The following is a 72089-nucleotide window of genomic DNA, read 5'->3' on the forward strand; positions in this document are numbered from 1 at the left end:
TCGCCTAGTTGGCCGCGCACGGTCACATCCTGTCGATTCTTCAGCATCATAACAGCAAGCCGCTGCTGGTCATGCCTTAGTACGGGGGGGGTTTGCAACCCACCCCGTGCATCAATGCTAGTACAATCGCGTTTCGCAGTCCCAGACAGTTCTAACCTGAAATTCACTCCACATCACTTCCATTTCTTGTCTCTTCGTGGTGATCTGGTGTTTCGCCCTCTTGTTCGCACGACTCCCTTTGTGAGGACCGTCTCCGCCGTCTTGTTCTTTGTCTGTGGCTCCCCTTCGCCAGTCTCCATCCCTCCAGCCATTCCCATGCCTCACTGGGCGATGCAAAGAACCAGGTTTTTCCTTCTGCCTCCACTCTTAGCTTGGCGGGGTAGAGCATTGCGTATTTAAGTTCTCTGTTGCGGAGCTCACGCTTGACCTCCGTGAAAGTGCGTCGTTGGGCAGAGACGGCTGCCCTGTAGTCCGGGTACAGGGTCACCACGCTATTGTCTATTCGAAGAGGTGGGCCAGTCCTGGCCGCTTGCAGGATTGCATCCCTGTCTCTAAAATTAAATATTCTCGCCAGGATAGGCCAAGGGGGGGCTCCCGGCTTGGGACGTCCGACCGGGACCCTATGCGCCCTTTCCACCGAGAAGAACTTGGAGAGTCCACGAGGACAGTGTTGCGTCTGTATCAGCTCCTCCACAAACAGGTCTAAAGCTGGACCCCTGACAGTTTCCGGAACACCAACTAGGCACACGTTGGTGCGCCGAGAGCGCCCTTCCTGATCATCAAGTTTTTCCGTTAGCTGTTTTTGTGTGAGCTCCATTTGGCGCACTTGCTTCTGCAGAGTTGCTGTATCTGTGACAGGGCCTTCGTTGTAGTTTCGATTTCCGTAACTCTTGAGCCCATCTTGGAAAAATCCGCCCTAAGTAGAGTTACCTCACCTCTAGATGGAGCCTTTAGAAGTCTGCATTTGTAGCAGGGTAGTCATTACGTCCTTAAGAGTAACCTCCTGCCGTTGTTCTTGCTGCTGTCTTTTTGCAGCATTGTCTGCCATGTTAGGTCCTCCTTGTTGGTCCTTTGTAACAGTGTACTTTTCGGTGCGCGTTTCTTTGGTACCAGGAGCTTATTTACTGTGTACCACCTTCAACTTCGTCCAGAGCCCTCTATCCTTCACATATGGCCTGGGGGCTTCTGTTTGCCACCCTGTCTTGCCTCTGGGACTGTGCCTCTTTCCACACCCTGGGTCACCATCCACCTTCTCCAGCAACTATGGAGCGTCAGGGTCTCTCTGCCAGGAGTCAGCACCATTCACATCGGCGCCCCTCGCTCCCTTGCTTCCCCTTTGGATTTCTTAAGGCCCGAGGGGGGTCTCAGGCTATCCCGGCTCACGTACCATTCTTCCGTATAACCGGCCCGCTTCGTCAGGGCTCAGACAGGGATCCACAGCAGCCCCAGCCTCTTTGGAGCCGCGCTGACCGCCCCCCCGTGGGGCACACCTTAATCCTCTCCAGTGACCCGCCGCAGCGAGCCGCCTCTCCGGCCCGGCGTCTCCCTCAATCTTGGGCCGTCTGCTTTGCCGCTGCGTACGGCCTCGGCACCTGCTGTGGCTCGCGGCACCTCCACTGGGGCCAGGCTGTGACTCCGCCTCCCGGGCTGGATCGACTCCTGCGGGACGCGCCAACTTTCTGTTTGTGGCTATCGGTACCGGGGGCATTGCGGTGGCAGTAAGAATGCACCTCGTTGCCTAGAGGTCAGGGTTCATTCCAGGATTGTCAGGGGTTGTGTCGGTGGGCTCTGGAGCTCCTTTAGGCTGCGGCCATTTCCCACCGCCGCTAGCCACGCCCCCCCCTGTTGGGTTAAAAAAATGTTTGGGTTATTAATTTGGATTTTACTCCCAATTGTCCACTTTGGCAAAATTTTGAACTTGGTTCTGTCTCATTCGAACTTAGGCCCCCATCAGGATGGTGGGCGGATCGCTCCTGCCAGGCCGGCGGTAACCACCGCTGGCCTGGCGGGGGCCATCCGCCCGCCGTCCTAGCCGGAATGACCCCCCCGCCATATCAGTATGGCTGGGGGGTCAGCGGCAGACGGAAAGACCGTCCGCCGCGGTCGCCTGTTCTGGGTTGTCTAATCATTGGTTCCTTTGCTATAGGACGAAGAGCTAATGTGACACTGATGCTAGCTGGTTAGGGTTTCTAGGCACTAAGGTGCATTTTTTGGTACACCACAATTCACTGAGGTCCTGGGTCTCTGTGCACAGTTCTGTGCAGGAATAGTATCCCTGCGACACTTACTTAGATTTGTTTCTATGTAGTCATCATATTAGGCCTTCTTTTCATCCCTCTTTCAAGGATGTTATTGCATCAGCAGAGGTTTTGAAAACTGGTGCCTATTCATGTCAGACGATAGTTGTGTATGTTATATTCTGACATGCCAACCACTAAGATACTTTTTAATCTGGCTCTTAGTTACTGTAATGCTATTTATTCACCAGACATGATGTTATGGGGTATCTCACAGTTTTAATATGAAACATAAAAAAAAGTAAATTAATAAACTTCTTTCTCTGAGAATCTTTCCATCTTTAAATAGATTATTAAATCTAAGCCTAAAAGAGTTCAAAATCTTGATCCTTTTCCCATGGTTTGATCATCATTCCTGTATTAAACAAAATCATAATTAAACAATGGGGTTATGAACTTTGCAGATTTTCATTCAATGAGCAAACAGCTGATGCCCAGTGGAGCCGCCTGGTTCGGTTGTTGAGGAGACCGGCCCGGGTTCTCCCGTGGCCGTCTCCTACCCAGCTGGACATCGGAGTGTGATGTATTCCTATAGATTCTGTATCGATCCCCCTATTCCTGACCCTATTCTGGTTAGCAAACTAACAAGTTAACTAGCAGCCATCTCATGAGGCAGAAAACCCCCATGATGCAGGAACCGTTATCTGATAAAGCCACACTACGGCACAGGAACGTGTTATCTGATTAGGTCATAACGCTTGCCATCTAATTAGACAAGCGATATTCCTCCAGCCCCTGATAAGGCATACGGAGTTCTCAAAACAAATCAAACCTATGACACCTTGGGAAAAACCCTGCGGCCATTGTTTTGATTTCACCGAGAACTTCAGCAAAAGAATGTGCTAACGACCTGGTCATATGACATCCTTATTGACGTATCTATGTCCATCCTTACGTCAATCTCGGCACCTTAAAGGTATAAATATTACCGATATTGCCCTATGCAAACACACGCGGTGGTGACGAGAACGGAGCAGCCAGACTTGCCGAAGCCCAGAGCAGAGCAGACCCCGCTGGCGCAGCCCCGCCTTCCTGACGCGCTGAGAACGTGCAGCTGCCTATTTCTCCTGCCGAGAAATCCAGCTCCGGCGCTTCCGGGTAGCCCTCGCAGGCAGCCTGGAATATCGAGACCAGAGACGAGAGATATCATCCCTCATCCATCCTAGATTCCAGGTACAGAACTGAATAACCCCTCACAGAGAATTCTTTAGTCAGTCACTTGGCAAAACAAACTTAACGTAAACTGTAACTTTCTATTCCCGCCCACGTATTAGGCTTAGGTCAGGTACACGGGGTAGGCGTAGCTAGAAACACCAGTTGAGTACGATTAACCAAATGTATATGTGTATGTAATATATTTTATCATTTTAAACCTTCATATGGCTTAGAAACCATATCAATGTGTTTACAGTATTATTTTATACTTCTGCTTTTAATGTATGCACTTTACTTAACCATAAGTATTGCAATAATATCGATCCATTTCTCTTGTATGAGAAAAGAGACTGATCAATAAATAACATCTTTTATTGAACACGCCCGTCTCTTCCTTTTCTCTACAAACTGATGAGACTAAGAATGCACGTACTGACTGAGTAAAATAAATTGCCTTTTGTTCACACGACTCTCGAGATACACTCTTGATTAGGGGAGAGCAAAGTTGTCATGTTCTATGGTTGTCAGAAACTAAATCCCTTCTTGTCTATCCAGGGAGGTTCAACTCCTCCTGCCTATTCGAGAAAGTTTCTAGTGAACTCTGAGCTAGCTGGCAAACCCAAAACTTTAAGTCTAATATCGACAGTAGTAGACCTAGTTAACGTCTGGTCTAGGCCTATACTATTGAAGGTATTATTCCAATGCGCAGAGCCTATTGCGATAATAGGAACTACACTACATGGCGCCCAACGCGTTTGGAAGGGCGATAAAACTAACGTAAGACATTTAGAGTAACTCAGTCGTGCTTTCTCACTCAGACCCCTTTTTTCCCATAATACTCCAAAGACGTCTGGAGTGGGTGAAAGGTAATATCCGCCAAACCTCGCAGGAGGAAACTCCTATGTATGGTACTTGGTTTAGTCAACGTTGAAGGATAAACCGTTCCAAAATATTGTGCATCTAATCTTTGTTTCCATAAGAAACCTGATCTGCAAACAAACAAAATAACCTTCTGTCGGTACAATGTCAGACAGTGAAGGAGAAAGAGAGGCAGTTAGATTAGCAACTGAAATAGCAGCAGCTGATACTGCACTGCAAGACGCAGACCCGGATATAATACTCATCCCGGTCATTAAAAGGAAATCTATAACTTTAAAACTTATAGAAAATGGACTGACACCTAGAGGTGGTACAGTCATATTCGTAATTGAGGCACACGAATATCGGCAGACAGAGGTATACTATTCATGGATAAATTTTCCAGCAGCAAATGCTGTAACAAAGTACTTCCACTATTACAAAGTAGAGGAACCTCCTGGAGAGTACACTCCTTTCGAGGAGGTGGAAGTACCACTTAAATTTCAAGAGCATTTGCTCTTATTTAATGGCGCCCTAAAACATAATAATCACATCACCAGGCTCGGTCCTTTAGGTAGACCAGGAGCAACGTGGCAGGTCCTAGCCGGATACACACCACATCCAGACATCAATGGGATGTCTGCAGCAGAGCTGTTAACACAGCTAAAACAATTAATAAAAATACATAGACAATTAGTCCAATATGTGATGCGGACTTCAACAATTCAGCCAGCAATTAAAATTCCACAGCTGACCCCTCACCAGGGGAACACAAATAAAATTACACCACAGAACATTCAATCATGCCTAGGTAAAGTACCAGCTAAACGGGAACAAATACCATTCTGGTTAGCACAAAAAATCACCCAAATCGAGGCTGTGTTTCCAGACACCACCCCGTTAGAAAAACACAGGATTCTGACTATCTGTCTTCCAATGGGAATCGCACCACACATTGAGGACTGTGACACTTGGGGTACAGTCTTTGCTTCCATCTACACAAAAACGCACGGTGTTCCATCTATTTCGGTAATACCAGATGTGCTAAAACAAATTCAAGATGAATATGGTCCAGAACCCGCTTTAACTCTTGGTATGAAATTACTAAAAGACTTCAAGCAGGTCTCGGCTATATTATTAGCCAACATAAAAGGAGAAGCAGTGAACGTGGCGATCCGCCAGAGGTTAAAAGAGACAGATATAGCAGACCAACCAGCTGAAATTGCCAGAATCATAGAAAAATCCTATGAGGAACTAGGTAGAGATAGTTTAGGTGAAATACCAGTAAAACCACAACTGATTGAAAGTCCTGAAAAAATATTTTTTAATAATAACTCAACATCACAAAAAAAGAGCTGGGATGGAAACAAACAATCCAATCCTAAAGAAAAGAAATTCCAGTCCAGAGGAAGGTCTCCTAGGCGAAGAGAAAAATCTCCGAACCAAAGACACAGGTCACCCCAGAGTGACCCCTCTGGGAAAAGATATAACCTTAGAAATAGGGATAATATAAAGAAACCTGATAGATATCAAGACATTGATACACGTCCCTCTCAATCTTTTCAGACTTCCTCGCAGAAATCGGAAAGAAGAGGACGATCAGAACAAAGAGAAGAGCACGCCAAGTCCAAAGACAAGGAACCTGCTCAGCTAAAAAAGAAATTACAATTTCCAAAAAAGAAGGTAGCCAGTGTCAAGGTAGTTAACAATGCCGAGAATACTGAGGACACAACTGAAAAACGGAGAATGGGCTCAGACAATGCTAGACAGCGCAGCAGAAGTGAGCATAGCTCGCAAAGTCCTTATGAATCATCTGGAGACAGTGGACACGAATGAATATCTTCAAGTGGAAACTGCAGACACCAGAGTTAGCAAACCTCACAAAATATATGAAATAACTTTACGTATAGAGGGGGATAAGACTAGAAAAATAAGGGGACTATTTTGGCATAATCTCTCCAAGGGCTATGACATCCTTCTAGCTGAAAAGGACTGGCCACCAGAATTTGTCAGGGAGTGCCCTCATGGCGAAGAAATCATTATGCCTGCCTTCTCAAATCATATCCCAATTCATAAAAAATACACACTTGCCAGAAAGTGGGCAGTAGCCCTAGCTCCTGCTTTATATAAAAATCACGTAGGATGGGATGAGGACTCTCCTCCTCACAAAATCCAGTTAAAATCACAACCTACTGCACAGAGGCAGTACCCAATTAAGCAAGAAGCTAAAAAACAGGTAAAAGAAATCCTAGATCAGCTAGAATACCAGGGGGTGATTGAAACTTGCACCTCACAAATGAACAACCCTTTGTTTCCGGTCTCCAAACCAGACAATTCATATCGTCTAGTTTTGGATTACCGACACCTTAACTCATGTTGCAAAACTTTTGCAGTGCAAAACTCGCATAGTGCTGCACTAATGAATAACATAGTGCGCAAAAAATACAAAACAACATTAGACATCTCTAATGGATTCTTTTGTCAAAACATAGCACCAGAGAGCAGATATTTGTCTGCATTCTCAATAAATGGCACTCAAAAACAATTCTGTCGGTTAGCCCAGGGGTACAAGAACAGCCCAGGAGTATTCTCAGCAAGAGTAACAGAATTACTACAAACATATGACGACGAAGCATTATCGTATGTCGACGACATATACTTAACAGATGATGACTTGGAGACTCACTTGAAGAGAGTGAACACCATAATACTTGGGTTCGCAGCAGAGGGTTACAAATTCAACTTTAAAAATTCCAGAATTGCCCATCTGTCAGTCCTGTTCTTAGGATATGAATTATCAAGTGAAGGCAAAAGCCTGGCTGACAATTTCCTAGAGAAATGTGCCGTACTCCAAGCACCTAGAACACTAAAAAACCTACAGTCAATTCTAGGCTTCCTAAATTTCGGAAGAACATACATTGCAAATTACGCAGAAAGGGTCAAACCCCTTTATGATCTAATAAAACCGGATTTTAAAAGAACCAATTGGACTCAAATACACACAGAAATTCTGAGATCCTTACAAACAGACATGCTAATTAAAACAAAATTAGAAACACGTGATAACACACGCAATCTTGTGATTCGAGTCATCCCAGGAAGATGCGGATTCACATACCTGACCTCTAATGAGGGAGAAAAGGTACCAATTGCATTCAAATCACACTTGTACACAGAAGCTGAAAAGAAATTCAGCATTAAAGAAAAAATTGTTCATGCAGTTCAAACCGCAATAGCTAGAGAAAAAGATCAAGCAGACGGTAGACACACCACGGTCAGAACAGCAGAATCAGCCTTTGAGGCATTAACAACACCATGTAATTTACCAACAACAACATTGAATCCGGAATGGATACAATGGGTGAATTCAATCACAACGGACAAAGTATACTACTACTTTGATCCAGAACTAGAGGAACTAAAAAATCTAGAATATGAAAGAACATTCCCTCTGCAAATCGACATTCTGCCCTTACGACAATACGCTTGTGTAATCTATACAGACGGACATGCTCAACCTTCCGTTTGGGGAGAACAAGCATACAACCCAACATGTGAGATCACAAAAAAAGTGTGGCGCGGAGGTAAACTAAGACCTCTATTAACAAAAACACACTCAGTAGAAACTAATTCAGAACAACAGACTGAAATAATAGCATTGAAAATGGCGCTAGATAATGCGGATCGCGAATTCCCGACACTTATAGTGTCCGATTCATATTACTGCGTCAAATCATATACCAACGATTTGCAGACATGGATTCAAAACGGTTACAAAGATGACACAGATGCAACAATAAAGCAGTAACTGCTCTGGGAACAAATAGCTCTTTTACAAAAAGAACTACCAAAGACTCACGTGACACATTCACTGAGTCATCAGCGTGATGGCGTTCACGTTGCAGGGAATTCATTGGCTGAAACAGCCACAGCGGTAGCAACTAAATCGGCTTCCGTAGTTCGGAAAAAGCGTACAGTGAAGTATATTGACGGTGAAACAGTGCTGGCGGTGAAAACGTCATCAAAAGGTGACTGCTCAGCGCTACCGATCAACTATCCACTCAATTATACATACATAATCGATGCAAACTCCGTCCCTTTTGCTCGAATCCCTGGAGTGGGGGATAGAGTGATTCCAAACATGGACAGGAGAAACTTGTTAATAGCAGACGCACATATGGGCGAGGGTCTCAGACACCTCAAACTAAAAGATTCTCTGGAAGAATTACAATCAAGGTACTGGTGGCCAGGCATGAGCCTGCATCATACCATTTTTGTAAAGAACTGCCAAAACTGTAACAGAAATCGCAGTGGTGAGAGAAACGGTGTAATACCGTGTCGTTTCACTCCAGAAAACATCAACAGTAAAAAGCAAAGCGTCCGATTAACATATACAGGCTAGTTTCCACTTATAATGTAGATCACCAGCACTCGGCTGACGTCTGGACTGTTATACAAAGATTTGCGAGTCTAAATGGCATATACGCTAAGAGCATGCTACGTTTGACCATTGTTTTCAATCTGGCCCTCCAGCCTGAGGGGAAACATGGCCAAATGAGCATAGCACAGCGGGAATCTTCTCACTTCCTTCCTGAGGGATACTGGATGGTGTAAAGAAAAAACCAAGGCATAAAGCTATCTATAACAGAAAGGATATTAGGTTCGGGAGCTGGGTGGGTCAAACATCTAATAAGTGTCCAACGTAGTCTAAATAACCTGCCAAGAAATTCTCTGAAGGGATTCAGTCCGTACGAATTATTATTTGGAACTAGGATGTTAATCTCTGACCTTGACAGTCAGACTTCAGTGGTAAAGGAAAAAAGCTTTGATATCAAAGATCGTTTGGCTATTTTACAGGACTTAAACGAAACAAGAAAAGACCTGAGCAACATAAAGTTGAAACAGCAGCCAACAACCACTGAAGAACCACCACCTGTCCCAGCAAGACCTGTCTGGATTCCAAAAATCGGGGATCTAGTCAGAGAAAAGATCGCGGTAAAGAAGGAATTTGGGCCTTCTTACAGAAAAGCAGTTCCTGTCTTGTCTGTCAACGGGACAAGATCAGTTGTACTACCGCCGCTTGCTGGTAAAAAGGAGAACCGAGTTGTATCCATCGACCTGGTAAAACCACAATCATGTGGCCAATAACAAATAGTAGGCCGAGTGGACTCCCCATAAGTAGCAGAACACCAAGGTTTGCTACCAGTACAGAGGTACTAACAAAGAGGCTAATCACATTCGAAACGCCTACAGAAGAACAACAAGGACTATGCAACAATGCAATGGAACTTAGACCTCTGAAAACCCAAATAAAAACATTTAGCAGAGACACACCAACCTATAATGAAGTAACAAACGACTATGCAAGAAACAGTAATCCTGAAGCTATTGGAACAATTGACAGAACTGCATCCGGCTACTTCATAAACTTCGATGATTCCTCTGAAGGCTTCACTGAATCAAAAACACAGCCATCAACAAAAACCTTTAAAGATAAAGTTAAAGTACTTTTGAAACAACTGAAAGAAACATATCTAATTTCTCCATGGATCGAATTTTGGGTGGGTTTTGGTGCATTTATCCTCATACTTTGGCTCATCATGATACTTACTTTGGGACGCTTCATTGAGGGAAAATATGCTAAAATGGACACAGCAAGTCAGAAAATCAACTTGATCCTCAAACCACACACATCTTCACACGTCGAGAAAAGAGAACTTTCTTCAGTCAACTTCACAGCCAATCCTATACCGGGTGGGGTAGCATGGGACAACACTGACTACGAAATCTATGGTCCGGTTGAAATCCTGAAATATCCACACCAAATTAAGATCTCATTGAGTGACTTTGTAAAACCAAGCTCATTTGCTGATGATTGGGACTTCGAAAGTATAAACAATATGATGTCTGACTTAGTGATGTCTGCTAAATTTACCAAACATGATTATTTGCAGGGTTCTACAAATTATGATAGTATGGACTGTTATAACCACTATGGTAACCATTTTCTACATAGATCTGCACAACCTAGAAATGTTTTAAATTATAATCAATGGGAACATTGTGCAACCCCTCCAAAAGGAAGCTCACGAACCGTTTACGACAAATATTCATATTTTTTAGGTTTTAACATAAGTAATGCTGAAACATTTTATTTCAAATTGTCAAATAAGACAGGAACGAAGACCATGATAACAAACACAAAATTGATCTATTCAGACTCATTCTTTGAACAAATGAATACTTTTGGTTTTGATTATTGGGACAAATATGTTGAATTGAAAAGTGTTTGGGGCACAAAAGAATGGCAAGTACAGGGTACAGAATCTTTGTTTAGAGCCTGCATGATCCCAGAACAAATTATATTTTTAAATGACACTGTTCAACAAACTACCTGTCTTGGCTTAGCCAAAATCAAAGACTTAAATAAACCGTCTATTCCAAAACCAACAATGAACAGCAATAGCTCTACAGATGAAGAGATAGACGTAAATTATGTATTAACCCAAAACAGAACACATCCAGATTGGAAAAAGTGGTTGATCTGGCCCACAGATACTAATAACTGTCAAGACAGATTCCTGAACAAAACACAGGGGTTCAAAATGACCAGGCCAGACCCTAGATATTCCCAAAGACATCACCCAGGAATAATAACCACCTACAGTGTGGGCAAATTATGTCTTCAATGGCTACAAACTTCCACACTGGCAGAAATTAAGCAACACCTAACTTTACTTACTGATGGTGCTGACTTGCGTGATTTCATTATGGGACCGCGCAAACAGCGTCAAAAACGTTTCATAGCAGCCTCTGTATATGCAGCATACAACGAGGCCTGGAAGGTTACTCAAATTGAGACAGCAGAAAGGATACGGGAAATTGACCGTATTAATTTGGAAAAATCACTTTCTGTAGTGGACAATGGGTTAATGACTCTGTCCTCCAGAATTTTTTCTTTGGACAGCATTGTGTCTTCAGCAATCGACATATTATCGCAAGACTTACTGTTATTACAACACGGTCAGTCCCAATTGCGTTCTATTGTACAGCTTGGCTGGACGTTACAAAATCTGCGTTCAGGCTATGTGCCTTGGCGTTTAATCAACACAACGTCACTTTTCAATATCTTTAACCTTACTGATAGACAAATCAGTATGGCCCAGAAGGGTGCTGATTATACAATCCTGAGCATTGAGAAACTTGAGAGATTACCAGTGACAATGTCAGAACGACCTGTCAGTGAATGGATAATACATGGGATAATTAATATTCCAATATCAACCTTCAGGTTTCAATACTGCCAAAAATATATACAGGCTGGCATGTACGAAAAGCTGGGAAAGGGGTACATTAAAACAACATGGAACTTGCCCTATTCACATGCATGTGTCAGTAATAAAGGACAGAAAGTGTTTCTTAGTGGCAATAATTGTGCAATGTCACTAAGCGGTACACTTCTGTGTAACGGAATTAGTTTGCATGGAGCCTGTGAAGGGAACTCAAATAACCTTTCATGTCACCAGCAAGGCGCACCTGCAACAGAGATTGAACCATTCTTTCAAAGACTCTATAATGGGAGTTACATTCTAATTGTAGACCGCAGATGCTGTAGTCTTATGCCCGGGACTCCTTATCTCGTAACTACGACTGCGAAGGTCAAGTGCTGTGGACACTCATTGTTCCCCAGCTCCTTTCCAGACAGGGAGGCAAGGGCATGGCCCAACTTGAAAATTACTTCTATTCGAATAGATACTTTAAGCAGAATGAAAACAGTGCTTCTTCAGACGCCGACAAGGCTCACGTCATCAAAAGAAACGTATGATCTCCAAGTCGCAAGGACGACTGCAGAGATACATTCATTGTTATCAACTAATTCCCCCAGACATTTCGCAGAAATCCTGAATGAAATCTTAAATATTTCTGATACCAGTGGAGTCTCAAAGGTATTTAAGACAGTATTTTCGATGGCATTAACACCATTCAAAGCCATACTGGGTATTTTTCCAGATTTCGTCCATTCGATTTTTGGCGGACTTCCCCTCATTTTGGGACTAATTGCAGGAATCCTATTCCTAGTCCTTATATTTCGTTATGGCAAACCATGTCACAGACAAAACACCTGCGACAAGGGAAGAAACAATCCTAGCCATTGGATACCAGGACCGGATATCAAAAATCCTGGGACTACCCCGGCTTAGAGACCTGAACATGACTTGGTTTCTATCCTTTCGACCAATGTGGCAACGATGTGTTTTACCTGTATTAAGGTGCCTGCTATGCGGAGAAGAATGCGTGTTAGACATCTGTCTGACGCTACAATCGGATGCGCCAATGGATGCAGAAACATTGTTGAGTCCAACAAAGGCTCATGCTTTGTGCTGCCCTCAACGGCTACCAATCCTGATGACGGCATTCGTGGAAGCTTCACCACTACGATTAAGGGGTAGTGAGGTTCAAGATGAAAGCAGCATCGATCAGGTACGACCTTCTGTCAGCAATCCAAATCAGAATGTCAATGGAGACAATCATGCGCACGAATGCATGGTTACACCTATTTCCGAGTTAGTGGAACTCTCCCAGGAAGCTGTTGACAACTTTTTCGAGAGTCTAAATGATATGATGTTCTCACCGGAGCAGAAATAGAGACTTTTGAGCAAGCTCGTACACGGCGTTCCCTGAATTTGGCCTTCAACTTTAATAATACAGTCGCATGAACAATTTTCCCTCCAGTTCACGGACAGCATATTTTTCAGCAGCCCCAAAATATTTTTGCATATTTTTCGGGACACTATCTTCTGCTTAAAGTAAGAACTATTCTTAGAGAACTAACATTTCTAATTTTAGATAGTTTATAGACATTAGCTGCCCGCTGGTATGTTCATAAATATTTTATTCTGTGATGGAATGGTCTCGAACTTTTTTTCTGTATTAAGAGCCATTTCATGTGTCAATTTTCATATACAAAATAGCAATAATGTATACAAATGCGTGATTACTTTAGCATTTTCCTACAGCTTGAGTGCATACTATACATATGACGGCATTTTTTCCGTGTATTTGATAATTTCAAAATGCATTTATGTATTTTGGGGTGGTAAGGTATACACATTACTCTATAGTATGTTTTACTATGCATAGATTAGTAAATATGTCCATAGTTAGCGTGGAGTGGGTGTGATGTATTCCTATAGATTCTGTATCGATCCCCCTATTCCTGACCCTATTCTGGTTAGCAAACTAACAAGTTAACTAGCAGCCATCTCATGAGGCAGAAAACCCCCATGATGCAGGAACCGTTATCTGATAAAGCCACACTATGGCACAGGAACGTGTTATCTGATTAGGTCATAACGCTTGCCATCTAATTAGACAAGCGATATTCCTCCAGCCCCTGATAAGGCATACGGAGTTCTCAAAACAAATCAAACCTATGACACCTTGGGAAAAACCCTGCGGCCATTGTTTTGATTTCACCGAGAACTTCAGCAAAAGAATGTGCTAACGACCTGGTCGTATGACATCCTTATTGACGTATCTATGTCCATCCTTACGTCAACCTCGGCACCTTAAAGGTATAAATATTACCGATATTGCCCTATGCAAACACACGCGGTGGTGACGAGAACGGAGCAGCCAGACTTGCCGAAGCCCAGAGCAGAGCAGACCCCGCTGGCGCAGCCCCGCCTTCCTGACGCGCTGAGAACGTGCAGCTGCCTATTTCTCCTGCCGAGAAATCCAGCTCCGGCGCTTCCGGGTAGCCCTCGCAGGCAGCCTGGAATATCGAGACCAGAGACGAGAGATACCATCCCTCATCCATCCTAGATTCCAGGTACAGAACTGAATAACCCCTCACAGAGAATTCTTTAGTCAGTCACTTGGCAAAACAAACTTAACATAAACTGTAACTTTCTATTCCCGCCCACGTATTAGGCTTAGGTCAGGTACATGGGGTAGGCGTAGCTAGAAACACCAGTTGAGTACGATTAACCAAATGTATATGTGTATGTAATATATTTTATTCATTTTAAACCTTCATATGGCTTAGAAACCATATCAATGTTTTTACAGTATTATTTTATACTTCTGCTTTTAATGTATGCACTTTACTTAACCATAAGTATTGCAATAATATCGATCCATTTCTCTTGTATGAGAAAAGAGACTGATCAATAAATAACATCTTTTATTGAACACGCCCGTCTCTTCCTTTTCTCTATAAACTGATGAGACTAAGAATGCACGTACTGACTGAGTAAAATAAATTGCCTTTTGTTCACACGACTCTTGAGATACACTCTTGATTAGGGGAGAGCAAAGTTGTCATGTTCTATGGTTGTCAGAAACTAAATCCCTTCTTGTCTATCCAGGGAGGTTCAACTCCTCCTTGCCTATTCGAGAAAGTTTCTAGTGAACTCTGAGCTAGCTGGCAAACCCAAAACTTTAAGTCTAATATCGACAGTAGTAGACCTAGTTAACGTCTGGTCTAGGCCTATACTATTGAAGGTATTATTCCAATGCGCAGAGCCTATTGGGATAATAGGAACTACACTACAGGAGCATGCCATCCCTCGTCCCGCCACTGCTGCTGCTGTTCTCTCACCTTGCCTCGGGTCAAGTTGAAGCTGATGCCGCAACTCTACGCCCATATGCTGCCTGCCAGACCTCGCTGCTGCCTCCCCATGCTAGGAACCGCCAGGATGTACCTATGAGAACCGCGAGACCTTCTTCAGGTGTGAAGGTGCCTGAGCCACGACCGGAGGATTGCCGTTTGCTGATGCCCCAGTGGTCCTGAATCCTGCATGCCCATCTCCACTCCGCCCGCCTTTGTGACCAGTGAATAATTTTTCTGATTTATGGGTGCGGGTGACATGACCTATGCACTCAACTTTTGTTGCTGCCCCAGTGGTCCCCAGCCTGCACACCTCTAGCACCATTCACACACTCCTGTTTTTGAGACTGTGTCCCCCCCCCCTTTTCTTGTGATTTTGACTTTTCTTGCTTACATGGACTGATTCGGCCTTTGAACTTTGCTCTGCCCGCCATTTTGTTTCTGGACACCGTCATTTCCCATGACCCTGACCCACCTTCTTGTTTTCGACCTCTGCCCCTTCCCTTCGTGTATGCATGCAGGACTGTAGTCTCTTCTCCTTTTCTCCCCCTGACGATCCTCTATTGTGCTTTCCCTCCCGCCTTTAAGTGTCTGAATCGTTTTCTCTTTTACCCAACTCCCTTTACTCACTCCCCCCTTAATCCCCTTCTCCCCCACCTATTCTGTTACTTCTATTCCTGACCCCTTTCCCTCTCTACCTCTTATGAGATGTCATTTACGGTATATTTTCTGTAAAAAAAAAATAATGTTTATTTATCTTTTGTGTTACTCCTGGTTGCTCCTCTTTTATTTACATCTTTGATGACTTTTCTGATTGCTATCATTCTCTCCTCCTTGTCCTTACCCTCTGTCCAAACCCCTTCCTTTCTGCGCTCCCCCTCTTTCTTCTCCTGCCCTCTGGCTGTTCTATGCCTTCACTTAAACCTATTCCTTTACAGCTACTCCTCTTGATGCCTCATCATTAGTCTTCTTATTCCCACCCACGAGTATTCCCTGATCCTTAACACATGTTTTCTGTTTCTTTTTATATGCACTATTGTGTAATTATTTTGTAACTTGTTTATACTGATACTCTGTAAAGCGCTCTGATACCACCGGGTCTAGCCAGCGCTATATAAAACTCTTAAAAAAAAAAAAGATAGATGACATGTGTGGCTATTAAAAAGTGAGTTGTAGATGTTCAACAAACAAATAATCATGTTCCATTTTTCTGTTGGCTCCTGAAGTAGGAAATGGGACATGTGGTGCTAAAAAATTAAGCAGAAGTTAGGTAGACAAAATGGAGGCTGTACAGCCTTCCAGAGTGTACTAAAGGAGGTAAAACCTTACCTTCCCAAAGTATTTTATTCCATATTTAATTGGTCTCTCAAGAGTTTTTCTGTCAGTTTGCTCATTTCCTTGAAAAATTAAGTTTAAGCCACAAGCATAGTAAACCTAAAGGCATTAGCATGTTGAGTATTCTGAATTTCAGCAAGTTATTCGAAATGCAAAAATGAGTTAAGTAAATTTGCCAAAGACTATTGTTAATTTTAAAAATGTTTTTTATGGAAATTAACATGTGTTGGAGCACATGGGCATAAAATATGGCATTTTACATCCATACAGCATTGGAATCACTCACAATGGAATTAATAACTCGTTTGTGGTACCTGCCAGGGCCAAAAATCACATCAGTGAACATACAGCTGATGGACAGATTATTTTTTAAACTAACACTAGTTCATTTGAGTTATTTGTTATAGAGCAGTGTATTATAGTCATTAATGTTATTGTTGTGAATTTATTTCATTCATATTGTCGATATATTCACGTGTTTGTATTTTGCATGTATATTCAATTTGTAATTCTTTCTCTAAAGTTGCATTTTTTATAATTTATTTTTATTCTACTTATGCTTTCTTTCCTCCTTTGTTTTTCATTTTGGTTTGTTTCTTAAAGGACATTTACTTAGTCTTTCATTATATTAAATTATACTAAAGCTGATTGACTAGTCTTCTTGTATTTACTAAGTACCTTGTTATTTTTACACTGCCTTTTTTGTTGTTAATACACTCTACACCCTCCCTTTGCTAATTTTGCTCTTTGGTAGTGTTCTGGTATTTATATATATTTTCATTATGTTTAACAAAGTAACTTGGAGCATAAGGTGTTTTGGGAAATCCCTTTCTAAAAGCAGAAGGTTTTGATCCATTTATAGAAACATAATACTTCCTTAATCCTACAACAACAATCTCATTTTAATTGGAGGGATTCTTTGAAATTAAAAACAACAATGGTTAGGTGATGATGTTGTCTCTCCTGTAAGTCTGTGATGTAGGACCGTATTACGCGCGTGGTAGGCCCGGGACCGCCGTACTTATGGTGGGTGTCCAACCTCCACCACCCCGTTGGTTTGGCCGCTGTACTATGATGGTGGCGGTAGGACCACCACAAGACAACCACCTCCACGAGAATGAAGGATCCCACAACGGGATCTAAAATTATTTCAATGTAATATATATTTGAATTAATTATAACAAATAAACTTAATTTAATAAATATACACACAAACAAGTGTTCATATACATATATTTACTTAAATACATGTTATTAACTATTATCTGTATTTAATTTATAAGCTTTTTAAATTATATAAAAATAAAATATACGCATATATAATTAATAGTAGTGAAAACGTTGGATAACGAGAGGGTAAAAATGACTATTCCCACTCCAGTAAGTGCCATAGTAGGGAAAGCACTGGATAGCCAAGGGGTAAAAATTACTATTCCCACTCCAGTCAATGCAACAGTAGGGAAAGCGGTGGATAGCAGAGGGGTATAAATTACTATTTCCACTCCAGTGAGTGCAACAGTAGGTAAAGCGCTGGATAGCGGAGGGGTAAAAATTACTATTTCCACTCCAGTGAGTGCAACAGTAGGGAAAGCGTTGGATAGTGGAGGGGTAAAAATGACTATTCCCACTACAGTGAGTGCAACAGTAGGGAAAGCGTTGGATAGTGGAGGGGTAAACATTACAATTCCCACTCCAGTGAGTGAAACAGTAGGAAAAGTGCTGGATAGCGGAGGGGTAAAAATTACTATTCCCACTCCGGTGAGTGCAACAGTAGGGAAAGTGCTGGATCTCACAACAATAAAAAACAAAAATATTAACTTTTTAATTAAATTAAATTTCTAATATTAGCATAATTATTATATAAATGTAAATATAGTATTATTAACAACGATAATAAAAAATCATTAATTGAATATATATTTTAACTAATTATAACAAATAAACTTAATTTAATAAATATAAACACAAAAAAGTGTGCATATACATATATTTACTTAAATACATGGTATTAAATATTATCTGTATTTAATTTATGACCTTTTTAAATTATAGAAAAATAAAATATACGCATATATACATAATTTAAATTAAAATGAAATATTCTATATTTAATTAACACATTAAACCATTAAAAAAAAGAAACATACATTTAATAACAAAATAAACAAAATAGTAGTGAAAATGTTCGAAAGCGAGGTAGTAAAAATAACTATTCCCACTCCAGTAAGTGAAACAGTAGGGAAAGCGCTGGATAGCGGAGGGGTAAAAAGTACTATTCCCACTCCAGTTGAGTGCAACAGTAGAGAAAGCGTTGGATAGTGGAGGGGTAAAAATTACTATTTCCACTCCAGTGAGTGCAACAGTAGGGAAAGCGTTGAATAGTGGAGGGGTAAAAAATACTATCCCACTACAGTGAGTGCAACAGTAGGTAAAGCGCAGGATAGCGGAGGGGTAAAAATTGCTATTACCACTCCAGTGAATACAACAGTAGAAAAAGCGTTGGATAGCGGAGGGGTAAAAATGACTTTTCCCACTCCAGTAAGTGCAACAGTAGGGAAAGCGCTGGATAACAAAGGGGTAAAAATTACTATTCCCACTCCAGTGAGTGCAACAGTAGGGAAAGCGTTGGATAGCGGAGGGGTAAAAATTACTATTCCCAATCCAATGGGTGAAACAGTAGGGAAAGTGCTGGATAGCGAAGGGGTAAAAATTACTATTCCCACTCCAGTGAGTGCAACAGTAGGGAAAGTGCTGAATCCCACAACAATAAAAAACAAAAACATCACACTTTTAATAAATTTTATTTCTAATATTAAGATAATTATTATATAAATTTATATATAATATTATTTACAAAGATACTCAAAAATAATTAATTACGCATTAATTAATACTATAATATCCACAACAAACACCTAAAATTATTTACACAATTGCGATTATCAATTACTATTTAATTAATGGAAAATAATTTTAAAATATTTAATAATTGTTCAATAACAAAATTAATTACTTACCACCCTTCACACCATTTACACATATAAACACCACAACACACACCTAAAATTAATTTAACAATTAACATAATTAATTATGAATTGATTAATTGAAATTAATTAGCATCTAATTATCAAACAATTATTCATTATTTAATTAACACATTTAACTCTAGAAATTCACAATTATACTAAATAATTATTCAATTAATTTTATATATTTAAATTACTTCCCACCCTATTCTCCTATAAACCTACCACCCGCTACAGAACTAAAAACGCAAATTTCAATGTAATTTTTTTTATTAACTACTATAAATAATGATTTAAATATATATCATTAAATTACTTCCCACCCTATTGCCCTATAAACCCACAACCCGTTATCGAACTAAAAACACAAAATTAAACATAAAATACATTAATAATTATAATTTTGAAAACGATATTTAAGACGTCGATATTTTTGTAATCGATAATACTTACCTGTCAGTCGATATTCTTGTCAACAATAGTTTTTGTTGTCGCTATTTCTTCTCCACAATATTTTGTTGGCGATATTTATGTCTCTCAATATTTCTCTGTCAATATTCCTACTCTGCATCCCCACGGCGGGGGCATTGTGGAACACAGGTAGAAATCGTGGCTGTGCCGATGCTGGCGCCTCCAAGCAGATTCTGACCTGCCTTTCCACCAAGTATTTCATTGCAGGGGCATCCCCATGAAATGCTTGGCGGAAAGGCATGGCACCCAACAAGGCCCCCAAAAGTGCAAGGTCATGCTTGTACTCTGTGGCATGCAAAACACCATGCACAAACGTTCTGTAGAAGCTGTCATGGCGACAGTATGTTGTTTAGGCTTTCCTATGGCTGTGACACCGCCACCGCAAGGCCCACCCACCCTGGATTCAACTCGGAATCTGGTGGACAGGTTCACCACAGGCTTGGCAGTCTTCTTGGGACAGCAGTGGTGGCAGTCCCACAGGAAGACTGCACAATTCATAATTGGGCCCTTAGTGTATAATTCAAAAAATGTTAAGCTTTATTTCTCAGGAGCATGATAATGAGGGCATATGGATTTTATTTAGAATGTCTTATGTCCTAAATGCAGATAATTATTCTAAATATCTATGGACTAGGCAGGGCCGGCCTAAGGCATGTGCAAGCTGTGCACCTCAGGGGCCGCCACGCCAATATATATCCTTAGATACATATTTGCGTGGCGGCCCCTGGCAGGGATTTGGCGGCCTCGGGTCCTCTACCTACACTCCCTGCTCAGGGCCTCCGTGAGCCTAGAGCCGGCCCTGGACTAGGAGAGAATAATCCAAGATTTTGGAATAATGTTAAATGTAGGGGTGGATGGGACTCACAGACTTTCATTCTGCAGAATTTCACAGAGTTACCTAAAAACTCTGTGAGATTCTGTGGCGTTCTGTGAGAGGGCTGAATTCGGCACATCTCACTGCATGCTCTGACTTTTAGCACTGGGAGCTTATTGAACGCTAGAAGATCAGTGTGAATAGTGCCATGCAGTGTGCCAGAAGGTGTTACTTCTTTGTGCTGATCAAGTAGATTTTCTACGTAAGTGGCAGCATTCTCAACGTGAACGGTCAAGATCAGCCGCGACTGCCAGCGTTGAGAAATCTCACCACAGTGCCTGAAATCATGATGAGGGGTCACAAATTGTCACTTGCACTTGCCATCCTAATGTTGGCGAGCTGTGAGCAAGAAAAAACTCTGCCAACGGTGGTTGGCAGAGTTTTGAAGGAACTCTGTGTTTCAAGCGGAACGCGGAGTGGGCAAAACACCGTGAACTCCGCTGGAGGAACGTAATTATTTGCCCACCCCTCCGTAGTAAAATTGAAAATAACCCTTTGTAATAATGCTATCTTAATTGGCAGTGGAATTCTAGAAACATATTTGTGAACCATACTTGACATAAAATCTAAATGTAAATGTTCTCCTGTCAAAACACATGCAGGTGCTGATTTTGTTCAAAGAGAACTGCAATTAATTATCTCCATTTCTCTTTTGATAGCAACCATTAGAAATACTTGGAAATGTGTTGGAGTCGGATTTGTGGAGTTAAAAGCAAAGCATGTCACAAATTTGTGTATGCAAGCAGATAATCTGGCCTGTGAACTTTGCTGTCAATAAATCATTTTTAATTCAGCTGCTGCTGGAAAAGCCATGTTCAGGAACATAACAAAAACATTTTTCTGTTCAGAGGATTGTTTGGCAGATCAGTTATCAGAATACAGGCTACTCGGCTGAAAGTAATCTACTTTCAAACATGGCCAATGCAAATCTATGTAGAAACAGGAAGGCAAAAATTTCCCAACAATCTTTGGAACTGCTTGTTGACTCTGTCTTGGAAACTATGATGTTTTATTGGGTGCACAGTCCAATCGTACAGCTCTGCATATTAAAAACGGTATCTGGGACAGTATCCTGAAAAAATAAATGCCATCTCCACTACCAAAAGGCCTTGTAACTGATATTAAAAAGAGGTGGTATGACCTGCAAAAGAAAGTGTGTGAAGATTATAGCAAGGCAAAGCAGCACGCTAAAGGGACAGGTGACGGGTGTCCCTTAGAGCTTAACCTTAGTAATATTGAATTGAAAGTGCTGGAGATTATGGATCCTGCTGGTTTGGAAGGACTAGATGGAATTCATACCACCCTGGAATGTACAAAAACTGAACAGCCAGGTAAGCTTTTTCCCTTCTTCTTTTGGTAAAATCTCTTTAGGCCTTAATGAAATGTCCATTACATGAGCGTAATCTCACATAATCTAGGTAATTTTTACATTACTCTTGGTAAACAACATTCCGAAAACTAATGTATAATCTTATGTCGGATAATTAAGCATCATACACAGCAAATATGTAGCAGAGAACATTGTAAATGACCAGAACAGAACTCTACTGACTGCTGTTTGCTGTCCTTCTGATTTTTGCACCACGTATTTAGCTAGCAATGCGTCCTCTCATCAAGAATGGATGCAAGCAAGCAATTTGTGCTTTAACCAAGGCCACTGAATTTATGTGAGTGTGCAGCAGCAGTGATGTTTGAATAATTGTAGATTTGCCGCATTTGCCACATAATTAACCATCTGCAAAATAATCTGCAGATTTGAACAAAAAAATGTGTTTCTACCTCAAACGGTTCAAAAGTTACTAAAAATGCGACAACGTGTTACTGCACAATGGAAGCCCCTTTGCAAAGCAGGACTGGTCACCTTTTTGTTGCCCAAGGCTATATTTGGGTGCTAAACTTGTATTAAAGAGGTGCAACCAATCCCCAGAGAGTGTTAAAAAGTTTAAAAATGACCAAATAATGAGGCAATACTATTACAAAATGTGCCCCATTATGCACACATAATTTGCCTATTCTGGCCGCATAATTTACTTAACCCTTCCGCATAATTTGGCCCCCTCCTGCTGCATAGTTCTAGTTAATCTGACTATAATAACGCGCCAAATGTCGGTCTTCCATTTCATGTAACTATGCATTTCTATATTTTTCAGACATTTCTCATAATTATTCCAAAACACATTTCACACATTTCACACATACCTACATACATTTAAACACTCTTCAAAAGCTTTCATTTTATGAACTTTCTTGTTAACTGACTTCTACATATTTTTTGCAGCCTGTGCACCATCCCAGAGACCAGATAGGCATCGGGCAGGAAGTCAGGCCTGCACGAGCATAAATGGAAGCTGGTCCTCAACAGAGCAGTGAATCTGAATTTTTTTTACCTGAAAATGAAGTTATGATGTTGGAAGTAGAGACAGAGAGGGAAATATTATGTCAAGTACCACATGTCTGGGAAATGTATAGGATGTTATAGACTTTTAGAATTAAATAATCCTACCAGAGTGTGGTGATAATGGTGAACTGGAGATCGTGCAAGAAACATACCCTGTAAGGAATGTTGATAATCTTGAAACTAAAAACCTTGTTCAAACTGCACACAATCTACAAGGTGTAGTGGGTGAAATTAGTGATGTAAGTCATAAAGATGAAAGGGATGTAAGGCGATTTAGGGATCTAAGTAGTGCAAAGGGTAGAGAGGGTCAGGGAAATCTGACAGATGTAATGGGTGATACTGACGAAATGGGCATAATAGGTAGGAAGAGTCAACTGTTTGTAATGAATGAGAGGATCAAAAAGAGTATGGAGGGTCAAATGGACAATGAAATTAATGGGGTCAATATTTTTGAGAGTCAAAACAAATTAATGCAAAATACTGACAAACAGTGTCTATTGATGGAGTCAATTAATATTTTAATACATAGACATAGACTTGCAATGAAAAAAGACCACATGACCTCTTATGTGGACAGCTTGTCCACATTGCACGAGTTGATGCAAATAGGTAAAAGTATTGATCATTTGACAAAGTCAGTGACAAAATATGTAGACGGGAACCTAAACATCAAGAAACAGTTAATTACAATACAAGCCAATTAGAAATACTGCATTGACGGTAACACCAAATGTTTGGAAGCCATAAAGACATACTTGCACAACAGTGAAAGTGTCTGAAGATGAACAGACCTTAGTAGTCGACAAAAGTTAGTAATTTTGTCGACTAGTAAGGTCTGTTCTTCTGCATTTGCTGAAAGATTCCCTCCTGTGCAATATGGGAATAACACTGCTTCCATTTTTAATGTGCTCCTACCAACTTCACAAGTGCTACGTAATCAGTGTGGATGTGTTACACCTGCTCCATGGAAATCAAAGTTTTAAAAGTAACATGATGACTGTTTTGTGTATTGCAATACATGCCTCCTGCTAAATGTTACTGGGGCCACTTGAAGGTAGCATGAATGTTGTAGAGAGTCTAAGTTGTCTCTCATGTACAATTCAATGTATGTCCTTATAGTTGTTTACTTAGCAAGTTGCAGGTTTGTTGCCGCTAACATTAGTCCCAGGTTTCGAATGCTACGTTGTTACTGCACAGTGCAGCTACCTATTAATTGCACATTGTGTAACAGGCCACTTGTTGCTGAATTTGATTTGATTGAATATGTTGGATTATCACTTTTGATAAATAATAAAAGCGATACTTGATAACTTCTTTTAAGTCTTTATTTTGCTCTTATTTGCGTGCACTGATTAAGAAATATAAAATGACCACCTTCCATTGACCAACACAGGAATGGAATTTGTTATTGTGCCTATACCATAAATGCAAGTAGATAAACAACTGGTTTGTGCACATACAAGCAAAGGATTGGTGAAGGCCAAGAAATAGAACATCACCTGCTGGCCAAGCAACACTTTGACTCATGTGATATTTGAACCACTTATATTAAAAACTTCTGAACTATTTCTTAACTGACTTGAGCAGCTTCACTTCCTTCATCAACCATTTTGTGATTATGCACACCTATATCTTCCATGTTTATGTCACGGTCCTCGGAGGTGAGGAATGTTATGCCTGCTGCTATTTTATGCAACATGCAGTACAACACAATGATGCAGGACACTTTCTCTGATGAATAGAGAAGATCACCTCCTGATCCCTGAAGACAGCAACATCTACTCCTTAATAAGCCAAATGCTCTCTCTATTGTGTTCCTGGTTTGTATGTGGGAGGCATTGTACCTGGATTCTGTTGCATTGCGTGCATATAAAATTGAGGTCCTCAACCACTCCTTCAATGGATATACACTGTCACCTGTAGAAAACAAAACATATCGAAGGACGTGTTACAAAAAAGGTAATCATTGATCTAATCGTATAAACACAGTTTATTCCTGGCAAGTTGGCTGAAGACGTTTTCTGTGAAAACTCTCTGACTTAGAGAACACAATAGCCTGGCCTTGATCTAATGCCATGACTGTGGCTGAATCCATAAATCTGGCAATAGCTATTAACAGTTGGTAAAAATATAGGGCTCGGCACATTGTACAACCAATCCATAGTTAAATGAAGTGAATACAAAGGCAAACCTGCTTTTTGGGTGGGATCTTCTACCACCTAGCATGGGCTGGAAATGTTGCCTGCAAACAGCAGATATTATCCCTCAGCGGTTCGTAGACAACTGTGAAACTACCAGCCCACACCAGAATCCCAGACTATTTGGTATATCTGAGGGCCTCATTCACGATATTTTGACAGACTGCGGTGCAGCAAGCCTTCCTGCTGTACTGCATGTGTCAAAATAAAAGGGCAGGAATGGGCCATACCTACAAAATACAGTGCATTCCTGTCCTCCCCAACGCCGGTGCACAAACAGCAGCTGTGCGCCAGCGCAGACACCCATGCGTCATTTTGCAGGGGAGCTTGCGTTGCAGGGAGGACTGTTTTTATGCAGGAAGGATACACCTTCTTGCACACATAATTAATTGCTTTTTCCTCTTTCTTTGTGTGTATTCTGCCCCACGCACAGAAAGAGGAAACAATTAGGAGAAATAAGAGTATTTCTTCCTCATTGCACCACTCCTATGCCTCCCCTTGGGATGTGCAGGATTCCGACGCATTCTCAGGTTTAGAATATGTTGTAAATCTGGGAACGCGCCAAGTTTCACAGCAACACCCATGGAAGGCCCCTTTTATGCAGAATAATGTGAGAAAGGGGCCCTTATTTACAAGGCCATAAAAGGTCACGCAGGGTGACTTTTCATTGTCGTGTAAATATGGGCAAGCTTATTGCACCATCAGTGCATTGAAAAAAGAAACACAACAGCAGCGCAACGGGCTTGTAAAGAAACCGCTGATTGTCTGTCAACAGCCATTCAGAAACAGCCTATTCTCACTGTTCAATAAGGAAGCCAATCAGATTGTTAATACAGCACTCTCTTTGGTACTCTATCAGACAAGCACTATGGTCTCTCTGTTATGGCCTTCTTATATGGATTATCAAATAGAAATTACATTTTTCCTTAGATTGAAGAAAATGGCAGCTTTTATTGAACTATTTTACACACGTAATAAACAAGTGATTTGAAAATTATGTGCCTTACTTCTCATTTCTATGACTGCATGTTAATGATAAACTAATGGCAATTCGAAAATGTGAATGACAAAAAGAAATATCCATAAACTAAACCCACTCACCATATTACAATTCCTTTCATTTTGAAGAGAATTCATAACCTCAGGAATACAGCTACTGAGTAGGAAAAAGGATTTATGTGAAGATCCTGGGAACTTTACATTGCAGTGTGTGATGATGAGGTCAGCAGTGCAAGTCATCTGTACATTGATGGGGTAGTTCAGCTTTCAATTCCCAAACATCTGCTCTCAAGCATGGGATAGAACAATGCAAATGTGTGTACAATCAATGGCTCCAACAACATTTGAAAACCCAGCAATGCCATAGAATGCACTCTTCACTTTGGTTAGCACGCATGCAGTTTTAGGGAAGATGACAAATAAGTTTCAATAGAGCACTGAGTATTTGTTGCAATATTTTACTGAAGGTAGACTGAGAGAGTCCAGAAGTCAGTCAACAGTTCCTCATAAGGAACCAGTTGCACAGTAGTGCAACACTGACAGCAATTTAACTAGTGGTGGGACAGCTGTTGTAATATTAATATTGGGCTCTAATTCACACTTTATAAGGTCAAGTATGAATAATATTGTGTGTGAATAAAGTCAGTAATTCTTTAAAATATATTCATCTGACATTTGCAAAAAGATCAACTCTACATCTGTAGATGCGCTGCTTGTTCCGTCTTCTAGTTGTAGTGCACCATGGTATGCCACATCCTGCTGAGGGCCAACAGCAGACTGAACAGGCACTTGTCTAGGCAGAAGATGTGAAACGTTGTTCCACACAGCTGCTCCTATTGCTGCCATTTCGATAAGTATTCTATGATAAAATACACAAAAGACAAAGATATAACCAGTTTCCCGAGATGACATGACCACAGTCTATGTCAGTGAAGTAAAATGAAGTTGCTACCTCCAGCTTCTCCCAGGAGGAAAATAGCTCCAAAAATAGCACTAAAAAACTGGAGGTAAGTGGGATCAAAATGAGCTGCACAACAACTCATTTGGGGTAAAAACTAACAGCAGTGGTAACCATGGAAGGATGTACCAATTCTGAAGGAAATACTTCAGCCCCCGAAAATGGATCTTCCTCCACATTTACACACACATCAAAATCAGCACCACAGTGTTATTCATTCAGAGCCTTTTTTATTCTTCATGAATCTGAGACCCACATTCACAATTACGTACATTTTACTCTTTCCCCTGTCCAATATATCCAATAGAGCTAATTTGATAAATTTAGGTATTTGGTCTGTTATCACGCCTGATAATCACTGCAGATCATAATTGTACTGGGAAGCCCCTCTGGTAGATAGCGGTTCAATTATTACTGCTTGTGTGATGCTAATTTTATAATCAAATTGATTGACTTTTTAAAGGATTTTTTCTCCTAAATAATCCTGAGATACTTCCATATCAAACACTTGGGATAAATGTAAAGCTATAAAACTGTTTTAAAGTTGTTGCTGTTTGGTATTGCACTGAGGGAAAGACTTGAAAGCAAATTAACACTTTAGTGTATCTGTTTTACACATAGTATCTGATTTGATCAACGAAAAACTGAATTAAGAAGCTTGGTGCATCGGATGCAATAAGATTTTCCTCAAAGTGAAGACCAAATATTCCAGTAGTCAAGATAGTGAAGGCAAACTATTGTCAAACTATTTGAAAGTTAATAATACATGTACAGTGATTGTCATTAACAACATAGAATAATCATATCTTAGTTTCAGGCAAGGACATTTCTAAAATGTGTAAACAATATTAATATTACTTGAATGTCAAATATGATGTTGGTTCACAACAAGAGCTTGATAATTATTGTGAACATATTTGATCTGTGAGAAATTGGAAATCAGTATAATCTTGGGGGCCTAGCAAGCTGTTCTTTGGGGCTACGAAACATAACGGGCACTGACCTGACCTACCTGACCTGTCATCCCACCAGTGCTGTTGGTCTCCCTCGCTGCCGCTCCAGAACTACCGCGGCTGCCGAGGAGGAAGACTACAGCCCCGAGGTCTCCCAGCAGTGCTGACGACGCCCCCTTCCGCCCACTTTCGCACCTGGAGGCGCTCAAAGCAGAGTCGCTCCTTTGGTGGAGTGGGGGCCTGGCAAGCTGTTCTTTGGGGCTACGAAACATAACGGGCACTGACCTGACCTACCTGACCTGTCATCCCACCAGTGCTGTTGGTCTCCCTCGCTGCCGCTGCCAGAACTACCGCGGCCGCCGAGGAGGGAGACTACAGCCCCCAGGTCTCCCAGCAGTGCTGACGACGCCCACTTCCGCCCACTTTCACGCCCGGAGGCGCTCAAACAGAGTCACTCCTTTCGCGTCGTGGGACCTGTGCGGGAGGTGCCGGGAGAAGACCGGGACAAGGGCGGGACCGTCTTAGGCCGTCAGTGGCCGGAGGAGGCCGGGCTGGGCCCCTCCTCTGACATCTGCCCTGAGGAAAGGTACTGTGTCATCCTACTTGCTTACCAACAATGGGAAAGAAGAAAACCAACAGATCTAAACCTAATGGATGGGGAGGGGCTACCCTAGACTCTTGTTTAGTGAAAGTAACCAGCATTCTTACTGAGGAGATTGAAAGAACTGAAAGGCGTCTTTCCATGGACCCAGGTCATACTATCACTGCCATTGTACATGATATTCCAGAAGTCCCTGTCTCCCAGCCATTAATTCTAACTCAGGGGTACCATGGGATTTGATAGATTTGGAACTGACGCCTCGCCCGTCCATAAGCTGCTATGATCAGCCCCAAAATGCTTCCTCACTAGGCCTTACTGAAGTTGCCTCATTTTGTGATTCTCCGCCGCCTGCTCCGATTACGAGGAGATGTACTAGAGCTGGTGGTTTGGCACCCCCTATTAAAGCTAAACAGCAGAAGGTGGTAAGGCACCTGAAATCAAAGCCCAAATTGATTAAACAAACTGTCCTCAATAACCAGTTATCTTTGGAGGACATATCTAATTCGCTTTGGGTAACATTCAAAGAGAAACTAGAATGAATTTTGGCTCCCATTTTGAGTAGAATAACTTCTATTGAGGAAAGGGTTATAGTTCTCAAGCAAATTAGTGCTCGGTTCCCTCGATCAATTATCCCATAAATTTAGCCCCAGCACCCCAGGAGAATCCCGTATAGACAGCCATGCCGAAGGGCCAGGTTTTGCAGGTGCCTCTACCTAAGGGTGTAGCTCATCTTCCCTCTGTTTTGGATAGTTTACCCATCCAGGATATAGCTCCAAATAGCGTTATCCCAAACTCCAATAACATGCATACTAACTTAGAGAAAGGCGACCCTTCTTCCACTCACCCTGTTCCCTCCTTAAACATACAAAAACCCCAGCAAGAGAAAGAGTACTTTCAGTTCCTATCAGAGGCCATACCATTAGTTCTTGTCCTGGCTAATGCTCCCCATTCGGGACCAGGCCAAGCGGAATCATCAGCCACTTGAATTGATAAAGCACTGAATTGGTTGATCAATAACATGAAGATATCCGAAAGGGGTGGTCAGCAACTAGCCAGGGAAATCATTATGGCCAGAAGGGTGCCATGGGTGGGATACCACAAGAAAAGATTTGTGGGAGATTGTATAGCCATACATTTTTCCAGCCCTGAAGTGTTATCTAACATGTTGGCAAATTTACTCCCTCCTCAACAAAGGGGCTCGGTAATAATACCATTAACTCTCGAATTCTTCTATGGTAGGACATGTTCCTCAAGGAGAAGCATGGTTTTTAGGCCAAATCGTTCGTTCGCATGCTTGCCATATGGGAGGGAGATTCCAACTTTGTTTGATGGCCTTGGTTTGAAGAATCTTTTTGGAGCCTTGACTGACATGGAAGAATGCGACTGACTACAGGCTGACATAATAACCCACTGGTAAACACTTCATATAACACTCGAGCTTGCGAGCTCCAAGTGCAAAGTAATGTGGCTAGCTACCTAGCTACTACGCTGTCTGACCCCCCTTTGACTAGCTTACTGGTCAACGACAGGGCCACCCAGGAATCCAACATTCCCTTATTGGCACATCCCAACCCCACCATAGAGCAAGGAGTCTTTACTAAGAATTTATTCCCGGTTATTATTCCAACCACTAAACTTACCACTGCCCAGCCGATATCAGAGAGAGAGCCTCACATTTCAGTAAGCATAGAGAGGCCTTTAAATGTTAGGGCACCCTTTAAAATCACTGAAAACATGTCCTTGGTATCATGTAACATTGCAGGCATTGGCAACAAACTATTGTCTCCGGATTGGTGTAGATTTATAGGCCAGTATGACATATGCCTTTTCCGGGAGTCTTGGTCAGTGGCCCCTGTTTTTCGTGTGGGATTTCTTAATTTTTATATCCCTGCAGTAAAAAACCTAAAGGCCGTCCTTCAGGTGGTCTGGTGGTTTGGGTTCGCCAGAGTTTACGTTGCAAAGTCCAGCATATTTGGTCCCCAGTTAACGATATCTTGATGGTTAAGCTTGGATGGAGCCATGATCGCTGGGTGGCCATTTTTAACGTTTATGCTAGGGGGTTAATTGGGGGGGCATAGCTCTGAGATAATATCCTCTCTTGACTCACAGCTAGATGCTCTACCAGACCAAATTGTCCCTATTGTGGCAGGGGATTTTAACACCACTTTTGGACCACTTGGCAAAGAAGACCAGGAGTTATCTGTAGATCAGGATTCCAGATGGGGTATTCCCAAACTTGATGTACCAGTTGTAAAAAGATGGTCAGCAGCTGCAATTCAGTTAAAAGCTATGTGTCTAGAAAGAGGCCTTAGAGCTGCAAATGGGCGAACCCCTTCTGACCAGCTGGGAGCAAATACATTTGATAATGGACGTAATAGTAGCTGTATAGACTACTTGCTGGTTGATATAAGACTATGGTATAGTCTAGTGGATATGGTTGTTAAGCCCCGACTGGAAAGTAACCATTACCCTCTTTATTCTACATTCCTAACCCAAAAGGGGGATAGAGAGGAGCCACTGAGGGGAGGTGTATCAACACTTGACATTGTCGCTTCTAACAATATGCGCCCTGTCAAATGGAATACATTTATTGAAAATCCAGCCCAATTGGCTACACTCAAAGCAGAGGTTGTGAGCCAACTGACCAATTTAAATACTCAAACCAATGTTTCGGATTTTCCCCAAATTATGTTAGAGGCCCACACCCGACTCTTCTCTAGTTTAAAAATCTTCTTTTCAAAAGAGTTAAAAACGGGTAATCAGGGTGTAATAACCAATGTGGCTAGGTGGTATAACGAGGCCTGTAGGTTAGCCCGCCATAAACTGAGTGTAGAATTAAGATCTAAGAACCTTGCTAGAGTAAGAGAGGCAAGGGATTCCTATAGGCCTACTCAGAGGGTGGCAACAAGGGAATGGGATTAAGATAGGTGGCGGGACTTCAAATGTGCCTGTGAAGCCAAAAATTCCAAGCAATTTTGGAATATTATCAAATGGGATAGGGGAGGACGTGCAGAGCCTCATCAGAACAATGATGCTCAGTTCCAGTGGCTAGAATTTTTTAAGCCCCAGTATGCCTGCAGTCCGATAGAGGAAGATCACTCTCTACCGCCCTATATCTTTTACCAAAGCCAGGTGTTTTCCATTAAAGATGTTAGCTTAGCACTAGACTGTGTGACAAGTGGCAGATCCCCAGGCATGGATGGTATCCCTGCCGATGTTTTCCTATGTGATAGGCCGACCTGGTGCCAGTACTTTGTACTATTAGCTAATTCAGTGGCCAAGGGAGCATCCATTCCTCCCTCATGGAAGGGAGCAGAAATAATTCCTGTTTTTAAAAAGGGAGATAAATCCCTCCCCAGTAACTATAGGCCTATTAGCCTTAAAGATTCAGCACAAAAGGTAATGGGCCGATTAGTCCAAAACAAAGTCCAGTCGTGGGTAGAGGAATCTAATATATTATCCCCATTCCAAGTTGGCTCTCGCCCTTGCACCAGTTCTATAGATCAAGTCTTTCGCTTCATCACTATCTATTGGAGGAACGTGGTTTTGACTAAAAGGACACTTTACGCGGTATTTGTTGACCTGAAATCGGCTTTCGATTTGGTCCCTCGTTGTAAACTCTGGAGAGTCCTCGGGGAATTGGGGGTGGCATCTGAGTTACTGACACTCCTCGTCCGCTTTCATGAGAACCATTTTGCCATGATCAGATGGGGGGCACAGGGTGAGGTTACCGATTAATTTCCTGTCGAACGTGGTGTTCGACAGGGATGTGTTCTAGCACCCACCCTGTTTTCTTTATACATCAATGGGATAGTGGACCATCTTTGTAGATCCCCTACTGATGCCTCCGTGCTAGCTGGGGTTTGTGTACCTGTCCTCATGTTTGCGGACGATACTCTGATCGTCTCCAGGACCCCGAGTGGCCTGCAGAAGGCTGTCAATGCATTTGGGTAATTTTGTCTTTCTCGTGGGCTCGAGGTCAACACCGCAAAAACAAAGTTTATGTCCTCCAATTAGCATAAACCCTTTGAAGGTAGAATCCACTTGACCAACACCCCCCTAGAGCAGGTGGATGCTTTCACCTACTTAAGTAGTATGGTTCAGAACAACATGGGTTGGAAAAGCCACATGGATAAGACTATTTTAAAATACCACCAGCTTGTAGGTATATTATCCTCTAAACATAAATCCTCCTTCACTAAACCAATTACTCCAGCTTTGGAAATATATAATATCAAAGTGATAAGCTCTGCCCTTTATGGCGCAGAGTTATGGGGATTTAATAATTTGAGTCACCTTTTAAAAGCTGAAAATAAATTTCTACGTGGTTTATTTGGTGTTCCCCAAAGTACTCCCATGGCTCCGCTTTTACTAGACCTAGGCAGGAAAAATGTGATGGACATGGCAAGGCTACGCCCACTATTGTATTGGAGGCGAATCTGGACCACCCCCGAACTAATACATTATGCCCAGGGTTTGAAGGATGTGATTCTTGTAGATCGCTTTCACAAAATACATTGGCTAAAAGAACTAAGGTCTCTTTTGGTAAAGCTGGATTTAAAATTATTATGGTATGAACCAGGTACTGCAGTTTTCCTCACAAAAAAACTATTGAAATAAAAATATTGGGAAATGGTCCTGATGCCATCCTACCTGTCCGGTATGAATACTAATCTGACAGGCCGTTTTTTAGATCACAAATATTGGCCGTCCTGTGAAGCATACTGGGATAAAATTGAGAGTCCCCTTGATCGAAAATTGTACTTTCAATTTAGAATAGGAACCCTACCAATTAAAGCTTTTACTCATAAATGGGCATCCTTTTCAGATGAAAAATGTCATAACTGTCTAGCCATGGTGGAGACAAAAGCCCATCTTTTTTTTGTATGTCCGCTATATGCAGCCCCACGACGTAAATGGTTGACACCCATCTGCTCCTCCCTGGGAACTCGGAGGTGTACAGAAGCTCTAAGAATATTAGGATCTGATTGTTCTCCCCATATAGCTATTGCTTTAGCCACATTTTTAAGGTGGGACTGGACCATCCGCGCACGCACTTTATTGCCACTTGTTGCTAGTTAGTCACAAGGTCTTATTCCCATTCAAGAGTTGTTTTTATTTATGAAGTAATTTTAAACATATCAGAAATTAATTTCATTAATTCCTTCTATCTGACAGTAATCAAATGGAATTTAATACCTTTTTAACTATTTGTACTGTATATGTAATATTTATTGTGTATTGTGATAGTTTTTAGTATTGTATGTGCTTTTATGACTTACTGTCAAATAAAGCTTTTTGAATTTGTATAATATTGTAAGAGTATTAAAATGCCATCTTTTTGCCTTACCAACACACACAATCTTGTCCTGCTAAATGTTTGTTTCCATTACTCCTATATTTCAGATGAGCTATTTTTAAAACTTTCAGTCATTTTTAATTAATATCATCCCAAGTGTAGGAAATGTCCATCTTTTGTGTGTCGTCACTCCAATGTTTTGTTCTAGCTGCTTTTATGGCTTCAGGACTCCATGCACTTTACACCCGCTAACTAGGTGTAATGTGTCTCTGCTCCCCTTTAAACATGGTTACATTGCCTTATCCAGGATTGACACATTTATCCTGCACCTAGCTTCTTAGTATATGGTAAAGAAAATGCACCCAGGCCCTAGAAATTAAATGTCACCTGTAGACTGCAACAAATATTGTTCCCTCTCCAGAGTGGGCCTTCAAAACATGGCTTCAGGCCTACCATTGGAACCTGACTGCTGCAGTGTAAAACCTGCAGTCTGATCTGCTAAAACAACCCTATTTAACAAGAAAAGATTCACCTTTTAAAAATTAAGTCACCACATAGTGGAGTGTATGATATTTAAAAGTGGGACATGTAGTAAACCTTTATAAAGTTACATTTTCTGTGCCTGCAGCTTCTTGAGGCTAATTTACATTAGCTATCCAGCAGCTGTCAATCTTCACATCAATGAGGTGTTAAAGTTGCTTTCAGTGCACCGGCAATGGCCTGGGGAATGGGGAAGTCTTTTTTTCGTGTGGCAGGAAGACCATTTGGTTCAGACTAAAAACTTAAAAAACTTCAATGAGGCTTGCCATTGAAGTAAATGTGAGGTGACACCTGGAAACGCCCATCCTTTGTCCTGATAGTCAAGCTAGCACCAAACCCATTGGAAGGAAAACTACCCCTGGACTGTTTTGAGTGACCACTGCTCCCTACCCTGGCCACATCTCTGGGTGGTAACACAGGCTTGCACAAGGGGAGAAGAGTTTCCACATCTTTGAGTTTGGGAATAAGGTGCACTGTGGGTTTGTTTGCAGGAGGGCAAACAGGAACTGCTGCAAAAGTGGTGGGCAGTGTTGCCCCATTGAATCTTTACCCCATTGGCCAGGGAGGGATGTATGACGTTACAATGCAAACTATTACAAAACAACAACTTTTACAATGCAGTTTTTACAACGCAACTTCCATTACAACGCATGCAATTACAATGCAAGCCATTACAACACATGCACCATTAAAATGTAATTTACTATTCTAACACCGGTGGGTGCTTACCTCAGGGAAGGTTCTGGTCTGCGTTGTAATGGCATACGCTGTAAAAGCATGCGTTGTAATGAAACGTCTGTGCTGTAATAAATGTTTCCCATCAGGGAGGAGCCAGGAGGCACCACAAACCTCTAGCTGGTGCCAGGCATAATTATAATTATGGCATTCAAGACCACCCTACTTAGAACACTGAATGCATGTGTAGAAGATCAGAAGTGGACTGAACCTCCTGTCTGAGAGTTGAGAGGAGCCCTGAAAGACTGGACCTGCTCTCTCTTGTACCCAGGACTAAGAAGTGGACTCCAAAAATCAGCTGGCTTCCCTCCTGCGCGCTACAGGGACCCAACAATCCTCATCCTGCTGAATATATCCTTGACCCAAGGGATTGTGCCATCAGCCTGTGATTATTCCACTTAAAAAAACAAGGCGTTGACCCTCAGAAGCTAGACAACTATAGGCCTATATCCCTTCTTCCCTTCCCGGCTAAACTACTAGAGACACATGTAGTCAAACATTTTAGCACCTTCATAGAGGAAACTAATTTCTTAGATACCCATCAGGCAGGTATTCAACCTTCTCACTCCACAGAATCTATCATACTATCCGTCATGGATGATCTAAAAGGAAAGGTCTACGAGGACTGCACTCAGGCCTTGATTCTCTTGGACCTGTCTGCAGCCTTTTATACTATCAAAAATGACATTCTGATGGAACGTATTGCTGCAGCAGGTCTCATAGCAGATCTTTTCCATTGATGATTCAACAAACTCCAAGGAGGTTCTTAGGAACATCATGCTGTTCATCAGGAATTGAATGAACAATAATCAATTAAAACGAAACTCCCAAAAAGCTGAAATAATTATCCCCAACAACAAACTACTGCACTGGACTCCTGCACACTGGCCTTCTGAACTAGGCCTTGCATCTATTCCAAAAACACGATTAAGAGCCTAGGCATACAGATCGAGACGGATCTTTCCATTAGTTCGCCGATCGGCTCGGTCACCTCTGCCTGCTTTTTCAAACGCTGGAAATTCCAAGAAATCCAAAGGTTTTTCAGCAGTGTGGCCAGCATCCAAATCATTATTGCCTTGATTTTATCAAAAATTGATTATGCAGACGCTATTTATTTAGGCCTCCTGTGTAACCAGAAATATCATCTGCAGCGGATTCAAAATCAGGCCGCCAGAATCATCTATCAACAAGGCAGAAGATGTACCATTAGATCACCGCTGAAGGTGCTCCACTGGCTCCCAGTGGAGCAGCTCTATATGTTTAAAACAGGATGTATCCTGTTTAAAACCATACATGGCACAGGTCCCAAGTATATATCCTCTAGAGTTCACAGATACTTTCCACAGCACACCCTAAAATCTATGCATATGCATCTATTGGTGGTCCCTAGATACAGACACAAACAGACAGGAGGGTCGCGTTTCTCATAACAGGGAGCACAATTCTGGAACTCTCTGCCCATATCCTTGAGACTAGAAACAGACCTTTTATGATTTAGTAAAAAGCTGAAGACCTGGCTTTTTACCAAATCTTACAGTTAAACATGGACTTTTTAATCGGTGACTCCAGAAAGAGACCTGTTGGTTTATGTGCGCTTTAGAAATCTGCAATAACATAATATAACAACAAGAGACCTTTTCCCTCAAATGTCCAACTGATCAGCAGCAATTGGACCTGGACTGGACTTTGCTGCGGACCTCTGCCTGGCACCCTGAGAATTTCTAGGTTCCTTTCCTTGAGGTTCTGGGGGCCTTAGAAGTGTATTCCTGTAGTAGTTTGGACACCAGATTAAAGTTTCTAAACTGTTGATCTTCCAGAGCTACAGCAGGACCCCATTAGAGGCCTGTGGTGGGAGTGCTGCCGGGCGCTGACGTGAGGTGGGGGAGTGGCAGTGTGGGGGGTAGTAAACTCCAGAATATGACCGCACAGAGGTAATACACAAACAAATAAATAAAACAAATTTTGTTGCGCGCCCTGCATCTCACTACGGGCCGCTACTGCAGTTACACAGCACAGCATCAGATTGAAATTCAGATTCGTCCAAGTCAAAAGTTCTTCCACAACTGAAAAAGTGACAAAGTTCCATTTTGGGTTAGAATTTAAAAGAAATGTAACCACTTTTGTTTCAAAAAGTCAGTTTAAAAGAAATGTAACCACTTTTGTTTCAAAAAGTCAGTTTCTATAGTGAGATTTAGAAACTTTTTCCAACCTTTTGACATTCAGACTTCCACTGTGACCAATACACTTGGTGTAAATTGCTTTTTGACACTACCTTTACTCAGACTTCAAACATTCTTTTCTGTGGGGCCCCATATTGGAATTGTGACATTTTGTTGTCATTTTGTTTTGCTATTACTCTGTTTCCTAAGTCAGTTTGGAATTTCGATTGCTGGTGTTCTAACTTTATTACTCTTTTGGTACTACAATTCTTTAAACATTGCCCTATGTTAAGACTTCTGCTCTATGCCGTAGCGAAGAGGGGGTTGAGCTCAGGCTAGTTTAGCGACCTTGAGGGTTCACCCTGACAAGCAGCATTACTATTCCTTGAGGTGGGCAGTTGCCAACCTCAATTAATAATCCAGTTTCTTACACAAAGGTAATTACTCTTACTAATACACGAGGGAAGGATGATTGTTTGTAAAACAACGATTAGGCCATATCTTTAATACATATTGTTATGTTTTACTAAAAAGTTTGCCACCTGATTGGCCTCATTTATCCCTTCAATTGTTTAGTAAGACCAATAAAGCAATTTTGAAGAATGATTATCCTTGGCTAATGCAGTTTCTTTCTAATGTTATTTTGAAATTGTCTTCAGTTAATCAACCCCTAACTGCTTTTTCCCATGATGCGGAAGAGGTATTTGACAGGAATAAGTCAACTTTATATATTTCAAACTTTATCTTGTTTTGGTTTTTGACCCATTTTTGTTAAGATAATAAATACTCTGTATACCAACTATAAAGCCTGTATTTTTCCAAATGGAATAGTTTGTCTTATTTTAATTTACAATGTGAAATCAGGTAAGGATGTCCCATTTCCCCTGTGCTATTTATCTATTTACGTATTCATTTATTTGCTAATATGTTGCACACCACAAAGTAAATTTACTCTTCTCATCTAGCTGCACAAACTATCTAAAAATTATGGCTGCATGACCACCGAATAGCTTCATAGAACAAAAAATATTTTCAGTACCCCCTGAATTTCATATGAATGGCTTTCTTTTTGATTTCTGAAAGCAAAGCATCCAACTGTTTCAAACCCGAAATTGAGAACTACCTGTTCCATTGGATGGATGATTAGCACTCGGAAATCATCTGATCCCAAGGTTCTGCTGGTTTATTATCTGCTGATTATTTTCAAAAGATTTATAGGAGCTTGTTTTTATATATATATATCTCGATTAGAGGATTTGTAGAAAATTGGTATATAAACTTGTAGCCAGGGCAGTCACTTGATTCTTCCATTGATGTCATACGTCTTCTTGCATTTCAGGATCAGGCAAGCAGCTGCATTCTCCACACCACTGGAGTCAAGCTATCCAGTCAAGCTATCCAGGCTGATGAAGGCTGATAGCCAGAAACCGGTCCTTGGATGCTTGATTCCGATCTGGGAAAGACATGGCTTGGTAGTTCAGACTGGACGGTTCCCATGAGGCACAGGGTCAGAGCTGATTTGCATATATGTAAATGTAAATGTAAATGTAAATGTACAGGAATTTATATAGCGCAAATCACCAAGCGGTTTCTAAGCGCTTGCTTAGGGAACCCGTCCTGGTATTCCCCTGGGAGATAACCCCAGCAGGGTATCCGCAAGGTGAAAGCCAGGCATCCCACCGCGAGGGGCCGTTGTGGAGATTAAGCAAGCTATTGCCCAGAGTCGCAGAGTGTGAACCCGTGAATCGAGTAGGCACCGGAGCGAGAATTGTCGAGTCCATGGACATTTTAGGACTCAAGACCCAGCTGAGCCGGGAATTGAACCCTGGTCCCGGGCTGACCTCTGCTTCCAGGTCTGCCTCCTCTAACCAGTGAGCCACACTTCTCCACAGCCAGTGTCTAACCCAGGGTGGTGTGGAGTGCAAAAAAACGATGGATTTAGGCCCAGATCCTTGTACTGGGGTGAATGTATGACATTGTTCTACATTCTGTCCATCAACTGTGTTTTTTGCAATTTTCACCCCGAGTGTGCTGGGTATGCTCAGACGTGAGTCCCAGGCTCTCCACACCACTGGAGTCAAGCTATCCAGGCTGATGAAGGCTGATAGCCAGAAACCGGTCCTTGGATGCTTGATTCCGGTCTGGGAAAGACATGGCTTGGTAGTTCGGACTGGACTGTTCCCATGAGGCACAGGGTCAGAGCTGATTTGCATATAGCCAGTGTCTAACCCAGGGTGGTGTGGAGTGCAAAAAAACGATGGATTTAGGCCCAGATCCTTGTACTGGGGTGAATGTATGACATTGTTCTACATTCTGTCCATCAACTGTGTTTTTTGCAATTTTCACCCCGAGTGTGCTGGGTATGCTCAGACGTGAGTCCCAGGCTCTCCACACCACTGGAGTCAAGCTATCCAGGCTGATGAAGGCTGATAGCCAGAAACCGGTCCTTGGATGCTTGATTCCGGTCTGGGAAAGACATGGCTTGGTAGTTCGGACTGGACTGTTCCCATGAGGCACAGGGTCAGAGGTGATTTGCATATAGCCAGTGTCTAACCCAGGGTGGTGGGGAGTGCAAAAAAACGATGGATTTAGGCCCAGATCCTTGTACTGGGGTGAATGTATGACATTGTTCTACATTCTGTCCATCAACTGTGTTTTTTTGCAATTTTCACCCCGAGTGTGCTGGGTATGCTCAGACGTGAGTCCCAGGCTCTCCACACCACTGGAGTCAAGCTATCCAGGCTGATGAAGGCTGATAGCCAGAAACCGGTCCTTGGATGCTTGATTCCGGTCTGGGAAAGACATGGCTTGGTAGTTCGGACTGGACTGTTCCCATGAGGCACAGGGTCAGAGGTGATTTGCATATAGCCAGTGTCTAACCCAGGGTGGTGGGGAGTGCAAAAAAACGATGGATTTAGGCCCAGATCCTTGTACTGGGGTGAATGTATGACATTGTTCTACATTCTGTCCATCAACTGTGTTTTTTTGCAATTTTCACCCCGAGTGTGCTGGGTATGCTCAGACGTGAGTCCCAGGCTCTCCATACCACTGGAGTCAAGCTATCCAGGCTGATGAAGGCTGATAGCCAGAAACCGGTCCTTGGATGCTTGATTCCGGTCTGGGAAAGACATGGCTTGGTAGTTCGGACTGGACTGTTCCCATTAGGCACAGGGTCAGAGCTGATTTGCATATAGCCAGTGTCTAACCCAGGGTGGTGTGGAATGCAAAAAAACGATGGATTTAGGCCCAGATCCTTGTACTGGGGTGAATGTATGACATTGTTCTACATTCTGTCCATCAACAGTTTTTTTTGCAATTTTCACCCCGAGTCTGCTGGGTATGCTCAGACGTTAGTCCCAGGCTCTCCACACCACTGGAGTCAAGCTATCCAGGCTGATGAAGGCTGATAGCCAGAAACCGGTCCTTGGATGCTTGATTCCGGTCTGGGAAAGACATGGCTTGGTAGTTCGGACTGGACTGTTCCCATGAGGCACAGGGTCAGAGCTGATTTGCATATAGCCAGTATCTAACCCAGGGTGGTGTGGAGTGCAAAAAAACGATGGATTTAGGCCCAGATCCTTGTACTGGGGTGAATGTATGACATTGTTCTACATTCTGTCCATCAACTGTGTTTTTTGCAATTTTCACCCCGAGTGTGCTGGGTATGCTCAGACGTGAGTCCCAGGCTCTCCACACCACTGGAGTCAAGCTATCCAGGCTGATGAAGGCTGATAGCCAGAAACCGGTCCTTGGATGCTTGATTCTGGTCTGGGAAAGACATGGCTTGGTAGTTCGGACTGGACTGTTCCCATGAGGCACAGGGTCAGAGCTGATTTGCATATAGCCAGTGTCTAACCCAGGATGGTGTGGATTGCAAAAAAACGATGGATTTAGGCCCAGATCCTTGTACTGGGGTGAATGTATGACATTGTTCTACATTCTCTCCATCAACTGTGTTTTTTGCAATTTTCACCCCGAGTGTGCTGGGTATGCTCAGACGTGAGTCCCAGGCTCTCCACACCACTGGAGTCAAGCTATCCAGGCTGATGAAGGCTGATAGCCAGAAACCGGTCCTTGGATGCTTGATTCCGGTCTGGGAAAGACATGGCTTGGTAGTTCGGACTGGACTGTTCCCATGAGGCACAGGGTCAGAGCTGATTTGCATATAGCCAGTGTCTAACCCAGGGTGGTGTGGAGTGCAAAAAAACGATGGATTTAGGCCCAGATCCTTGTACTGGGGTGAATGTATGACATTGTTCTACATTCTGTCCATCAACTGTGTTTTTTTGCAATTTTCACCCCGAGTGTGCTGTGTATGCTCAGACGTGAGTCCCAGGCTCTCCACACCACTGGAGTCAAGCTATCCAGGCTGATGAAGGCTGATAGCCAGAAACCGGTCCTTGGATGCTTGATTCCGGTCTGGGACAGACATGGCTTGGTAGTTCGGACTGGACTGTTCCCATGAGGCACAGGGTCAGAGCTGATTTGCATATAGCCAGTGTCTAACCCAGGGTGGTGTGGAGTGCAAACAAATGATGGATTTAGGCCCAGATCCTTGTACTGGGGTGAATGTATGACATTGTTCTACATTCTGTCCATCAACTGTGTTTTTTTGCAATTTTCACCCCGAGTGTGCTGTGTATGCTCAGACGTGAGTCCCAGGCTCTCCACACCACTGGAGTCAAGCTATCCAGGCTGATGAAGGCTGATAGCCAGAAACCGGTCCTTGGATGCTTGATTCCGGTCTGGGACAGACATGGCTTGGTAGTTCGGACTGGACTGTTCCCATGAGGCACAGGGTCAGAGCTGATTTGCATATAGCCAGTGTCTAACCCAGGGTGGTGTGGAGTGCAAACAAACGATGGATTTAGGCCCAGATCCTTGTACTGGGGTGAATGTATGACATTGTTCTACATTCTGTCCATCAACTGTGTTTTTTGCAATTTTCACCCTGAGTGTGCTGGGTATGCTCAGACGTGAGTCCCAGGCTCTCCACACCACTGGAGTCAAGCTATCCAGGCTGATGAAGGCTGATAGCCAGAAACCGGTCCTTGGATGCTTGATTCCGGTCTGGGAAAGACATGGCTTGGTAGTTCGGACTGGACTGTTCCCATGAGGCACAGGGTCAGAGCTGATTTGCATATAGCCAGTGTCTAACCCAGGGTGGTGTGGAGTGCAAACAAACGATGGATTTAGGCCCAGATCCTTGTACTCGGGTGAATGTATGACATTGTTCTACATTCTGTCCATCAACTGTGTTTTTTTGCAATTTTCACCCCGAGTGTGCTGGGTATGCTCAGACGTGAGTCCCAGGCTCTCCACACCACTGGAGTCAAGCTATCCAGGCTGATGAAGGCTGATAGCCAGAAACCGGTCCTTGGATGCTTGATTCCGGTCTGGGAAAGACATGGCTTGGTAGTTCGGACTGGACTGTTCCCATTAGGCACAGGGTCAGAGCTGATTTGCATATAGCCAGTGTCTAACCTAGGGTGGTGTGGAATGCAAAAAAACGATGGATTTAGGCCCAGATCCTTGTACTGGGGTGAATGTATGACATTGTTCTACATTCTGTCCATCAACTGTTTTTTTTGCAATTTTCACCCCGAGTCTGCTGGGTATGCTCAGACGTTAGTCCCAGGCTCTCCACACCACTGGAGTCAAGCTATCCAGGCTGATGAAGGCTGATAGCCAGAAACCGGTCCTTGGATGCTTGATTCCGGTCTGGGAAAGACATGGCTTGGTAGTTCGGACTGGACTGTTCCCATGAGGCACAGGGTCAGAGCTGATTTGCATATAGCCAGTATCTAACCCAGGGTGGTGTGGAGTGCAAAAAACGATGGATTTAGGCCCAGATCCTTGTACTGGGGTGAATGTATGACATTGTTCTACATTCTGTCCATCAACTGTGTTTTTTGCAATTTTCACCCCGAGTGTGCTGGGTATGCTCAGACGTGAGTCCCAGGCACTCCACACCACTGGAGTCAAGCTATCCAGGCTGATGAAGGCTGATAGCCAGAAACCGGTCCTTGGATGCTTGATTCTGGTCTGGGAAAGACATGGCTTGGTAGTTCGGACTGGACTGTTCCCATGAGGCACAGGGTCAGAGCTGATTTGCATATAGCCAGTGTCTAACCCAGGGTGGTGTGGATTGCAAAAAAACGATGGATTTAGGCCCAGATCCTTGTACTGGGGTGAATGTATGACATTGTTCTACATTCTCTCCATCAACTGTGTTTTTTGCAATTTTCACCCCGAGTGTGCTGGGTATGCTCAGACGTGAGTCCCAGGCTCTCCACACCACTGGAGTCAAGCTATCCAGGCTGATGAAGGCTGATAGCCAGAAACCGGTCCTTGGATGCTTGATTCCGGTCTGGGAAAGACATGGCTTGGTAGTTCGGACTGGACTGTTCCCATGAGGCACAGGGTCAGAGCTGATTTGCATATAGCCAGTGTCTAACCCAGGGTGGTGTGGAGTGCAAAAAAACGATGGATTTAGGCCCAGATCCTTGTACTGGGGTGAATGTATGACATTGTTCTACATTCTGTCCATCAACTGTGTTTTTTTGCAATTTTCACCCCGAGTGTGCTGTGTATGCTCAGACGTGAGTCCCAGGCTCTCCACACCACTGGAGTCAAGCTATCCAGGCTGATGAAGGCTGATAGCCAGAAACCGGTCCTTGGATGCTTGATTCCGGTCTGGGACAGACATGGCTTGGTAGTTCGGACTGGACTGTTCCCATGAGGCACAGGGTCAGAGCTGATTTGCATATAGCCAGTGTCTAACCCAGGGTGGTGTGGAGTGCAAACAAACGATGGATTTAGGCCCAGATCCTTGTACTGGGGTGAATGTATGACATTGTTCTACATTCTGTCCATCAACTGTGTTTTTTGCAATTTTCACCCTGAGTGTGCTGAGTATGCTCAGACGTGAGTCCCAGGCTCTCCACACCACTGGAGTCAAGCTATCCAGGCTGATGAAGGCTGATAGCCAGAAACCGGTCCTTGGATGCTTGATTCCGGTCTGGGAAAGACATGGCTTGGTAGTTCGGACTGGACTGTTCCCATGAGGCACAGGGTCAGAGCTGATTTGCATATAGCCAGTGTCTAACCCAGGGTGGTGTGGAGTGCAAAAAAAAGATGGATTTAGGCCCAGATCCTTGTACTGGGGTGAATGTATGACATTGTTCTACATTCTGTCCATCAACTGTGTTTTTTGCAATTTTCACCCCGAGTGTGCTGGGTATGCTCAGACGTGAGTCCCAGGCTCTCCACACCACTGGAGTCAAACTATCCAGGCTGATGAAGGCTCATAGCCAGAAACCGATCCTTGGATGCTTGATCCCGGTCTGGGAAAGACATGGCTTGGTAGTTCGGACTGGACTGTTTCCATGAGGCACAGGGTCAGAGCTGATTTGCATATAGCCAGTGTCTAACCCAGGGTGGTGTGGAGTGCAAAAAAACGATGGATTTAGGCCCAGATCCTTGTACTGGGGTGAATGTATGACATTGTTCTACATTCTGTCCATCAACTGTGTTTTTTGCATTCTCTATATCATGCATGCACACATTTTAGTGGAGGGAATGCCTCCTAGCGATTAATCACCATACTCTAGTTTGGATTTTTTTCCTTTGTCTTTTGCAGAGGAAGGTGGATGTAACAGCCAAGTACATTTGTACAATCGTTTCTGAAATATTTCCCAATTTTATTTCTATGAGAAAATACTGCGGGAAGACCAAAAAGGTTAAGGCATTATGGGAGAATTGCTAGATAAATTGTAGTGAAGTACTCTCTTGAGTAGCACTTCCTTCGTAGCTCTGTTGACCTTCTTTTTGATTCACTCATGGCGCTACTTTAACTACTACAACTTTGAGTGTCCTGAAGTCATCATTTTGTCCTTTGACCTGCAAATATTTCAGCATGTCATCAGCATAAGCACATTAGAATCTTCAACAATGAAAATATATAAAGAGTGGTTTTATAAGAATATTTCTGTACATACAGAGAAAAGGACACTGTCCAAATAACCCCATAGATCCTGTATCAATAAGGATTAACAAGTAAAAATGACAAATAAAGCGTTAGATCAAAACCTTTGGTATTCATTAACAATGAAATTAATATTTATCATTGTGCATATGAACACATCATGATTACCACCTCGTTAAATTTTATTGCCCACCCTACAGAAGGCACAAACTACATTTTCCAGGTAAACATATTTGACTTTCACATATACGTTCAAATGTATATAAACTACACATAGAAAAATTCAATTGATTAATTATTATTTCATATATTCTATGCGTGCTCCCTCCATGCATTTTATTAACGGTACAGTTGTTTGTTAATTTATTTAGTTCATAATCCAGTTGGAGGTAGTCCAGCATAGCAAAGAATGCAATGAAAATGATCTCTCCATTCAATTTGTTCCTTTTTGCTTTCAAGAATTAATCAATCCATAATTAGTTTTCACCACATAGGCTCCCCTGAATTATATGGGGCAACACATTTATGCCATAATTATATTAGGCCTCTTCAGGACTTATTTTCCTGTAGAACACATGCATTTCACCTTTTATATTGGTGTGTTGCATTTGCACTTCAAATGCAAATACATCATATAAAACATTTACAAGTCTGCATATCTCATGTCACAAAACACCCATAAGACACAGTAGTTAAAATCAAAGCTTCTCAGATATATTAAAAGTTATATAAAATGGAGCATTGCGTGTTCCCCACACAATGAACCAGCTAAAAAAAGAATACACCACCACAGGTCTCATGCAACATGACTTATACATGTCTTTTATGTGATTGTTACATGTGTAAATGCACATATCATTCCAAATGTTGTGTATTCTCTGGCTCACATTACACAGCAAGTAGTGTTCACCTCATGCTTCAGTGTCTGGCTGCAGGTGCAAATGTGCCTTGAAAACTATATACCACATTTGAAAAACAGACCGGCCTGGTGCAAAATAAAGAGACCTGGTGACTATGCATAATCATGCTACCTATGCCGTTTTCTAAATGCCCTTTAGTGAGGGTCTGAAAGAACAAAGGGGAGCTTGAGAAAGCTGTCCTCCTCTATTTATGCACAGAGGGATATGTAAAAAAAATATATTAGTAAATGACCATTTGTGAAACCCTTTTGATGGGCACAAATAACAACTATACTAATCGAAACTACATATTATTGCTTACTCTCAAATGACACCAAGGGGATCTCCACTTATCATGGTTGCAAAGTACCAGCTCCTTTTCGACTTTAGTTAATTGATTCCCAAGGAGTGCTTGGGGAGTGCTTGTGAGATGTATGTGCTGAGGACCTTATTTATGAGGCCTCGCGTCTCTTTTACGCCTTCAGTGAGTCACTTTTTATGATGCACCGGTGGCGTAAAAATGTCCCATGGTGCACCATATTTACAAAGTGATGCTTCTAGGCAGGCTTTGTAGAGTCCTGTGCCACAATATACCTGCGCCAGGTAAAATGCATGTAGGGTGGGTGTTCCCTCACAAAAAGCCTTGTAGAAGTGGGGTATTGAAATCTATGAGATTTCAATGTGCCACTTCTGGTGCGCCATTGCATCAATATCATACGCCTGCCTCAAAGACTGACACAGGCTCTTTCACATTGGGCTTGCCCCATGTGAAAGGACGCATTGCTGGAGTTGCATCTGTTTTCAGACACACCCCAGCAATGCGTCACTTTTACACTTACAAATACATCAGAAACACTGACATATCTGTAACTCCTTGCGACATGATCCGTCATACAGTAAATATGACTCATCCATCATGTCGCAAGGAGGGTGCACTGAGAAGTGACGCATCGCTGATTTCACTCAGTGATGAGTCACTTTTCGAAAATAAGGCCCTGAGTGCGTAGTGCCCCAAAGCAAATCCATGCAGTTTAATCAGCGTAAGTGCATTCTGGGCAGCCGAAAATTAGTTAATCCTTTTAGACCAAAGTGGGTACCATCGTAAAGTGCTTTTGTGATGTGGTCATGCTTGTGTTTATGTTGCTATATAGAAGCCATGATCTCTTTCATACTGTGTTCTCTGCATATTTTCCAATGAAAGGAATAGTATATTTTTCAAAAGTTGATTGTGTGACCCTCTGGCTCATCTCATGCCACTTGCATGTACAATGGTTGCCATCTTTGCATTTCTACACCACAGATATGAAACTCTAATCGATTCATAGTTACAGAGATTTTGTTATATAACATCTTTCTCAACGACAATTTACTGAAAATTCGCTATTCGTTTGATAGTTTTCATAGATGAGTGAATGAAAACAAGAGTGTCCCGGTGCTAAAATGACTCTATCAAACCAGCAGCAACCCCTAAAAGCGAGAGACGAGATTAATTTTTGTTCAAAGATTGTTGTAACTTGAGTATACATTTATGCATCACCAATTTAGAATTCATGTTATTACATAGTTGCTATAATGTTTTCCCAACTAATCTACACCCAACAATGATCTACTCAAAACTTTTTCGATTTAGCCATTTTCTTTGATTATCTTCATATTGATTTCTAATGCATTTGTACCTGTACTCTTTTTAGATATGAGTTGGAACCTCAGAAATCTATACCGTCACTATACTTTTATTGGTATAGACATTCATAATCCTACATTAGCCCTATTGTACTTGATATATGTGAATCAAAAACAACAAGCAAGTTACCACCAAGGACAGTCGCATCTCACCTAAACCTATGTGTAACACCATTATTTAGCCTATCTGTGTTCATGTGTGACCTTTTAAGTGTATTAGCACTATATTTTGATCAAGGACAACATTTCATGTGAATCAGTCAAGCCTGATTATGTCATCTGGAATCTCTCAATCATAAGGGCTTCCATTTTAGAGAGTGGAGAGGAAATTGACCCTCATCTACTACTCTGTTGTGCTACAAACAGAGCTGACCTTTAGAAGTGTTTCATCAACTCATAATCGTCAACTAATGGGGCCACCTGGGCCGTGCATTTAATGCAAGACCCATGCTGAAGAATCAGAGCCTTCACGGCTTGTGTGGTTTGTCCAATATACAGTTTATCACATGGACACTGAATGTCTGCTTTGTATATTGTTACGTAGTTCAGTGCTATGGTCTTAGAATCACTGGAGAATTGGCTTGCTGTACATCTTTGAAATCTATAGTGTACTGTTGGCACTGGAAGCACCAGCACGATTTTTTGTCTCTCTTTTTGTTTCTAGTTTCGTTGCTCCTACTAAGGGGTCGATTCCGATTCGGGAAATGAATCCGTACGACTAATTGTATTCGTAGCCGTTACGAATCGTACGAATCCGTACGAATTGTGCAGTACGATCAGTTGCAAGAAAATACGTCCAAATCATTGCAAACCGTACGAAAATGAAGTGTAAATATGTACGACATCGACCCGCACAGTGAACCGTACGATTTGTAAAAATGCCGTACGACCCGCCAAGGACGATCCAGACCGGGGAATGAGTACGTGATTCATACAGTAAACGTCGCGTATGAGCAATTCGTACGGAGGGCAACACTATAACATACCCCTAAAATCAAGGTGTGTACGCACGGGATGTACGCACCGTACACCTACGACCTTGGGGTGTACGAACCGTACCCCTACGGTCCGTACACCTACGATCATGGGGTGTATGCACAGGGACATACGCACTGTACCCCTGAAATCCAGGGGTGTACGCACCATACCCCGATGCACCGTACCCATGCAATCATGGGGTGTACGCACCGTACACGGGGGGGGTCCGTTTCGTATGCATTTTGAGGCGAAATCTGCTTTTACGGACGTTTTAAGCTCCCGTAGAAAAAGAGTTGTACAGAGTGTTGTTGATACGATTCGTACTTGCTGGGTCGGAAAATGCAGCTTCGATCCGTACGGACATCGCGTACTGCACACTCCGAATGCGATTCGTACGGATCAGTGAGTTGTACAGTCTTTGGTACGATTCGTACGGAGAACTGCTTTGGGTACACATCGTACTACATTGTACGTACGGGTACGGTTCTACATACGATTCATACGGGAAAAAATCTCCGTACGGCTATTCGGAGGGCATTTTACCGAATCGGAATCGACCCCTAAATGTTTTATATTTTTACCTCTTTTGAAAGAAAATAATGGTTCAAGAAAATTCAAACCTGCTAACATGTTTCAATTTCTCTGAATAATGCAGTTCAGCTGATTGACTTTTGGATTAAAGGTAAGCACACATCAGGGGATTTTGGGTATCTCTGGCTTTAGAGAGTAATAGTGTATCTCTTGCAGTAAACCAGTCCATTTACAGGATGCTTTAACCAGTTTTATGGGTATCCCTTGGTGATCAGTTTCTGGCATAGGATGTCCCTATTTAGAAAATAATCTTCTTTGTTCGTACAGTTCGTCCTAATTCCCAGAAACTACCTATGAAGTATGTTTTTTTTTAGGAATATGGGATGGCCACTCTGAAAGTGCAATAAAGTGTTGCAATCTGTAGACCCTATACATAGACTAACTGCAAGTTCACCTTCTGTTACATTAATCCAAACATCCAGAAAATTGATTTTACGCTGATCGTGGCTAATTGTACTAGTATCTGGTGGTCAGTATGAGTGTAAGGATTCCAAAGAGGAAATCTAAGTGGGACAGGAGAAACAAGGGACGAATATTCATACTTGGCTGGATCGTAGTGGAAGCAAACATTCTGGTGTCTGACCATAGTTAATCATTATATCCTCTGTTGAATCTTCCATGGTTCCATGGCTTCGGTAAGAGTTTAACTAGGATTATCTGAACGGTGCTTAATTATGACTGAAAGTAGCAAAAGAAGTAAAATAATTTAAGTTATTTCTTGAAAATGGTGTGAGTGATTAGTTCTTAGAGCTGGAGTTATAGAGTTCCAGTTCTTTATTGCACTGCTCCAGGACTGATTTAGTGTATGAGTTTTTATGAAGAGTGGGATTTTGAAACAAAGGTAGTGTCAATTAGTTTGAAAGCTTGTGTTCTAGAGTCCCTCTGTGAAGCTGCATACTATTTTGAATTTGTCAGTTGAAGGTGATCATTATGGGATGAGATGTGGTCATATGTCCTAGAGTATGATTGCAGGTGGGCTGCTGAGTTGAGTGCTGCTCTTAGCGATGCAAGGGGTATTTGGGGAATTACATTAAGAAGGCAATTATTGTAGTCTGAGAACTAGCAACTGACTATCATCTTAAAATTTTCAGCTGTAATGAAGGGGCTGATTTTTTGAAGGCATCTAATTTGGTGGTGTGCATTACATGCTAGTACATTGATGTCTGCATGCAGGTTTAGTTTTTTGTCCAGGGTGGAGCAAAGGGATTTTACAGTGCCAACAATAGAAGGTTTACCATTGAGAATGTTTGTTGTATCTCACCAAGTCTGTGTGGATCTTTGACAGGGCGAACAGGAGGACTTCTGTCATGTCTGTGTTCAGTATAAGGTGTTGGTGGGTCACCCATAATGGTAGCTCTTTTACTAGTCTTTCCAGGGTTGGTATTTCATCAGGAGGAGACATTCCTGTCTAGTAGGGTCTTGACAGCATTAAAGTGGAAAGAAATGTGTTATGTGCCTATGAGAGTGCTCAGCAGTTATACGTTGAACAGGATAGTGGAGAAGATCGAGTCTTGGGGGTCCCCTTTTCCAACAAGTCAGGGGGTGGGCGCTGAGATGTTGTTTCACAGCTTAATGTGTTGATAGCGATGGGAGATGTAAGATTCAAACTAAGATAAAATGGAGCCCCTCTATGAAGGACCATCTATTCCTTCGGGAGTTTTGCATGAAGACTTGGTTCACAGTGTCAAATGCTGCAGACAAGTCCAGGAGATGTATCAGGTAGGATTCACCCTTGTCTAAGATGGTAAGTGCCATCAACTATGTGCAATATTGAAGATCCAGAGGTACATTTATTTCTACATGTGGATCACTGGGGAGTGATCAGGGTATTTTCTTCAATTTCTAGCTGTTTCTTCATTCAGCTTTCCATAACTTTAGACATGAATGGAAGTTTGGATACCGGTTTGTAGTTTATTAGATATTCAGGGCCAGTATTTTTTTTTCTTAGGTGATCTGACCTTTAGAGTCAGTATTAGGTTTTCCGAAGAGAGTAGTGATCTTGCTTACTAGGAGAATATTCTGGGCAATTTCTTGAGAAAGAGAGTTGACTATCACCCTTGTCAGGAGGGATGCTTGTCCTAAAGGGTGTGGAAGAGGTGGTGATGTCTTTGAGTATTCTTTTAGAAATGGGGTCCAAAACATGATTGGAAGTTTGTAGGTTGGTCATTTTCAATGTGATAAGAACGGGTTACTTCTTAGAATGTCAACCATCTAATTGGAGGTTTGCAGGTTATTTGATCATTTGGAATAGGATCAGCTGTTGAAGCCAGAGAAAGCTGATGATTTTTATTTTGTTGTCAAACCATTCAGAGAACTTTTAGCATTTGGGATTACTGGTGTCATGCGGGGGCTGGTAAAATGCATGACGATGTTGAATACCCTTCATTGCCTTACTGCCCTGCTGTTGCCTCCCAGGGACTTCATTGCCCATCAAGCCTTGCACCCAGGAGGCACCGATCTAACTCTTGTGTGCCCGGAGGCGCAAAAACCCAGCTCGGGGCTCCCGCACCACGTGAGCCCTTCATTGCCTGACTGCCCTGCTGTTGCCGCCCGGGGACTTCATCCTCCGTCAAGCCTTGCACCTGGGAGGTGCTGACACAACCATTGCATGCCCGGAGGTGTATAAACCCAGCTCGGGGCTCCCGCAGCACGTAAGCACTTCATCGCCTTACTGCCCTGCTGTTCCTGCCCGGGGACTTCATCCCCTATCAAGCCTTGTGCTCAGGAGGTGCCGACGCAACCCCTGCGTGCCCAAAGGTGCATAAACCCAGCTTGGGGTTCCGCGGCGAGTGAGCCCTTCATTGCCTTACTGCCCTGCTGTTTCCGCCCGGGGACTTCATGCCACATCAAGGCTTGCACCTGAATGAATGAATGAATGGCGTTTTTATACCGCGCAAAACTTAGCCCCAAGGGGCATCAAGGCGCACAACGAACAGACATGTAAAGTCCAGACTCCAGATAACTAGACCAAGGCCATTGGGAGAGCAAGAATCTAATATGCTTGAGAAAAAAGCCAGGTTTTAAGAAGTTTTTTAAAAAAATTGCCAAGGAGGATTGACTGGTAAGCTCAAGGGGAAGGGAGTTCCACAATTTGGGAGCCAAGAAGGAAAAGGCTCTACCTCCCCATCTAACCTTAGCAAACCTAGGGACTGCCAGCCTATTCTTTGAAGATGAACGAAGCGTTCTAGTGGGGGTGTAAGCACACAGAAGAGATCTAATGCTTTCAGATCCTGAGCCATGGATAGCACCATGGGCCAGACAAAGAATTTTGAAGGAAATCCTAGATGGAATCGGAAGCCAGTGAAGGTCCCTTCTGGCCTTTGTTGCAGACGTCCTCCTAGGGAGGCTTAGAACCAATCTGGCTGCAGCATTTTGCACCATTTGAAGGCAATGGATAGAGCCCTTATTGATGCCACCATAAAGGGCATTACAGTAATCTAGCCTCGATAGTACTAGGCCAGCTGTTGCTTGTTTCTGGGCTGCCAAGGACAGGTAAGGGGCAATTTTCTTTAACATTCTGATGGTGCCACAGCATGTAGACACTGTCCTATTTACCTGGGGGTCGAAGGAAAGGGTGGGATCAATTTGTACTCCAAGGTTCTTAGCAATAGGAGTGGGAGTCGGGCAGTCTCCCAGGGATGGAGGCCACCAGTCCTTTGACCAGAGATCTTGGCTCCCTCCGAAGACCATAACTTCGGTTTTTTCACCGTTCAGTTTTAAGAAATTACATGTCATCCAAATGGAGACTGCCTCCATGCAAGCTCTAAAATTGGAGGCGATCTCACAAATTGGCTGGGTGATGGATACCAAGATCTGTGTATCATCAGCATATGACAGCACGTCCAGGCCAAAGGATCTTACCACCTGTGCAAGTGGAGTAACATAGATGTTAAACAGTAAAGGGCTCAATGAAGAGCCCTGGGGAACCCCACATTGCACCTTTTGGGAATCGGAGAGGAAGTTGCCCATTTTTACTCTCTGCTCCCTGTGATGAAGAAAGGAGGAGAGCAAACTGAGGGCAGAGCCTCCTAATCCGATATCCTTGAGCCTGGAGGTCAGTATTGACGGGGACAAGGTGTCAAACGCTGCTGTGAGATCTAATAACACAAGCAGCGAAGGATGTCCCTTGTCAACCTCAGATCGAATTTTGTTTGTCACAACAGTGAGGGCAGACTCAGTGCTGTGAGCTGATCGAAAGCTGTGCTGGGAGCTATCAAGCATGTTGGAATTTTCAATATAAGTAGACAGATGTTGATTTATGTGAGATTCCAGAATCTTGGCTGGGGCCGGGAGTAAACAAATGGGACGGTAATTCTTCAAGATCCCTGGGTCTAAGGAGGGTTTTTTAAGCAAAGGCCTAACAATAGCGGTTTTCCAGGAAGAGGGAAAGATACCCTCTTGAATCGCCAAGTTCATAACTTCCAATAGCGGAGGAAGCACTGACCCTCTGCAAGTTTTTAAGATTTTTAACGGGCAGGGGTCAAGAGGTGAGCATGACTTTGTGGCATCAAGTAACAAATTGAGGTCTTCTATCGATAAAGAGGGAAAACATGTAAGTGAAGGTTTCAGCGAAACATCAATCTTTCCATTTCTATCAGGGATTAAGAGGGAGGGTTCTGGTACCTTAGCGTTAAGCTCTTGATTTCTAATTTCGAGCACACTATAGATGTCGGCAATCTTATCATGGAAAAAACTTGCTAAGCTGTTACAGAGTTCCTGAGTTTCGGTGGTAGGGTCAGCCGGTCTAGGTGCCGAGAGAGTGTCGATAATGTTAAAAAGGTCTCTAGGAGATTTTAGAGATGTAGTCAGGTTAGTGAAATAGTGCCTTTTTTCTTCCATTATCACTTTCTTATAATCTCTAAGAAGAGATTTATGCAGGGCTTTCCCCTGTGGATCAGGATGAGCAATCCAGGACCTTTCTTGTTGCCGGCATTTCTGACGCATGGTTTTTAGGCGGTCAGAAAACCAAGGTTGAGAGGGGCTCTTTCGGGCTGAGTAATGTCGTTTGGCCGGGGCAAGAGAGTCCATAGCAATATTTAGGGCATTAAAAAGATCAGAAGCAGCCCTGTTTGGATCCTCCAGAGAAGGACACCTAAGATTGTTCATAAAAGGTGAAAGACTGTTATCATTTATAATTTTATAATTCCTTCTATTGGACCAAACATCAGTCTTCGGTTTGTTGCCTGGGTTGGAATTTACTTTAAGAAGAAAGGGAACTGCCAGATGGTCGGACCAGGAGAGAGGAATAGGGGTGTCAGTCCTAAGTCTGGCATCATTAGAAAAAATGCCGTCAAGCGTATGAGAGGCCAGATGTGTAGGGCCATTGACCAGTTGGTGCAGTCCACATGCAGCTAGACCATCTATAAGTCCACGCGTGTCCTTTGAATCTGTGGCCTCTAGATGGAAGTTAAAATCACCCAGAATGGCACAATGGGGCCTGTCAACATAGGGCTCAATGAGTCTGAGAATTTCGTAGGGAAAAATCGTTTTAGGGCCTGGGGGTCTATAAAAGAGAATTCCAGAGAAAGACTCAGAAGGGAGAAAGGTAATGGAAAAATACGTTGCCTCAAAGGTGTCTGATGGTAAAGAGAGAGACTTGGTAAAGCAAGTAAAGATGTCTCTAAACAAGATTCCCAGCCCACCACCCCTACACCTTGTCCTATCAAGTCTGGACAGGGAATAGCCCTCAGGAACTGCATCCACAAGATCTGGGCCAGCGGTTTCAGAGCCCCAGGTTTCGGTAATAAAAACCCAGGGTGGTTTGTTCTGGGAAACAAAGTCGTTGAAAGCAACGTTGTTTCGCACCAGAGATCTAGCATTTAACAGCAGGCCTGCCTCATTTAGAGAGGTAAGAGCGGGCAGCTGATTTCCAAATGTGGCAGGATTTTTATGACGAGGATAACGAGGGCGCCTAGAACGTAAAATCCTCTTACAACAGTGAGTAGTAGCCAAGTCATCTGGAGATAAACTAAAATGGCATGAACTTGGCACAGGTCTGAGAGCCAGAAGAGTAGAATAAGAGTACAACTCACAATTACCGTGGAGGGGGAAGTGAGGTCCAGCCCGTCTGGCCCCTGGCGCGTCCTCAGCGCGGACGGGCGCACCTAGGAGGTGCTGACGCAACCATTGCATGCGTAGAGCACATAAACCCAGCTCAGGGCAACTTCTGCCTTGTGCACTGAGGAGGCTTGGAAGGGCCACCCCCTTGACATCTGCCCTAGGAGGTTCCGCTCCCTGAATCTGGTATCTAGTGCAAGACCATAGGCACGACCCCCACTCACTGGACTAACATTTTATCTATGTAAGCTAAAGGGGTTTTATAGATGTTAGGTTCCCTTAAGGTTTATATCCTCAGGGTCCCACCACTGAAGGCTGCCGGCCTGTAACCTAGACTCTGTCTGGATCGTTTGACTTTGCCCTAGCTCTAGAAACTTGCTACAATGGGGAAACAGGTGTGCCCTGCAAAGCAACAAACATTGCCGCAGCAGACTGCTTCTACAGTGGCGCCCACTTCAATTGATAAAATGTTACAGAGGGACATTGGTGTCGTGGCAACAGAGATTGAACTCACTGAGCGGCGTCTATCTCTAACCTCTGATTTTTATTTTTCGGTGCCCGATTTGACCTCTCCCCAATCTTTCTCTGATCCAGAACTTGTGCCAAAGGTTTCTCAAGCCGATATCATGGCTAGGGAGAGGGAACCATCAACAACTGGCCAGCGAAAAGGGGGAATAGTGTGCAGTCCCGCCAAAAATGGGAAACCGAAGCAACCCAGAAGAGCGGGCTCAAAATAAAGAAGCGTAACGGTGGGACGCCCGACACTGGAACCTATCAGGTTGACCCAGATACGGCCTCAGATCCAGCATGCAATAGTCAAGTACTTCCAGACTATCCAATTTGGATTAAGAACTTGCGGACCTACAGACACAAGTCAGAACTATTGTGAAAGTAGAACTATGCTCTCTTTCAGTTCGGGTTGACAAACTGGTAAAAACTTTGGATCTCTGAGAGGGCAGGCTGATGCCAGTTCCAGGGAAATGTACAGCTGTTAACTGTCACGCAGATATAGGTGTGCAAGCGGCTGATCAAGCACCCAACCAAGTCTCAGTAATAAGGGCAGAATCTAAGTATGTTCAAAACTCCAACACTACCCTTGTCCCTGGTCTGGCCAGCAGTGAACCTAGCAGGAAAAATCCAGCATATCCTAGTCCGGTAAATTAACCCCAAATAGTGAGCCAGCCTGGGCCAAGGCACATAGGGGAAGGTGACATTGGAACATTTTGTAATTGTACCGGAGAAGGGTGTAGTGACCTACCTTCTATCAACTTGCCCCCTGCCTTCTCTCCCTAAGTTATTGTCCTAGTGGGCGTACCTGAGCTCAATCCTGGACAGTGGTAATTGCATTATGAACTAAAAAACCAATGCTTGTTTTGGCTAGCAAGGGAGAGGCAATTCTCCTATGAAGATCCTGGAGAGATTCTTGTGTTACCTCAGGGTAAGGTGGGTGTGGAATAGACCAAACGATGTGCAAGTGGATTGCATAGTAATCAATTTAAAAAATATCATATTCTTTCGAAGCCTCCTAGGCTCAAAACACCATTTTTCAGGGGAGGGAATTAGGTCTCTTCCCCTAGGGCATTTTTACATCCCACACCCAGTACCAGACCCCAACACGTACATGAGCCATGGTCAGGGGGCATGGAAACAGATTTATCACCATAATTAAAACACAAAAGTATCCCCAACTAGGCAAAATTCTAATTCTATTTACTCCCATCAGGCAACACTCGCAAACTCTCATTCACTCTCTATTATCAACAAGCTGAACTCATATATATGCAAAAAGCTTTTGTCCTAAATGTATTAGGTTGATTCCCAGTACATATATAGGAAATATTTAAAAACCGTAAAAAAATATTTATACAATAATTTGAAAGCTATAACATCTGTAACCTCACTGGTATTATGATGAAATATCATCATATGCAATAATAGAAAAATAAAATATGTTTTTTGTTATAGACTGCACTACTCGTAAGGAACATGATGTGTTCTATAAACTGATCCTGAACAATCATACCAAACGGTAATTTACTCATGAATATATACATCATTTTATCCCTTTTTTGTCCTAGTAAATAAAGGGCCTTAAGATAAATTGATTTTTTCCTAAAAAAAAAATCATATACATTTGCTTAAATATAATAGAAGTAAGTTGGAATTTAATGACAACTGTTTTTATATATAATATAGTATTTTGGGCTGAATGGGAGAATATATCAGTGTGAGTGATAATAATAATATACTGAACTCTGTATATGTAAATATGTCATTGAGATAGATGTGAAATGTAATTATGTTTTCATGTAAAAAATTTGATAGATGATTATTGTCAATAATTAAGAGTCCTGAAGAAGGTGGTATATCAATTTCCGTCCACCGAAACGCTGCGTCAACAACTTTTTATTGCACACTTTGTACTGTATATTTTTCATTGTGTAACTCTTGGATTATGTTTGTAAAAATTGGATATAATTGTTTTTTCTCTTTATGCTTACCTGCATCTTGCAATCAGAGACCTTATTGCTATTAGGAAAAACTGGTCTACATGTTTCTGAGTTCGTATTGAATCAGCATCTTATTGTAATAGAAAACATGGAAAGGGGCTCATGTGCAAAGATGGTTTAGCATTCAAATTAGTTTATTATTTATCTTTTTAATGGTTGTTAAATATTTCCTATATATGTACTGAGAAGCAACATAATACATTTCGGACAAAAACGTTTTGCATATATCTGAGTTCAGCTTGTTGATAATAGAGAGTGAATGAGAGTTTGCGAGTGTTGCCTGACAGGAGTAAATAGAATGAGAATTTTGCCTGGTAGGGGATACTTTTGTTTTTAAATTGCAGTTTACCCTGTTCCCTATGCTGAATAGGGTACCTCTCAATTTGTGAAAATAACAGAATCCTCACCACACAAGCCAGAGGTTCCATGCCCCTAGGACCCCTTTTATACAATGTATCTACAGTAAATAGATTTGGGGTCTTGGAAGAGGTGGACTGACTCACAGCATTACAACACACTGAGTAGCCCACCTTTATCCAACAAGAAATGGGGGTGAGGAATCTCCTTAGAATGGAATCTTGCCCCCCTAATTCTAATCCTAGACCCAGGATAGGTGTTTTGTCGAACCCTCATGCTGTAATTCTCTTGTACAGGGGCAGCTGGGAAACTGGTGAGGGTTGCTTTACACTGGGGCAGACACCTTCTGAAGTCTCTGTAAGTCTAAACACAGGTGTAATCCAAGTTGTGCCTCAGGTCGTAGCCCCAACATTCCCTGTAGACCTAAATGTCTCAGTGTCCACAATTGATAGCTCTGTTTCTGTAAAAGGCATCCTGACAGCCGGTTCAAGGGATCAACCTAGTGTAACCAGCCCTCCTAGGGCAATTACGCCTGCAAATACTAGAAACCCAGTTAAGCTAAAGAACCTATCTTGGATTGTTGCAGGCCTGAGAAATAAGCTTGATAATCCTGACTGTGGGGTATTCGTGGACCATTTCAACATCTGTATGTACTAAGAAATCTGGAACAGAGTGGTGACTTGGCGGTGGAACTTTGCAACTTATAGCACTCCTTCAACTTTTAAGGGCAAAGGTAGGTCATCAGGGGGCTTATTCATATTGTTTGGTCCCGTTTTGGTTGTTTGGTAAAATCACAGGAGTTTGTTTCTAATGATGTTCAGTGTATTCTTCTGGTGTTTTAAGATTATCCTTCTGAGGATGTTTTTTTTATCAACATCTTGCTTATTTCGCATTTTTATGGTCTATTGACAATAAAGTTGTCTTTGAATTTAATTGAATTGAATAGTTTTCTTGATTGACTGATTGTTAGAGAGGTCAATTTCTAATCTGAGATAGTTGGATTTTGCTTTTATCATGTGTTTTTTATATTATTTGTATTTGTTATGTATATTTAGGCTCAACTTTATGGCGTTTGTGTGCTATGCATGTTCTCTTAGTCTGCAGTCTTTCCTTCCTTCAAAGTGGTCTTTGGAGAACCAGTTCTTCGTCATTATTTGTCTTTAACACTTTTAGTTCCAAAGGGTCAGTTTGTTTGCCACCTCTATCATGTCTGAATTTAAGGTGGACAGTGAGGAGTAAGTCTGTATAGTTCAAGTTTCTTACCCAGGCCTTTGGTAGTGTAGGATGGCCCTCTGACATTGCTTTTTCAGATACAATTTGAGGAAGGGTCTGTCCAATCAATAGAAATGAGATTTTCAGTGTTTGGATTCGACTGTCCAGAAAAGGACCCTAAGCTGTACTCTCAGCCAACTGTACAACTGCACCTCAACACCAAGTAGAAAGAAATCTTCATCTCTCTCCGTTCTACATACACACCTGCAAAATCCTTCACACATCCTCTCCCCTCACACAGAATCCAATGCTCCCAAGGACCCGCAAATGTGCGTCCACATGGAGTCAGTCTTAACGCCCACCCTCAAGTATATCTCTTTCTCCTCAATTGTTTTTCTCCTAGTATGACACCATACCTACCACCTTCCCATTCACTAAGCAAGTTGGAACCAGAGCTCTGAAATCAGGCATAATTATATTCTCTTCCTAATACACTCTGGCATGGTTGAACTAAGACCACACACTATACCCTCGCCACACCTCACTCAATGAATACTTTAGAGCTTAAGAAGAAGCTTGACTCTCTCCATTCTAAATTTAATTATATCTCTAATATACATTCACTCGACAATTTCTCCAAACCAGAGTGACCTCTCCCGTTAAAAGTCATAAACTCAGTCACATCACCCTTGACACTATCTTCCTCCCATACAACAATAAGGATCTTTGCCCCAACAGAGCCACTCAAGATTTTTTTGATGAATCCACTGATGTCCTTATACTCTCCTACAACATAGATTCACATCACACCTTACCCACTGCCAAGATTCCCACTGTAGTAGGGAACTGGCACCACTTCCATTAGCCATTAACAACCAAGGGGCTTATTTCGATGCCAGCCGGACCGGCTTCCATGGTCCAGCCAGATGAGGTCAGACCGCCGAAGGTCCCTTTTGGAAGTGGTCGCTCCGACCGCCAGATGATAATGCATACGAATACATGGCTTTCCATCAGCCGTGGTTTCTCCAACTCCGATAGGAAATTCCGGCTTCGCATGTTTCGTACAGGACCAATGGAGCCAACCTGAGCATGGTCTATCTTACAAACCGCCCACCCAATTACAATGCTTATTTCCAACATTCTGTAGGTGGTGGTCCAACGTCTCATCACAACTGGTGTAAGAAGAGGGATATATGGCAGAAATGTATTTCTACACAGCTTCTGACTTCCTGTGCAGACATGGAGCCCATCATGCACACCATACCGCTATTCTACCTACTTGATTATCTTCACAATCAAAATAGTTTGGGATGCGACCGCCAGTAAGTGACACACCTATCCGTAGACATTGATGTGACAACAAATTGATGCTCCGGCAATGAAAATCTGCTCTGTAGCATGGTAAGCAATATTAGTGGAGGGAGTCTCAGCATCGGATGACCAGAGTTGGAAAATAAAATACAGGGACAGGCCCAATTTAAAGGTAGGACCAAAAATGCACATACACACATAAGTATGAAGAAATATGTATTGTGAGATCACCACAGCTATACGTGCCACATGGTATGCCAACAAAACAATACATGCACACACAAAAGTATATGCCACTGATATTAATACACTGGCACAGAACATCCTCCCTGACCTGAATACCCTCCTCACTACTGCTGGGAGCAAGGACTGAGGATCCAGCTGAGGTTCTGTTGTGCTGCTGGAAGGATGTTTTTGCTGCTCAGCATCACGGTGAAAAAATATATCTTTAGAAGTGCCACATGAGGGGGCAGGAAGGGGCAGTGGATGGGCAAACACTGACATATGTATAGCAGCCCATGAAGTGGTTTAGAAAATGCTAGTGCATAGAATTGGCAGGTTGAAAACGAAGTTGCACAGAAAGGTCCCACCTACTATCCATTGAGAGCAGCACCCTCAGGAACAGACAGAAAGCTTACTTTGAAGCAGCATCACCTAATACCCCTATCACCTACCACTGCCCCGGAAGCAACAGCAGAGATATTCATAGCGCTACATTCAGAATCTCCTCATGTCAGAACTGAACCTTCTACAAACACCTATGGAATACTGCCACACTTGTGTCACCAAAATGATTTGCAACTAACAACCATTGCCAATAACAATACATGTTGCTTCTTAGGTACAATGTAATGTGTACTATCACTAATCTAGGTGTGGGAAGCCTGAAGTAATGGCAGACCATATGTGTGCTACTAAATGCCAATCACATATATGTGACTTACATGTCTTTAAAAGACACCCTCGTAGACATAAGACATGCCTCTTTGAGAGCCCACCCAAATCCCAGGTTATATTAACATATTCAAACTCCTGTTGCGACACAGAAGATTAAATACTTTGAAACTCAAACATCACTACACTGATCCACTCTACCACAACCCATAAGACAGAGAGAGTGTGTATGCACAAGAGTAGCAGGTGATGCATCCCAGCTGAACAAATACACACACTCCAAATTACATGATACAAAACACTCCTTGACAACCATTTCCCACACGATACAGCAATCATGGCCCTGTGATACTAGATGCACCCCCTTGGAGGCTGGAGACTATGCAAAAGGCTAGGGGTGTATTATCCCTGGGCGAAAGATATATTAAGGGGGTATGAATGCAACAAGACAAAATGTAAATCTCTATCATATCTGCATGATGTCCTCTATGTCCAAGTCACTGACAATGTATAGGCACAGACTTACATACTCTGTGAGTAAAGCTCGGAAGCTGCTGTACATAAATGTCCAATGAAGTGTCATTCAAGACAATCTCCCTTTGATTGAAATAGCAATCAACTTCTGTGACACACAATCACTTACCATAAGCTATGTCCTGTTGTAACTTAAAAATACATCTGTATGGTCATTTCAGCTAAGAAAACACAGCTTCACTTACAAAGCACTGTAATTGCCCCACACACATCACCCACATGAAAAATCAAAGTAAGGTAAATGGCATTCGCAATATCCAAGCTCAAAAATGACAGTAGTCCACAGTGTACAGACTCACTGCATATTTGGTTTCCGAAAATCAGGTGGACTCCTGGAAGTCTATAGGGCTAGGACACAGTCCTTATTGCACCTACTTTTAAGTATGTACTACATAACGGTTTTTGGTTTTGACCTTTTACCTAGTTTGGTGCTGTAGAAATGTTGTCTGGTTTTCCCAGAAAATTAGCCTCATTTAGTATGCATGAGGATTCTCTGAATCACAGCAGGATTACCATCTTCTGTATAATAACTATGTATAAGGCTCATCCCTTCTGTCATCCTCCCCGACATGACACAGCAAGATAGAACCCCCGAGGTTACCTTTTGGGTATATAAACACCACATCTTTGCTGGGGCAGGCAGAGGGGAACGACGTCCTTGCTGACACACTGATGCGAGACGCTAAGGTTCCTGCATGCAGACACTCCAGCATGAAAAAGTCGGAATTCCCTCATGGGATGTCCATCTTGAGACCAAGACGTTGTCCTTCATTCTCTCTCACCAGGTAATGGTGTTGGTCTTTACATACATGCTAGGTACACTTAGGTAAATCTAGTTAGGGTTGCATTGTAGGAGTATGCATTATTATTATCATGTATTTATTTCAATTTTTCAATATAAGCTTTATTTCGACAAAATATCATAAAACCTACAAAATAAAAATTACATTACTATTGTTTTAAATAGAGAGTGCAAATATAGAGCGTATTTGATCAGCATAAACGTTAGTACTGCCAGCTAATCGATTGGCACCTTTAATCCGAAATACATATGTCATGTATTTATATACCGGCCTGTATTCATTGTTTAAGCACTATGGAAGAAATCTGCCATTCATTTACTATGTTGGTGCTTATAATCATATCTGTTTCTGTCTTATGGTTGTTTCAGCACACCAATTTTACACTAGAATAACGCTGGTTCAATAAATGCTTATTGAAAAACGTCACCACTATTTAATCTGTGCATCTCTCTGAGACAAAGTGAGCACAAGTTTCCACATACTGTTTCCACGGTCCCTGATGGTACAGGGTTGTCATGTTCAATAGTTGCCAGGAACTATTTTCTCCTTGGTAAGAGAACTTTACAGTGGCACTGTGAGCTAGCTGGTATTCAGGTGAACATACCCGGTGGGGTGCCTGGAATCAGTCTGGACACCAATCCCACAGTTTATGTTGTCGAAATGCGCAGATCCTATATAGATTTATAGGAACTACACGACAACACCATCTGCCTCTGCTGATGGCTATGTACCTGGAGCACATTCAGCACTGCTGTCTGACCCACATATATCTGCCTCAGGAGTTTAATGGCCTCCACACTCATGGCACCAGGGGAGAGAGAGGCAGGGGGTGAGGTGCCTGGTAGAAAGGAGACTCCTCCTGTGTTAGGGGTGCAGGACCAATAACCGTGCTACAGCCGGGGTAATGGACCATACAGGGCACAAATCATTGTCTTGGTTTAGTCTTTGCATGCCAGGCTTACTGTTCAGACATGACCATCATATTTCCACACTTCCCATAACAACCTATACATCGGGCGGACATCCATTTTAACATGACTCTTGTTGATCATGTGAATGGGTCTGTGGAGTGTTATATCCCTGACGTCACATTAATGTGACCTCATCTATGTTGAGTGATTGGTGTGCCTGCACACATATCTCATATGATATACACATGCAACTCACAGATTACAATAACTAGTTGAACAGAAAGGTCTATGAATAAACCAGCACATCTTTCACTAAAATACTTTCAAATTTAACCTTGGCTACAAGAGATATCTACATGCATAGAAATGCCCATACTACATAAGTAGCCTTTAGGAAGGTATGAATATGACAATATGTTTATGGATACCTGACATGTAGCTGAGTACATTCTGCATAAATAGTAAGCACCTGCTTTTCTGTTGTGCCGTAGAAATGCCTATATTGGGGAAGGACCGCATCTACCAGGGTCACCAGCTCCTCAGGTGTAGGCAGGGTCCCTGCTCCCTGACTGTGTGTCATTGTAGCTCCCAGGGGATGAAAACAGCAGCTGACAGATAGGAAGGTGGGAAAATTAGCATTTTCTGGAGGCAAGTGAGATGATTTATAAATTGTTATGCATAAGTAGACTGCATAGGCAGCCTCCTGTGTTGGCACTCAAAAAGATTGGTCCGTGTCTGTCGCATTTTCCGACTTTATCTAATGGCTAAAAATGCCATTTTACACCCTCCCATTGAGTGGTTGAAAATAGCTGTTGTTCCGCGATGCAGCATGTTTGAGTGTACAGTGGCAGTCTCCACTGTAGGCGGACACATCCAATGAGCTGCGACTGTCACTATAACAAATAACAGCCTATAGCTGTGTCAGCCAGGGACAAATCCGCCTACTGCAACTTTTAAAATAGGCTGAGTGCGTCACACCTCCATTTGCCATTGGTGTGAGTTAGGCCTCCACCATGTCTGGATTCCCATTACTATGTGTAAAAAGAGCATCTAAGTGAATCTCCCACACTCCCTTAACGCGGTCACCTTGAGAGGAGCCTAACACACACAGTGGCAGGTGAAACAAGCTGGAAAGCACTGCCTACAGTGTTTTTTCACGTAATTTTCAGAGGCTGTAAGCTGTCCGATAAGAGTTGTGAATATGTTACAGGACATTGGTGAAAGCTTCTTTCACCCAAAGTAAATTCTGGGTTATACACAGGGAAAAAGGGGTGTTTGCTTGAATTTTTTTCTTTTTTGGTCCTCATCTCACCTATCAAGCCTCTGCGGGTCTTACGAAGCTGCTCTTGCGATCTGTGGCTCCTCCGGGGCGTCCGACCGATCCCTTTTCGTGAGGGAGCTTGGTGTAATCATTAGACCAATTATATTAATCTTAAATTTTGACCCCAACTCACAAAAGGATTCCAGATGTTTGATGGCTTATCTGCTGTACCCTCGTAGTCTAGGCGAGCCATGACGAATGAGGCCTTGAGCCAATCCTACCTTTGTGGTGGTAGGGGGTCTTTCCACCTTTTACAGATTTCCCTTCGGGCCAGCAATACCAAATAAATGAATAAGACTCTGTTTTTCTGAGAGAGTGTCTGGCTGAGTCGGCCATCATCTTCAAAAAATATCAATGACATGTTGATATCTATAGTGGTGTTAAGAATATCTCGGATATTGTCGCCCACCTCTGTCCAAAATGTTGCCAGTACTGGACACTCTAGGAAGACATGTAAGTCATTGGCTATGGGTAGCAGACATCTTCGACATTTTGGGGGTGCCTCCGGGGCGAACTTTGCGATCTTAGCGGGAGTGTAGTGTTAATAATGAAGAAATTATTTTTTTTCAAACAAGCAGGCTTAACATATTTATACAAAACTTTTAAAGAGGGCTCATATAAGGACTCTATTGATGGCCCTAGGGGAGTTTCGGTCCATACTGCAGCTAAAGGGGGGACCTCGAGATCCTCAGCTTCCAACAAGTTATCATACCACACTGAGATTTCCTTCTTAATTGGGAGGATAGACTGCCACAGCCCTTCAATCTCTCCATTCCCACGGACTTCCCCCTTTTCTGCGTCGTACCATGACACCAACTGTAGATATTTAAATCTAGAGAACCCTGGCCCAATCTTTGCTCTCAGGTATTCCCATGGGTGTATCCCCCCAGAGTCTACAAGCTCGGCCCAGGTAGTGATGCCCGCCCTTCTCATGGGCAACGCCAAACTGCCTCTGAGGCAACCCGGTGTTCCTGGTGCATCCCAAACAAGGGCACTGTCCGAATAGTATCCTATGCCCCAGCTACATCTGAGCCAATACCATAGCTCCAAGGCCGCCCTCAAAACCTTCAGGCGTACCCGCTTGAAAAATTTTGGTGACCCAAACTTATATAGAAAAGCCTCACCATCTCCTCCTCCTTCCACTCTCGCCATTTCTCCTAGCAGCCTGCCCCAAGCTGACTCCTCTGGTTTAACAAGTAGCGTCCGGATGCTTTTAAACTGGAATGCTGCTGCATATAACCTCACATAAGGACGAGCTAGCCCGCCTTTCTTTAATCTGCGTCTAAGTTTTTCCACGCCAATCGGACCCCTTTTTCTCCCCACACAAAGCTCCCAATCTTACTCTGTACCTTACTTAAGCTTTTTTTCATAAATGTTAATGGTATGGAGGAAAATAAGTAAGACAGCTTGGGAAGTATGGCCATCTTTACCAAATTGGTTTTTCCATAAATGGTTAAGGGAAGGTTCCTCCATCTACTAAAGAGGCCATCTATTTCATTAATGACCCTATTGAGATTAATCTGAGGTATCTTCTCCGAGTCCTTGACAATATAAATCCCCAGATATCTCAGCTCTGCGCTGACTCTTCCTGACCACTCCAGATTCCAGCACATCACCTCTGTCTTAGTTTTATTGACTAAATACCCAGATAAGGACCCAAATTCACCCATAAGCTCCTCTAGGGAGAGGTGTGGCGCCGCGGCCAGGGCGACTGACGCTGGAATCTGGGGACCACGGGTCGATCCCCGGCTCCGGCGGCAGGTTAGCCCAGCACCATGTGACTCTGGGCAATAGCTCGCTTAATCTGCCCGACGGCCCCCAGCGCCTAGAGACCCTTACGGGTGATTGTGCGCTTTACAAATGTGGACTTTACTTTACTTTTACCCTCGGGATCACCATCTCGGGGTCACTCGTGTACAATATTAGGTCATCGGCATAAAGAGCTATTTTAGAACTATATCGTTCAGATCTAAAGGGATGGATTAGATCATCCAATCTCATCGCCTGTGCCAATGGCTCCATATATATATTAAATAAAAGGGGCAAGATCGGGCAACACTACCTGGCTCCTCTCTGGATGTTAAAGCACGGTGTAAGTAGCCCATTTAGCAGGATTCGGGCGGAGGCACCCTGATAACAGTTCTGCAAGGTTTGTATACAAATGGAACCAAACCCCATTACCTTCAGAACCTCCCAAAGATACACCCAACAGACTCTGTCAAAAGCCTTGGCCGCGTCTAGAGCGACTACGGCCAAGGGTTCAGTCCTCTGAATGGCAAGATCTATATTGCCTATTAAGAGCTGCGTCTGCTCATGAATATGTCTCCCTGCAACAAACCCTTTCTGATCCGGGTGTATTAACTCCGGGATCAATTTTGCCAATCTCCCCGCCAATATGCCCATAAAGATCTTATAATCGGCATTCAGCAGGGAGATTGGACGGTAGGAGTCCGCCTTTTTAGGGTCCTTACCAGTTTTTAAGATCAGAACGATTGTTGCCTCCTTCCAGGTCTTGGGCACCTTTCCGATTGAACAATAGACTGAGTTAAAGGTAACCCCCATTGCGGTTATCAACTCCTCTTTGAGGAGCATATAAATTTCGCTCGGGAGTGAGTCCGAGCCTGCAGCTTTTTTGTTCTTAAACTTTTTGATCTGATCGGCTATCTCCTCTAAAGTAAAGGGAGCGTCTAATTCGTTCTTACTTTCTTCTGACAGCGAGGGAAGATGTTTATTCCTCAGGAATGACTGGATAACACTCGGTAGAGGTGCAAGATCCTCTCTGTACAGTTCCGAAAAAATGGAAAGGAGACAGGACTGCATATCCTCAATCCTACTTGAGGTTCCCCCACTAGCATTGATGGTTAGTTCTTTTATATCATTTCTAGCGCTATCAGTTCTCGCTTTCCACGGCAAAAGGGCGCCTGCCTTCTCCCCATATTCAAAATTCTGCATCTTTCTGGTGTTCCACTGCGCTCTACACTTGGCCTCTAACTTCCCTCTATATTCCGATCTTGCCTCATCCAAATCCTTCAAGACTTGTGAAAGCCGCTCCAATTCCCTGTTACTTAATCCATTTCTTTCTTTCTCCAGTTTGTTTATCTTTCCCTCGACACCCTTTAGTGCCTCCGCTTCAACCTTGTTCTTAAAACAGATTATTCCGTGAAGTTTTCCCGTTAGCCAGGCCTTATATGCATCCCATATAACATCCGGTGTCGTGGAGCCCATATTCAAAGAAAAAAATTCCAGAGAGGGAGCCTGCACTGCCTCGATAACCTCAGAATCTAAAAGCTTGGCCCTATTGAGAGTCCATCTCAATGGCTGCCGCTGCACCTCTTTGCTCTGAAATATAAATTGTAGAGGTGCGTGGTCGGAGAGGTGACTCGGGAGAACTGATATCCCCACTAGGTTATCTGTTAACGTTCTATCTGAAAAGACATAGTCAATCCTTGAGGAGTGACCATGCTTTTTGCCATAGAATGTAAAGCCCTGTTGGTCGCCTTTTTGGGCCCTCCATAGAACAATCAGGTCCATATCATGTTCAGTAGTGCTCGACGTATCTTAACTGCTCCTACATGATGACTCAAGTTGGATCTATCTTTTAACGGATCCAACAAGACATTGAAGTCCCCCCCGATAACATAGAGCGGAGATTCCAATATCAATGCTGACTGTAATTTATATATGTAGGTTGGATCGTCCATATTGGGGCCATAGAAAGAGGCACATATTAAGTCTATGTTTTCAAATGCCAATTGGGCTACCAACCACCTTCCCGTGGAGTCCGATTGTGTTTTTTTTTTATAATGCAGGGAGCTCCTTGTTTAATTAAAATTGCCACCCCTCTACTTTGAGATGTCTGATGTGAGGCACTAAAGCTTTTAACCCAAGGAATCTTGGAGAAGATTACGCTACTTTCCTCGAAGATTAGCCTCTGTCTCCGGGGGCACCTTAAACCATTGACATTCCAAGAGATAAAGATGGTCTTTCTATCCCTCAGGCCCAGGCTACCCGTCATTCCCTTGTTCTACCTGGAAGAGTTGACAACCCTGCATGGCGTAAAAGTCCGTACCTTAGATTGAGATGAGGTTGAATATTTTATCTTTTTTCCCACTGCTCCCCACCCTTTCTTTCAAAGCGGAAGACAAAATCTGCTCCTTCACAGAATATGTTAAGAAATTCACCAGGACCTTCCTAGGTTTCTGCTTCGCAGGGTTTCTTCTGAAGGGATCACGGTGCACCCTCTGAATATCGTGTATAAGGTCTACTTCTGGCGAATCTTTTAGCACTGTACCCTTCAGTAGAGATATTACAAAACCCAAACCCCCACATGCATCATTGTGACATTTTGCACTTCTTAATTTGCGAAAAATAAGGAATCGCAAATTAAGAAGTGCAAAATGCTATGCATCATTATTTTCGGTATTCATTTGTGATTCTGTAAAAATCGCAATTTTTACCGAATCCCAAATAAATACCGAATTCTTAAGTTAATTTTCGCAATTCCCATTGATTCCTATGGGCCAAAAGGCCCATAGGAGTCAATGCAAATTGCGAGTGGCACTTAGAAAATTTCATGGGTGCAGGGGGGGGTCCAAAGGACCCCCCCATGCACCCCATAAATGTATTTTTCGCATCATGTTTGACACACACATGTCCTAAGGACATGTGTGTGTGAAACATGAATGTTGAAAAAAAAACATTTTCAGCTTTTTAAACACTTTTTCCAAATTTACCGAGTGGTTCAACCACTCGGTAAATTTGGCACCCTAATTGCGATTTTACAGTTTTAAATTTAATGATGCATTGCTTTTAAGAAATCGCACATCTGCGACTTCTTAAAAGCACCCGCAATTTTAGAACTCGCAAACATGTTACGAATTCTAAAATTGCTTCATGCATCCCAAAAAGCACTTTTGCATTCGCAAACGGCCGATTTTAAGGAATCGCTCCGTTTGCGACTACAAAAATGCTTGATGCATGTGGGGGTTAATGTCAGCCCCCTCCAGAGCTTCCGGAACATTCAAGAGTCTCAAGTTGTTCCGACGCGAATGATTTTCCAAGCGCTCAAGATCTTCTTTTAGTTCTTTGTTCTGGGAAGACAGCTTGATTACCTCCGCTTCGGTGGTACGCATGGATTCCTTGATTTTAGGGATTTCCGTCTCAATTGCCTCAGTTCTAAGAGTGACCTCGTCCAATCTCTTGGCTAGCACTTCACATGATGCTTGAATTGCTGCCTGATTAGCCTCAGAAGTTAAAAATCTATTGGTCATTTCCGCTCGGTTGGCTTCAGACACCGTGAATCTGCTGGTAATTTCGTCCTAAATAGCTAGAAGTATGTCGGCCAATGAGAGTGAGGTTGTATCTCCCTTATCTGCTATATCTGCTACGTCCTCAATGCCTACATTTTCAGGTGAGGCGGAGTGATATGCTTGCTCTGGTTGCGCTACATTTGGAGCATCAGTATTTTTTATTAATTCCGTGAAATCCATAGAGATATTTTCTGTTCCATCTCCCCCGAGTGCTGAGTTCCTATTTGACAGGCTGACTGCTGGATGTATCGTAACCTCCGCCTCCATCAAGGCTAATGACTTGTCTGAGCTCCCCTCTTTAACAGGATTCGTGGGATCCCTGACGAACCCCCCTGTGGTAGTGCCCCCATCGCATTCACTACCACGGTAGTTGGGATGGGCTGGATAGGCTGGGTAGGCAGAGGAGAACAGGTGGTAGTGGAAGTAGTAGACATAACTTTGTAAAAAGTTTTGAGTGAAGGGGTTATTTTTATGTTAGGGGTAGCTCCCTTTATGCCTTTACTTCTGCCCTTACTTTTTACACTTTTAACACTTAGCTACTCTTCAGAGGTGTTCCCCTTAGCTTTGCCCCTTTTTACACGCACCCTTACTTCAGAGACTGGAGGTGAAATGCGTGAGGGGTAAACGGGCTTCCCCTTGGCTGGATCAAAGACTGCCCTGGCTCGCAAAGCGTACCTATTTATTTTGATTGAATCAGAGCTCTTTTCTTTGTCACGAGAGCTACCAGGGCTAACCACACTGCCTACTCCAGCACTCCCACCAAGCGCTCCTTCTATATCCATACACCTAATTGGAGCGCTGATAAACTTTGCCTCTTTTCCTTGTGGCAGATTTACACCTCCATAATAAAAAACATGTATGCCACTATGCAATCGGGTCCCTATCACATGGTTTCCAGGGCTGATATCCTTGTTGCCACCACAGGGCGGGGAAAGTGAAAATTGCCGACCCCCTACCTTGGAATCCGCTTCACAGCTTACTCCGTTTACGTTTTCGTTTTTGCGCAAGGTGGCAGCCCCTCTCGCCCCTTTCACCGGCTCTGTTCCACAGAGACCTCCGCTAGCTCTTCCCCCGATGACCCGGAACAGAAGCAAGGCAGATTTGCGCCTCTTCCGCGTCCGAGCTGCCTCCTCCCAGAGCCAGCGTCGATCCCTGCAAGCGCTGTGCCGCTCTTTCTCCTCACACTTCTCCCAGCCCGCTCCAAGAATCTGCAGGGAGACTGAAGAAACCCGACCCAACTCCGGGGGCATACTCAGCAGAC

At 42.9% G+C, this 72089-nt stretch overlaps 1 long non-coding RNA gene across 1 annotated transcript; it reads left to right on the forward strand.

Annotated features, from left to right (window-relative positions):
• The first annotated feature begins 21439 nt into the window (after positions 1-21439).
• Positions 21440-24322, forward strand: LOC144761403 (uncharacterized). Its single transcript, XR_013595704.1, has 3 exons — positions 21440-21962; positions 22910-23802; positions 23863-24322. It is a non-coding gene; the product is annotated as an uncharacterized LOC144761403 (long non-coding RNA).
• The last annotated feature ends 47767 nt before the right edge of the window (positions 24323-72089 follow it).

The sequence above is a fragment of the Lissotriton helveticus genome, chromosome 6, assembly GCF_964261635.1.
Source record: "Lissotriton helveticus chromosome 6, aLisHel1.1, whole genome shotgun sequence".
Taxonomy (NCBI): Eukaryota; Metazoa; Chordata; class Amphibia; order Caudata; family Salamandridae; genus Lissotriton; species Lissotriton helveticus.